Below are 67,955 nucleotides of genomic sequence, written 5' to 3'. Positions count from 1 at the left end.
TACAGTTTTACACTCTTATACATGCAGTGAGGAAAAAAGTCTGTAGTTTGATCATAATATCTGATGGGTCAACAACAAACACCACTGAAAAAAAAGGAAAAAAAACAGGCATTTAAAAATTCACTGGGTGACTGTAGGAACCTTGCCTTTAGGTAGGAAATGCTTCTAGTAAAGTAGCTTTAGAAAAATTAACAAGGTCATCATAAAGGTTTGCAAGGTACATTCACTGAGGTAGCAATTTGCATGAAGCAGTCTCTTGAAACACCTAGCAAAACTTCCTAAAGAAAAATCATTTGCTGGCTGTATCCCTGCAGATTACATGGCCTTGGTAGAAGGAGTAGCACTTCTAAAATTTGAATCGGTCTTCTTGTTAAAGTGAATGAGGAAAACTCCTCCCTAGCCACATCCTCAAGTTTAAGCATGTGCAGAAGCTCTGTTTAGGTCAGTGAGAAGCAAGCCTGAACCAAGTTCTGCCCTTTGAGCAGTTCAAGCCTTTCAGAGAACAAGGCTCCCAGTGACAGCAGGGTTTGCCTTCTGGAGGCAGGGGATCTGGGTATCCACACCACTTCTGGCTCAATGCGGAGAATAGGTAGCCATGGCACACTTGGACTGCTGCAGAGGGTGATGTGGAACTCAGCTTACAGCCAGTCTGGTGCTAGTGAGCTGAAAATGGGGGGTTCATCTTGTTTATCCTATGTTCTGCGCAACTAAGACTGGTGCTTCTCTAGCTGCACGTCTGTCGATGACCGAAAGATTACAGCAGGGACCCAGGAGTGCACTTAAGCACATGCTTGGATTTTTCTCTAGTAAATCCAATCCTTGAGTGGCTGCTGAACCTTACACCCTGGTTTGCATTTCTCTACAAATATCTCTGCCTGGTGAATGAACTCCTTTTTGTTGGGAGCACTGGGTTCAGACGGAATGGTTTGGGCTGTGGGCTCACAGCAAGAAGGATCAGGACGAGTCACATCAGAGAAGCTGGGAGCATAGAAGAAAGTAAATATTGCAAAAAATAGCAGAAGCGATTGTGTGCCGCCTTCAAGGAGTGTGACAAAGGGGCACCTAGAGGCCCTGTGTGGCACCACTGCATGATGACCCATGGCCTTAGAAGGCACAAATATGCTTACCTTTCCTTATTTTCTAAGGCATATTCTATTTTCAAAATTGACTTGCAGTGAAAGACTTCTACAGTAGCTCTGTAATTTTTGAAGACGTAGTGTGAGGCCTCCTTCATTATGTCTGAAAATTTTATGTGGCCTGAATTGCTCTTGAGTACATGAATGTGGGAAACTGAACACAGCCCCCCCTGAGACGCAGGTTAGTGTTTTAGGTGGGCACAACCACAGGGATCCTGCTCCAAACTCAGAAAGACACTGCCCACCCCAAAGGTGAATCTTTGCAGTTTGAAGGGTGTCTGGCTTGGCTACAATGAGCGAAATGTGCAATTCTTTAACGCCTGAAGCTGTTTGCAAAGTAGCCAGCAGACCCCAGCGTTTCACAGCAACTGAGATCTTGTCTCAGGGAGCAAGTGACTCCAGTAAGCACAAGGCTTGAGTTATTTCCAAGGAAAAAAACTATTTTTTAAAACACTGATTAAAAGCAAACTTGTGTTCCTAAAACTAACTCGTCCTAAAGATCAGGAAAAAAACAATTGCCATAGATAGAAAACTTTGACAATGCTGTTGCAGAACAAAGCAAAAGCATATGAGCAATTAAATGATTATTATTTCAGTTGCTGGCTTTCTTTCCTGATAAGCATGGGAAGCAGCAATGAAATGTCTGCCTCATACAGTGCTGTGCTGCACAGCATGGAAATGCCATCAGCAGAAGCTCACAGTACTGAGTGGGTACCCACGTACTGCAGAAAAAGCAATACTGAGTGGCAGAAAGGGAAAGCTGATGATTCCTTTCTGTATTATCCCTCTGCCACATACATACTCTTCCCTTTTGAGTGTGCTGTTCCTGGTGAGAGCTGGCTTGGAAAGCCCACATTGCATGAAGTACATTTCTTAGTCGAGTCCATGGACAAGACACCACATGGCTTTGCAGCCCCTACCTCACATTCGTGTGTAAGCATATCTTCTCTTGAGTCTGTTTGCCTGCCACATGTGCAGTTGTGACCTAGATGTGCTCCGAACTGCCAGCAGAGACCTTCATCTTTGTAGTTTTGGTGGGGAGGAAGGCAGCCCTCTGCACCCCGTGCTCTTCTTGTGGAGGAGCTGCAACTCCCTGGGGGAGCCCTTGCAGCCACCGTGCACGTCAGCCTTGCGGCTGGTCCCACGCTCCCATGGCTCCCCACAGAACAGCTCCGACACACCTGCGAGCCCTGAGAACAAGGATCTCTGCAGAAGCTCCTCCAAGACAAGATATCAGGACCAGGTGGAAAGTAGTTGTAAGAGGAATGTGCCGTCTGAAGAGCTGCCCTGTATTCAGGAGACATGGAGAGGTGTGGATCCTCCAAGGTCTACACCAGTATTAGGAAGGGCAGCAATCTACAGAGTGACCTCGGGTATCTGCTTTACTTCCAGGCCCACAGGTCCCCCAAAACCCTTCTACCATGCAACCTCTCTCTAGATGGCGTCCCCTGGCTTTCCCAAAAAGCCGCAAAGCACCTTGGGCAAGTCAGTATGTGGTCAGAAATACATTTCTTCAGGCTTCAGTGCCAAAATTCACCACGTGCAAGGTGCCACCACTTCTTCCACCCGTGTAGTTCACCTGTGGCAGAGCCCAAGGACAGTTAACACCAGTGGTGACAACTTAACCCTTAGCTAAAGAGAGTGTGTAAGTGCTCTCTGTAGCACTTAGGGATCAGGGCCCATCCATACCCAATGCCTCCATTGCTTGCATTATCACCAGCAGCGCCCACAAGCTGTCCCAGAAGACCAGGGACGCTGGGCAGCCTGGAGCAAACACCTTTCCCCTGATGCTTGGGTGCCTTTCTGAGTTTGGAGCGAGATCCCTGTGCTTGTGCTCACCTAAAATGCTAACCTGCGTCTCAGGGGGGCTGTGTCCAGTTTTCCACATTCACATACTCCCCTGTCTTAGGGCTGGAGTATACGATTTTCAGTTTACCTGGCACTGCCTTACATTTCTTGGGAATTTTTCTTCACTGTGCCACAGAGCCCCACACTGCAGCAGAAAGGAAAAAATGAAAAAAAAAAAAAAAGACTCATGGTTTTACAGCCGTTGCAGGGAAGAGGCCATTTTGTTCTGTGCCCCACTCTGGTGTGCAGACTCGATGAGATGGAAAGAAAAGGCAGAAGAGCAGATGGGATTCTGTGCTGCGTAGCGGATACAGCTAATGGAGGGTAAACGACTCTCTGAACGAGAAAGGCTGAGACAATTATAGGACTTGGAGTGTGGTAGCAAGAGGGGGTAGTGGGATGGAAGAAGACAAAGAAGTAGTAACCAGGATATAAAATGCTAAGGGATTGGACAGAGGCTTTTAGTCACAGGAGCAGAGAGAAAAGGCAACACGTCAGAGCTGTGCTGGAAGAAACTGTAAGCTCTGGATACAGAGGTGGAAATTCCCACGGGACTGGCTGGCAGTCCTCATGGACTGGTGGTGCCACACTGCTAGATGCTCCACAAACTCATCCAAAGGCAAGGTCTGCCCCAAAAACCACCTGCTGCTCCAAGGGGGGCAGCAAGTATTCTTTGGTTACTCCTCAATACCACATGCTCCACAGCTTGGCACCTCTCCCTGCACTGCAGCGGAGAAGAGTGCTCACCCTCCAGCCCAGGCAGAGGAGACCTTAGAGAAGAATCAACATTTCCCTCCAGGGTGAAGACAAATGGGCACTGCAGTACTGGATACTGGCATGGTGATCCACACAAAGACAAAAGCATCTCTGTGCAGTGCGGTAGAGTTGCTGGAGTGTGAGAGAAGAGATGAGACTGGTTTTGGTGTGGGGCCCTGGGCAGCAGGTCGCTTTGGAGACTCAGCCATGGCCTCCAGCAATGAGGTGCCAAACAATCAGTGCTGCTTTTTCCAGATGCTGAGGGGGGAAAAAAGGCCTTTGAGTGAGGAGTTAATTATAGGGATTGTGTTCCATTTCCTACAATTAAGGGAACCCATCTGTGGAGATTTTAATTAATGGAGATCTTATGGGGAGTTTCAGTTTGGCTGCAGGGTCTTACTGGGTGTACTCTGTCTCCCCAGTGTTTTCTGTAGTTGTGCAGTCGTTAGCATTTGCCATTAAAGACAGCGTTAGACAGCAATAAATAAGGAATGGACAATACAATGATTTTCATACATAGCAGATGTACGTATTGGCCTCTTCCCCTGACTCCCACCATCTTTCTCAAATTAATATAACCGCTAGCTACAAAAGTTTGTTGTTTTTTTTTTAAAAAAAAAAAAAAGGGTGGATGGTACACTTCATGTGCATGAAGCCATTTTAAAAAAATTAAATGAGGACATTTCACCCTGTATAATATATCAAATATAGACAGGTATAGGGTGGATATTAATAAGAGCGATCCAAGTAAACCCCTTTTCTGTTTAAAGCATTTTCATTCCATTTTTTTTTCTACATGTTACAATTAAAATTTATCAACATTTCTTTTGATCTGTCAGTTTTTTCCCAGCTACCTTTAGGCATAGCCCTTCTTCTGGGATAGATTTCTTTTTTCCTCAGTTTAACCTACTGAATTTCTCCTAAAAGCACCTCAAAATTAGTAGTCCCAGGAGAAACAAAAAGAAGTAGCTTAAATGACATACGTCATTTTTAGTATGTGCTTTAGACACCCCAATGCACTGAAGTTTGTGCAGCCATGAGGAGCACATAGCCAAAAGCCCAAATCACTGGGCATCTTCTCTTGCCATCAGGGGTCTCTGGATCTGACCTATACTCATTCCTTTGCTCACAAACTGACCGAGAGGTCCCACACTGCTGGTTCCTGCTGTAGACTACTTAGGTTTTGCTTGGTCTGAACCAATTATTCCTCATGCTCTGATGAGGATGAACATCCTCTGGTTCCTCAGACACAGCTGAGCGTCCTTGCAGATGGCTGAGGGCTGTGAGCTGCCAGGCTTGCTGGCCAGGGAGGGCTGGTAAATCCCTGATGAGAAGGGGGAGACTGAGCCCTCCTGGCCCACCCTGCCTGCAAAACGAAACCGTAACATAAAGCCCAAGGAAGGTGACCAACTCATCAGGTCAGGCAGGCATGACTGACTACCTCCCGCATGACTCCCTCAAGCTCTGCCTCCAGCTTCATCCTGCCTGGCCTTAAGACAGGAGCGAAACCCCTGGAAAGCAACAGAGCCAGCAGCTCTGCGGTTTCTAGGCCCTGCCTGTTGAACGCCACGGTGCGTGTTCTCCTGTGTCACAGCCCAGCTCAAACATCCCTCCGGGGCCCAAGCTTCGGCTGTGTGGATGGGGCTGCTCTCGCAGGGAGGGTCATGGAGCCAGAGGAGGCCACTGCCGGGTGCTGGGAGCTGATGGCAACTGCACAGATCTCTTTGAGGCTATGAGGATGTCCCACAGATGCAGCTGGAGTAGTGTCTTCACTTATATGTAGGTGCTTTGAATTTCCTACTTGCCTAGATTTCACTTCAGTTCTTTCTATTTTTCTCCCATTATCAGAGACTATTTTTCATTCACTGTCTTTAATGACACATTCAGTTCCACAGCAATATCCAACTCATCAATCTTTTCCCTTCAAGAGTACTGCTGCTTTTATTGATCCTCTATTCCTTTTATTATATACAAAGCTATACACACTTGTATATATGTGTGTATATACAGCAGATTCCTTTCATTTTGTCTGTTTTTTTGTTCTTTGCTGTGTTTAAGTTGTTTGTAATGTTCTTGTAATTACTTGGCCATTGATTACATTATCCATTTATTGGGCCCTGGATGATCTCTTCTCTTCGTTGCAACTGCTTGAATTGTCCTGGTTGCTCCTAACACTCTCTCTTCTCATAGATGTCTCTAAGGAAGAGTATTAATCATCTTTCGTGTCGCTCCCTTTCTCATGCCATTCCTGCTCACCAGCTGTCCAATGGGATCTACCCACCCATGCATAGTTTTCTGGTGAAATGTGTTATGAAGCAGTGAAGTGTATCCATCCTGACCTTCGGAGACTCAGTCTGAGTCAAAGTTGAATTCTTGCTAACCTCAGATTACCGTTTAAGAGGTTTTATAATATCTACCCTCCTGATGAGGTCTGCCATGTTGCTCAGAGCCCTGGCAGACAGCTCTGCTTCCTCTCCTCTCCGCAATCATTCAGCTCCCCGTGCAATCATTCCCAAATTTTCAAAGCCAAAAAGCTTTACATATTGTGTATTCTCCATCTCAATGCCTGGAACAAGCCATGGTCGCCTTCACCACTCAGTGAAGTGTTACTGAAAATGTGGTAGACAGACAATATGCTACGCAAACCAGCAGACCTTTGGGGGTTTGAGGCATGGAGTAATGCAACTTCTCCTGTGGGAGTGGTGCAGAAAAACAAACCAGCTGTCTGGATTGAAATCATGAGCAATTAACAGCAGTTTCAATTACCCAGAACAGAACCTTATAAATATTTGCAAATTACACCCTACCTATTTTCACATAAAGGACGGCAACCCATGAGAAAGCCCTCCCTAGATCAGAGGGACATCATCTGAGGGAATCCTGAAGGTCAAGAGTTCAAGAGATATTTCAAAATTATCTTCTTAAATAGAAGCAGCACAGCCTACTCTGCTGTGTGCAGACAGGCACAAGAACTGCAGACAGAAATCAGAGAGGGAGATTGGAGGGAAACTCTGCCAGCGGGTTCTCCTTGCAAGGCACAGTGCGGCAGGGGTTCCAGCGGGAAGAGATCCCACCCCTGCCTGCCTCCAGCATCCAGTGGAGACGGCACAATCATCACACTGCAGCTATCATCAGAGAAAAAAGGACCCATTCATCTATACTTGTCCTGGGAGAAGAGACTGGTTTGGAAATTAGTGCCCTTGCATACAAGGAAGATTTCTTCGGGTGGAGGTGGGATTTGGGTTTCCTTTTTGGAGCACTGGAGGCCGAAAGAAACTTAGAGATCGTAATTGTCACCATGTTAAAATGCATCATGTCATGATAGCTGCAGAGACAGAAACCCACCCCAGATCGTCTGACAAAAATAGCCAAGATACATGGGGAATGGAATCCACCACCACCTCGGTGAAGCCGCAGGAATCTCTTTCCATTGTAAATACGCTCCATACGACGATGCCAGCTCTCGCAGGAGTGATAGTAAAACATAAATCACGCTAACTAGTAACAGGACCCACCAAACAATGCAAAATGCCTAGAAATTGAGGCTTGGCTCAACATGCAGAGAAATGTGTCTAAACTTGGAGCATTTGCTAGGGTGGACGGAGATGAGACTCAAGGCTCTGCCTAGATGACAGGGACGAGGATTTAAACCTGGGACACAGTCTACACCGATAAACCCACACACCTGAGTATTTTGTTGCTAGCTCGCTTGCGGAGAGATTATAGGTGCTCAATGTGTCTAACAGCCGAGGCCCAGGTGAAAGAGTACTAGTTTGAATTTGGGCACAAGCTACAGACCCATGGTACCTGCGTGAAAGAGGTTATGTGCCTATCAGGTTCAGATGAGAAAGAATTTGCCCAAAACTGAGACTCTGACTATGTTTTGCTGTCATTAATTGTTTAGAAACCTACTAAATCTGGATTTAGATCCTGAGGTTGGGTATGCAAATTTGAAAGTCTTGGTGTATAAAACATTTCCCATGGCTTCATTTTTGTCACTATTTTCCACATATATTAATGAGAGCAGAAAGAGGAGAGAGACTTCTCTCGCCAGTGCATACTCTACCTGACCATCCATGACAAGGGACGCAAACACACAGCCTGCGAATCAGCCCAGGATTTTCTGCTGGCAGTAGTAAACTGAATTAAATGAGGGTTCATCAAGCAGTGCTGTTGTAGTTTCAAAATTGCATTATTCTTTATCTGGATCCACAAATACACATTTGATTAGGGCTGTAAGCACATGACAAAATGCCTTACAGTACAAATGCTACACAGTCATAAAGATAACATTTGAATAATTTTTCTTCTATCTGCAGACTTCATTATTCTGGGTGACGTTTTATGGTATGGAGCATAATATTGTAATAAATCTTTCAGATGCTACCTTCAAACACACACTAAGGTAATTTTTCCTTTACCAATTGCAAGCTGATTTTTTTTCTACACGTCTACTCAACAGTTTTGCCCTTAAAGTGGAGGACTAAACCAATGATTTCCAAAGTGTGATCATTTACAGGCTCTCAGTCTTCCCTGGAGCTCGCAAAGAGCCCTGTTAATGGCAGCTGTCCCCCAGAAGCTGCTCAAGCCCAGGCAGCTACAAGAAATTAAGGAACGGTCCTGAATTCTCGCTACGGTGACTTGGACCACAGCAGGGCAGGGCGGGCAACTCTGCCTGACTGCAAGATGTGTGCTGCCCTGCAAATGGCTTTTGTGGCGCAGCCCCTCAGCTCTGTGCTCCCCGTGTCACCCACAAGCTGAGCTGGGTGACGTAGCTATCAAACTTTGCCAAAACACTCAGTAAGCACCCGACACCACAGCCTCAGTAAGCACCTAAAATCACAGCTTGTTTAGCCTTAACACACGTGAGGCACAGAGAAAAAGCCCCGGTGCTTCTCAGGCAGAAGTCAAGCACCGGAGCCACAGCAGAGGAGGGGTCCCCTTCTCAGTAAGCGCTGTAATTAGTAGCATTTGGTGTCACAAATAAAATGAAGGCCTGACTGCGCTCATTACAAAAAAACGCACACATGCAAATACTTCGCACGAGGTGAGCCGCTTCCTCGAGCACCCAGCCGTGCTTTGCCGAGCTGGCTGAGCGCACAAGGGGGACGCCAAAGCACCCGGCACGGCAGTGGCTCCGCTGCCGTGCGGAAGGGAGCAGTGGGTATGCTGCCTCATAACGCTCTTCCCTAGAGGGGCTGATAGTAGGACTGGGACCAAAACCATCATAACCCCCAAACACTTGGAAATCAAAGCCATATGCACCATAAGTATTTCAGAAAATCGAATTGTTGTGTAATAACTAAAATACCTTCAAAGGATCATTTCTTCCCCTCTCACCCCCTCAAAAAAGGCTTATGCTATTAAAGGACTAATTATCCAGTTAGTCCAAACACAGCGGATGCTAAATTCATCTACGCATCCTCATCTGACCATGCACTTCCACTTCTTATTGATTTTCTGCTTCTTTCCGTCAGCTGGTTACTTACTTTACCCTGTCCCTTTAATTTTCCTTCTTCCCTCTCTCAGGATTCTCTAAAAATCCTTCTCTATTTCCATCATCTTTCTTCCATCCATTCACCAAGCTTCCCTGAAATCCCCTGCGCTCATGTGCACAGCAGTCACCCCGAGGTCTGAATGCAACATTAATGATGTTTGCTGGGCCAAGCCATTCCTCAGCTATTAAAAATATTCCTAGTTTGGATGGGGTAACAGGCACTTGAGAAACACATTAAAGGTAATTAAAGACCTTGGGATGACCACATGGTCTGAAGCTCTAGAAAGCCAAACACACCTGAAGAGAATTCTCCATCACTGTAATTGCTGCCTATAGATTGCTTTTATTAATTATTTATGTGCTTATCGGTCTCTCCCAGTCAGAATAATCACAGTTAAGATTATCTTCTTGTGCTAGGTGTAATTAGCAGAGATAAGAAAATCAGAGAAAAGTGTAATTTACCTGGCATTAAGTGCACAAGCTTCCACAAACTGCAGGTCCTCGGATGTGATCCTGCACATTGGCTGCACTTCAGTGTTTTGCAGCGCTTTTTTAAAGAGTTTTGGATTGTAAAATTTGCACTAAGACCTCTTGCAAGCAAGCAAAGCAACAGCATCCTGAAGAGATGTTCCTTTTGGGTATCTTTTCCATTTTCTTTTCTGCATCTTTCGTCTTTCTGTTCTGCCAGAATTTTTATTTAAAAATACTGAAATCAAGTCTATTTGCATTTTCAAAAATTTAATATTGAATCAATTTTGCATTTGCGGTGCACTCGATTCAAAACCAGGAGCTTAGATCCCTTGAAATCAACACTAAAATTATCTCTGTATTATGTCTACTTAAGATCTCCCTGTGCTTTTTGGATCTGTAAATTTCGCCTCTACCCAGAAATTTTCACCCCCTTTGAAATTTTGAATTTCTGGAAAAGAATTGCAATAAACAACCAAGTTGAAAGCTGAGTTAATGGCTGATAATTCTGTTTGCTTGGTCTCCTTAAGGGAGGGAATTCTTGCCCAAACACCACTTTTCTATTGGCAATAAGGAGCACATACAAGAGAGAGGAGGTTCTCTTTCTATCCTGCTTAACCTAACCTAACCTAACCTAACCTAACCTAATCTAATCTAATCTAATCTAATCTAATCTAATCTAATCTAAAACAAAGCAGAACAACTTGGTCACCAGCAAGAGCTTGTGCAGGAAGGCCTCAGGAATGGGCAGAGACTCACCTGGAGCTGTTTGGCAGGTCTGTGATAGAGCAGAGACAAGAACCCAGATCTCAGGGGTCCCAGCTCCATGCTCTGGTCACAAGGGTTCCCAGGGGACAGAGATAGCCCAGTAAATGTTTCAGGTGGGTAAAAGCTTGACTATGTTTTTCAAAAGCCAGTTTTGAAGTAATGTCTAGGCAAAGTGTATTTAAAAAGAGAATATATGCAGGGAAACACGCAGGGCAGCGTTCCTGAAAAGCAACTTGTAGAGCAACAGAAGAGATTTGGTTTCTGATTTTGGAAACACCGGGTGGCTGTTACCGCAGCTAGGCAGCAATTCTGTCATCTCTAAGCATCCCCCCTTCCCCAGCCGCAGGCAGAGTATTTTGCATGACTGAGAGCTGGTTTTTCCTTCTCAAAACTGACGTTCTCACTCAAGGGCAGGATGACTCCCTCTAAGAAGATGACCTCGCCCGCTCTTTCTTTGCAGGGCAGGAGGGAGGCGGGCCGTGCCGAAGGCGGGCCCTGCCGGAGGGGAGGCGGGCGGGCTGCCCTCAGCACCCCCCGCCCGGCGAGCCCCCGCCCCGGCCGGCCGCGGCGGGCTCGGCGCCGGCCCAGCGCCCACAGCACCACCTACAGGCCGAGAGCCGAGAAAGCGGCCGGGGCGGAGGAGGGAAAGGGGGCGGCGTTCCTCCGGCGGCGCTCAAGCGAGGGTGGGGCCGAGCTCTTCGGGCAGCCCCCGAGGGGCGGTTTTCGCGCCGTCCCCTGCGACACCGGGCGCTGGCGGCTGCGAGGGGCGAGCGGCGGCGGCCGCGGGCGGGCCGTGTTCCCGGGCCGTGTCCCGGTGCCCCGCCGGGCGGCTGCAGCGGTAAGGTACGGCAGTGAGAAATGACGGCGCCGCTCCGACTGCAGCGTTTCAGCAAACGGGAAACGCTGCTGCAAGTGTATGCGCGGCGCAAAACATCTTAAGTTTAATTTACCGTAAAATGTGAAAGCATACTTTTCAAATAATAAAGCTCAGAGCTTAATAAATAGGCCGCAACAAGAGCTTGTCTTAAATCATGCATCAAGAACTGCGGTCAAGCCCTGGACCGGGCTGCCCAGGGAAGTGGTGGAGTCACCACCCCTGGAGGTGTTCAGAAAACGGGCACATGGGGCACTTCGGCACATGGTTTAGTGGTTTATGTTCCTACCTCGAGGTTTCTCTGTGGGAGTTTCATACCCTAGTCATTCAGAAGAGCTAGGTGGAATATTTCATTTAGATGGGATGATTTCTTTTTAATGTAAGTCAGCAGAAAGACAGTGTAAGCCTATAGGTTGGGGGTTTTTTAGGACTACTTAAACCGAAGAATTGTTTATTCTACTGATTATGTATGTCCCTAGGAAACCTCTCCATTCTACTTGGACTGATCTGTGGAAAATACTTAGCATCTGCTTCTCCACTCTCACTGTTGAGATTTTTTTTTTCCTTCGAGATCAAAGATTCTTTGCCTCGAGACAGTAAGCATGCCTGTATTTTCTTAGTAGTACTTTTGATTTTGCTATTGTATCCAAATGAGTATGCAGATATTTACATTAAATATAATTAAAATCCAGAAACAGGCAGAACCATGGCAGTTTATTCTGCAGCAAGGAGCCTGCTGTGTATGTTGTCAACCCATAAATCTGGTGTGAGTTTAAACCAACACACAGAAGCACCTCATGACTGCAAGTCACCCATGTGATACTAAGAACAAGGTAATTAAGTCCTCCCACTCAAGGAGGTAACTCAACTAGTTGTATGGAAAAGGTAGTAATTCAGACCGCTTCTTCCGAGATCGGAATGGTCTGAGGAAACATTTAGATACAACTTCTCTACATGTTTGAGACAGTATTGACTGAGTAGTCAGCAAACCCGATGTGTTTTTCAAAATCAACTCCTCAGAGCAGCAAATTAGCTGCAGTACAGGAAAGACTACTGGGCTACCAAGCAAATTGCAATTACAGCAAAAATTTTGAAGAAACATTTAAATACATTGGTGAAAAACATTTAATGGTAACAATACACACATGCATGCACTTTCAACAAAAAAGCCTGAATTAAATTTGGATAGTGTTTTGCTTCAGTATCATGAAATTCGATGTGAAAGGTAATATACCTCACCCTTTGTGGCTTCCAGATTGTCTAAAAATTACAATTCCTTTCTTTTTCTCTGAAACAGTTTTATTTGGAAACACGTACCAAAGCAATAGCGTACACAAGAGACAGACATATCTATATATACAATTTTCTTTTATTAACAAGGTATGTCATTACTGAACAAGGCAACTGGGAAATACAAGGACTGGACATATATATGAAAATTTTACAACTCGACAAAAAATTGGCATATGACTTATATACAAATGTGATTAATAAAGGTTACAACTCTACTGTATTTGATTAAACACAGTCCTAAGCACTTACATTATGAAAATATGAAGTTGATCATACAGAGGTCAAGTTCTGGAATCTAAAAATAATAACAATTTTAAAACTTCAAAACCTTCTATGTCCATCCATTTTACAGAACATCACTATAGCCTTTCCTACTACCATATACATGACAGATTATCAAAAATATATTGATGGGTCTATCGCTAATCATGAATGTTTATATTTACATTAAGTTAGCAAATTCTTCACCAAATACTTTATATACAAAACTCAATTTGCCCTTTGTGAAAGAGTCATTAAAAAGTTAAAAACCATAGAAATGCCAGTTAGAAATAACGCATTCCAAAAATTGGACTTGTTTACAACAACTGAGAACAATTGAAAATAATTTATGAAAAAGTATGTCATTTTAGTACATGTACTCTCACAACACTATTTCCAACACAGAGTAGCAGGAATTTTGTCCTGTGTGTTCTTTGAGTGGTACCTTCTCTTCCAATAATGCTGCAAGAAAAAAAGAGACAAAAAAATTATTCTTAAGCAGTTTGTCATGAGTCTTAAGAAGGCCAAAATAATTCAAGGGACCAATATTCTTTCCCCCCTTCTCAGTGCAGGAAGCCCTCTCCCCATTTGTATTGGCCCAAATACTCAGAATTCTCATTTCTTACTCCTCAGAGGCTAAAACAGAAGGAAAAAAAAAAACAAACCACACCACAAAAAAAAGGGAGAGAGGGAAAAAAAGAGAGATAAACCCAACAGCCTCTGTAGTTCAGTGCTATTCAGAAGGCGCACGTCCTTTTGCCAGCAGTGTTACAAGTATGATCTTGGCTGATTTTTGTATTTGACTCTAATACTTTTGCAGCATGCGTTGAACACCCCTAACAAAATCAGTCGTCTTCTCTGCCAAACTAGGAACCCCTCCAACCTGTCTCAATTGAAAAAGAGCTTAGACAGGAACCAGACGTTCGCTCTGCAGGCACTTCTTCTACACAGACACGAGCACCTAAGGAATTCTGCAATACAAAACATGGATGCTGAATGAATCTACACATACTAAGGAACAGACAGCTACTGAAACACGGACTCCCTTGGAATTATGTTTCACTCAGGCCCATCCAAGTACCAGAAATCAGTTTGAGAATACTGAAGCACAGTTTACAGTGCTTCCAGTATCTTCCAGTATGTGAGAAAATGGCAGATGGAGCAATCGCTACGGTCTCAGCTCACTTCAAGTCACAGGCATCACGGAAACAATGCTGTGGTTCTTCACTGAATCAAATCAGTACAACACAATTGTCCATAGTGCACCACAACAACTTTGACAAAGTGCCAACACAACGTAACAAGCAAAATTAGACCTTGCTGTAAAACCAAAAAGGGAAATTCAGTCTACTTCATTTGATCCCTAGAGAAGCTGAACTCATCTTTTATACTTGCTGTACGGAATTACCTATCTTCCAATTCCACCAAAGTCTCTCCATCCATGTGCTATTATCTCACCTATATGCTATTCTTACTTATTCTTCAAACTCCCTAATGACCAACTCTTGTTTTTTTTGCTAAAGATAATGATGGAATGACATCTCAATCACCTTTTATCTATGCAGCCACACTCTCAGTCTCAAAATCCTGTCCCCTCTTGTTTCAGACAGCCCAACACTCTTTGACTTTCCTCCTAAGAAATTACTCTCTGTCTTTCAGGTCATCTCCCTTATTCCTCCCAAATCAAGCTCACTAGGAGAAGGGGTATAACATCTTTGATCTTCTCTTTTCTCTATCCTGTTCCTAAGTTACTTTATCCAGAACACAAAACCCAGTTATCTTCTCTTTGTTGATGATTTAACATGTATCAAACTCTTTCTGCAATTTACTGCTTCTCTCTACACATTTCCACATCTGTTCGTGTATATCTATCTAGCAATGCCTCCTTCTCCAAATGCAAGTACTTTTCACCACAGCTTTTCTTGACAAACTTCAGCAATCTGAGTATTCTGATTAGGTTACAGACCAAAGACAAATGCTTAGGTGTTCACATCTTCCTTGTCCCTACACCTTTACATGCACAGCGGCATTTTGCAGGTTTTCTGCAGTCTCTCTCCAAGACACGTTCTGCTTAGTCCACTTTTATGTCTAAAACTAATCCAGACCCTGATCCGAGCCTTTTAAGTTGTGTTAGTCTTCTGATGCAGGTCACCCACTGTACTTTGACACAAACAGTGCTGATGGCACAACTTAAGGTGAGATGCGGGAGCAGAGAGTAACTGAAGCTACATAAGCAGCTTTGCTAATGTATGTGAAACCACAGTTTATCCATCTCTCTTTCACTAACACCTTGATCTGTGTCTGATAATCTGCGGTCTGGCTCTATTTTTGTAACTACTTCCTACCTCCCACTTCGTAAACTCTCTAGAGCCAGGACTTTGTATTGTTTGTTTGTACAGTACCTGCAATGGAAATATTTACAGCAATAATTCAGGATCCTTTGCATTGCAGTGATACGTGTTACCACAGATACAAAATCTGTACAGGAATATACTCATTAACAGGGTAACTTTAAGGTGTCTCAGATCTTACCAGTTTAGTTCGTGCTCTGTCGCTGGACTTTTGGTCCAACGCTCTGAGTTTCTTCTTCTGGATTTGGGCGTTTCCCTGCACTAATGCCAGTACCAAGGGCCGTTCTTCCTGATAATTTAAAACCAGTATTTACATTAAGACTCCATTGCACCTTTATATATTCAGGAAAAGTGTTTCAAGGTTTTTTTTGTTGTTCTTTAAATTACCTGCTTGCAATAAGTGTGATTGCTGATTGTCTCCATGAGCATAGTGTAAGATACTACTTGCTTGACAGTAACCTGTTTAGATACAGTAGATATTTATTATAATAAATAAAATTTAGAACTGCAAGCAAGTGTACAATTACATTCTTTAAAACAACAAAAAGGAGCCAATTGATTTATTTTCCATCATCAAGAAAAATCCTGCCAGAAACCATCCTGAATGCAGAGGAGTTCTTATGCAAAAAAAAACCAAACCAAAAACACCTCATGGCAGTCTACAGCAGTTAAATATATATGCACTTATATATGCACAGTGAACAATATTAAGTGCGTACATATTTATGCATTATATTTGCAATAGACAGAAACATAAATCCAAACACTAATTCTATGTTGTTATAAATTTTAACATTTGTTCTGCCACATTTCCTCATCCTTTTTATTATTCTGTTATAGCAATACTAGCAAATCCTTAGCATAACTAAGCTGTGGAAAAAAACCAACACACAAGTAATTTAAAGATGCAAACTATTTTCTGGTTCATGTAAACTATCCACTGGGAACCTTGACACTGAGCACTCCACATACATAGTGCAAATTAGCAAAAGCAGTTGCAAGTTTTCTTATTCTCAACAGTCGGTGATGTTCCGGTTATGTTCTGGATGCTTAAACAAAACACAGATTACAGTCCTTTCATGATCAGTAAACACACAATCTCTGTTAAGACTGCAAAGAAAGAAACAGTTGTGCTAAATTTGATTGCAACTTTGACCTATCACAAACCACAGCTTAAATTTCTGTATAGTTAAAGTAACAAAAATTTGCCTCCACAACATGAGAATATCCACACAAAACTGTGGAAATTGATTATACATGGAAAGAGTGGTAGTGAAATCAGGGAAAAGACAACACACAAATTTTGCTATCAAATACACAAAGTGAACTTCTTTCTTTCAGTATCTTTCATTTAAAGTAACCTAAGGTAATGTTTATTAATTTTTGTTCAGTCACACTTGTGATCCCTCCTACTCAAAATATACAAATATTGTTCTAGATGAGCATTTTAGAGGCAAAAGTGACAAAACAAGCAAGCTGACTCTAAGAAATAATTTTTATGTTTCAAGAACAGAAACAAAGGCCAGTTCAAGTTGTAGACAGCAGCTGCCACCAAAAATCTATCCATGTTATTTTGATGTTTTGTCTGCTTTTCCATAGTTGCAATGATTTGGAGATCCTCTACAGACAGGCACTGCCATAATACCTTGCTGCTGAATTCCACTTCCTCCTGTATGAGAGTCTCCCAGGGCACACGGCTGAACAACTGTATGACCATCACCAGTTCCCAGCTGAGCTCCTGAAGAGGCAGGAAATAGACTTAAACATAACAGAAGATACAATCCCAGTTCTGGAATTTAAAACATTGGGGGTTTTTGCCCTCTGCAAAATCACTTTGATTGTGGATTTTTTTTTTTTTTAATCCAAAACCACCTCAGAACAGATCCAAAGCTCTACTGCTTCCACCTTTCCAAATTCACACTTGCAAATTCAGATGAATACACAGTAACCTCCTACAAAATGGATACATTTCTGATGTGAAAAGTGTAAGTACATGTATACATTTAAATATATATGTATACATTTTAAGTAAAAAAGAATGCACATAATATTAGTTTTTTAAAATAGGCTCTTCCTGTCTTCTAAACCTCTGAACTTTAAAGAAATAAAAGCTCAAGCACCCAAGCTTTAAGGAGTCTAGACTTTAATTTTTTGAGAGGAACTGTACTGGCTGAGAACAAGAAGGTCCATCTTCCTCTGCAGTTTGCTTCTGATCTTGTCTAAAGCCTTAGGAGAAGACAAAACCAGTAAATTTCCAGTCCTTGCTGTATCCTTTTACAATGGGGAGTCCAAGGTGCACACAGTATTCACGATGTTGAGGCACCACGGATTTATACAATATTACTGGTGTTCTTATTTTTATTTTTTTTTCCTTAGTAACTAGTTTAATGCTGGTCTTTGTATATTGCAAGAAGAATATTAATAGTCTAAAGTAATTTTAATCAAAACTGTATGAATTCTATATTAAGTTCTTTCAGACACTGTCCACCATGTTGTTGACATTATTGTAGAATTAAATTTCAGTAAGCAATCTAATGCTAGCATTAGAAAACTTTACAAAGTAACATTTCTGACTTGAAAATTGACAAATAACTCCTTATTACAAATATCAGGATACCTGTAGACTTCTGTAAGAAAATCACATTCAAATGCTTTTAAAATCAAACCATTTGATTCATGTTAATAAGTAATTTTCAGGGGGAAAAAAAAGGTTAAAAATTCGTACATTTGAGATGATAAAAAAAAATCTAAAGATTTCTATACACAAATACTACCAAACTCAGTGAATAGATCTGAAAATGTTTGTGACTTGCACTGAAAACTCTTGTAAAAACAGTTCTTTCTTATAACACATAATGCCAAGGGCATTATAAAAGAAGTTCATGCGGTTCAGTTCCAATAATTCTATGTATTGAAAGAATTTGACTGACCTCCTGTACTACCACAACCAGAAATGCTTTCTCCTGATGAATAGCCCATTAGGCCACCATTTCCATTTCCATTTGGATTAGAAGGCACTGTTGCAAGAAGACCTAAAAACAATGAAATAAAACATATAGCCATAAAGACAGACAGCAAGATTAAGCGTAGCATGCTTTTTTCCTCACGATAGTCAACTCTCCACCCTCACCTTTATAACACAACAACATCTCTCTATCTTGCTACTTCTGGGATCTTGCGAAGTTAATTTTAGTTCACCATTACTTAACAGGCATTTTCTACATAATATTCTGCATAACTTTTCCAATATCCGTTAGTTACACGTATTTTCTATGTTATGTTCAAGTGCAATGCATCCTGATTCGGTGTCCAGTATCTGAACATACCGACTGCTTACACCTTCCTGAGCAATACAAGTGCATGTGGTTTACCTCTTGGAGCAAAGGGGACGGTCTTTCCTAACTAGGCCAAATGCTTCCAGAGGTTGTATTGGTCTCTATTTGAGCACCAGCGTTTGCAAAGGCAAATACAGTACGGCCGAAGTTATGAAGCACATTAATTTTCTAATCACTGGTATTAAAATCTATCTGTACAAGAGTACCAAAATGCACAGAAGACCCAGTTTAACCAAAAAACTTCCAAAAACCCACAGAAAAACAAGTTTAATGTAAGATTTTGAAAGAGGCATGCCACTCAAGCTCTTCCTTCCCTTTCTTGGTTACATCTAATATTTCCATTTATTTGGATACACAACCCTGCTCACCACACTGAGCTCACACCTGATTACCCCTGCTGTGGGACAAAATTATTAATTGCTAGAAGGCAAGAGAAGTTTTCAAATAAAAATAGCCAACAGCCTATAACCATACCCAGTCCTCTGTATCGTGAAAGCTGCTGGTAGATTTGTTTCATCCTCTCAATATTCAGACGGCTTGCCTCTGCATGATTTACCATTGGTTTGGGATAATTAACTCCTATAATACATTTTGCAGCCTTCTGGACGCTCTCTGGTGCATTCCAAGGATCATAGATGTATTTTGCAGGGAAACCTCTAAGTACTGGTAAATAACGTCTTAAAAAAAAAAAGTAAAAATGTCATTTTAGTCATAAAGCCACTTGACAGTTTAAGCAACAACCATCAATTGCTGCAATTTCTGGATTGAGAATTACCTGATATAATCCCCATTTGGGTCAGTTCTTCTGCCAAAACCCACTGGACAGTAACAGTGAAAAAACTGCTGGAAGAAGGAACTACAGGATAGCCACATCCAGCTTCCAGCATTCACACTCCAATCTGCATCAAGTAAGAGCTCTTCAAAGACCTTAAGTAATTAGAGCAAAAAGTTAGTTTGAACACGGCACGCCTTCGAGACACCTACTTTTTAAGGAATTGTTCTGAGTTTCTGATTTCAGCAGAGGATACCCAGCTCTTCAACGTAATAATACTCTTTCTTACCTGGCAACATTCACCGAATGCTCAGTACACAGTTGCAAGCACTCACCTAAATGCTAAACTCAAGAACCAAAGTGATAGCCTGTTTGGCTTTTACCCTGTAAAAAACCTCAGAGACATCTCAGAAAGCTACAATCAAATGGTTACATATTCTTGCATAAACACATCCTTAAAAAAATAAATCCCCAAAGGATGGCTAGAGCCTGACTGCTTGTTCCTTCATCCCATTACAACTGAGTACACTCTACAAACTTCCAGAAAACAGGGAGCATACACGGCACATTTCAAACTCAAACTGTGAGTCTGAATACCTCAACTTGTGCAGCACCTTTCGCTATCCGAGAAGTCCCAAGAGCAGAATTCAAGAGTTTCAGGGTAGCACAAACATTCAGAAGTTGTATTCTTGAAGGCAGATAGTTAATTTAGTAAGTCACAGTTTTGAGGATGTAGACTTAAATTTCTGGAGGAACCACCAAGCATGCTTAAGAATGGTGGGGCAGATAAAGAACTCTAGTCTGAAGACCAAAAAAAGTCTTCTCTGGTAATTGCTCCCCCCTACCCCATGAGGAAGTTGAAGATCTGTGAGGGTTTTACTTTAAATCTAGAGCTCAATAGTTGTGAAATGAATCCAGCATTGACAGTTTTTTAATTATTAACACAGACAATACTAACTTGTGTAAAAAGCAGTTTCTCTGCTCAGACCACTAGTGACACAGGCTAACAAGAAATAGAGAAGCCTTATTCTTTGAAGGAGAACATTCAAGAACCTTATATAAAAAGAGTGCACTGAGAAGTAGTTTTCAAAACAGATACTTAATACATGCTTTTTGCATGTTCTGATTTTCCATTCAAACTTGGATCATCTCCAAGTGTTCCACAGAAATCATCATCTTTCTTCATGCTAAGAGACACTAAGACGTAACATCTTACTACTGCCACCCAACTTCAACTAATACTATTCCAATATAAAATCTAAACAAGGTAATACCATTAAACAAGTATACCTCCCTCTCTCTACATATATTCAAGAAAGGCATTCATTCTACAGTACACACTAAATAAGTGTTACAAAAGTATCTCTGTCTAAACATCTGCAACTACTTGGAACGAAAAGCTGGTTTGAAAAAATAGGACTTATCTTAAAACGCTTTTAAAAAACATTTTAAATAGGAAGTGTAACAAGATCTTTAAATGATCATTAAGTGTTAGCACACAACTGTTCCACTAGATGCTGCCATGTAATAAGCCTTTGGAAATAACATCACCTTGGAAGGCCAGATTAACTTTTGCTAGCTACAGACGTACGAATTAAACATCCTTCCACTGCACAAGTCTGGGCCCTCCATGTATTTGTATTATTTCAAAAGTAAGAACAAGCTGGTGTTTATCTGTAATACACAGCTTTGTTATGTGCATGAGTTACCTCGTATATGCATCTTCAATGTCTTTGCCTACAACCTGCAAAAGGAAAATTTCTACAGCAGCTTATGTTGTTGTGTAACCAAGACTTTTTTTCATATGAAAGGTGTTTAGGTGTTTGCTTACAACCGATTTGTTTAGAAAGGTGAAATTTAGTAAGATTATCTATATACATATATAAATATGAGGTATCCTGATAGCAAGTAAATTTTTTTCTAGATCTCAAAAATAAAGAACTATTTTTAAGTTATTATCTTTGCTGAGTAAAAGACGTGCCTCCCTGCTAAAAAAGCAAAACTAATTCAAAGGCTGAGATTAAATTATTCCATTCTTTTCTTCAAAAGATTAACATTTGTAATTTGAAGTTGAGCATCTCTTGGACACTTTGATAGAAATTAACTGCACGGAAACTTCAGCTAGCTCATGTTGCCCATACTCACACTTCTAACATGGGGCAAAGGGACAGAAATTGCTGAAAGGACATTCACAGCTTTTAGTTTTCTCCCTTTAACTCCTGTGGTGCTTTCCCTTTGCAGGGAAGCAGATGGGAGATGTGAAGAGAAACTGTTCACACGGTATGACTAGAAAAGAATTTCAATTGCAAGCATAACCCATGTTTATTTGCCAAGATTTAGGAAGAAATCTCAAATTTAAAAGAATTGCAGACCTATTCTGACTGCAAGAAACACTCTAATACTTAAAAAAAAGAAAGGGGGCATTCAACAGGCAAAACTTCAGCACTGGTTTATCCGAACTCATTTAATTTTGGCCACAGTTTAAGGTTTAAAATTAAACTCAAATCACACAGTAACAACCATTCTAGAATGATTACCTGAAACTCTTAACAGGCACTTTAAGAAATTCAAGAATAAGAAAAAATACCTTCATTCCTTCTTCCCAGCTAATCCAGAGGTCACCTCGAGTCAAGAAGCATGCTACAGCATGCCGGGCTAAATGGTGAATCCAACCTTCTTGACGAAGCTGCGTCATAATTGCATCAATCCAAGGAAAACCTGTCCTGCCTTCTGCCCATTTAGCCAAAGCCTCAGGATTCTTATCCCATGGAATTTGAACACAGATAGGATTCCCCTCCATTTTATCAAACCGTGGATTGTTAGTCGCCGCTGTGTAGAAAAATTCACGCCATAACAGCTGGCCATAGAGGGAGAGGGGAGGGGAGCTGTTCTTTTTTACCTGAAGATCATCATTAAAGGAAAACATTTTATTAGGAGAAGTAGTAAGGAAAAATCATGGCAACTAAGAACATGTAGCTGATTACACAGAAATCATACCTTTTTGTACAGATCCGTTAACTTGAAATAGAACAGACGACAGGACAAACAGCCAAAACGGAGGTAGGGACTAAGCCCTGTAGGGCTTGCCAGAAGGGAATTTGCATTCATTCGTGGTCTTTCAAAGTTTGCTACCCAAGCCTTAAAAAAAAAACCAAACACCCAAGAAGAATAAAAGAAAACAAAACAAAAACCACACAGCAACATCAGACTGCAGGCTAGGTAGAAACTCATTAATGTAAGGGAGAAATCACGCACTGTCTATAACTGAATCCAGACACTGGACAGATGACCACGTTACCTACGATATCTAGGGGTTCCTTTTGCATCAGCGGAATCTCTAGAAGGTAATTCATCTCAATGCAGAAGGCACAAACTGTCTTCCAGAACTACCTATCCCTTTCTTTTAAATACAGAGGAAACCTAGACAACTAGCGATATGTTAACGTTTAGAGGAATTCCCCTTCAGAGTTATAAAAAGTATGTTTCAAGTAAAATTACCTCCAAAAAGAAATTTATTTTTTTTTTTAGTAGAAAAGAGCATAACAGAGTTTCTCTAAAATTCAAATTAAAGACAACCTGCTATCATCTTTTAAAATTAAGAAACAGCAATTTGATTTATGTCATTATAGCGAGGCCTGGAGTTCAAGTTTGTGCTTTTGTTTTTTTTTTAAAACAACTTGGCCGATTCCTTTTACATTTCATTGTAAAGAGCAACTATGTTTCACAGATACTAAAAAGTCCCAATGATCTGAAACATACCTTTCGTTCTAAGTGTCTTTCCAATCGTGTGAGAGCTTCTGTTTCTCCCCCTGGCCATACTGCAGAAGGCAGACCGTCTGTGTCAAAACCTGAAAAACAAATTGAAACAAGGAAATTCCTCATTTGCTTACACTGTGGGGCAACAAAATTCTAGCATATCGATACCTGACTTCATTTTATTGTATCTTGAGAATAACCCTAAGTTGGATGCATGGCAAAGTACAAGTCTTAAACCAGTATGCAACCAAGTCTTACCAAAGCACATTCAAAACCTCTAGCTTGCAGAAAAATCCAATTTTTACTTTTACATTTACATTAATTTACACTACAAGTTTTACATGCTGAGTGGTCTTTACTTCAATTCCACTTCTCCTTGATAGAAATGATAGAAAGGTGACCGTTCTATCATTTTTCAAATGATTTTCAAGTTCTCTGCTCTGCAATATGTGGGCTATCCCAACACTACAACTTTTTTTTTTTAATTACTACTAAGTAATTTTTTTAAAAATTACTACTAAGAAGCAACAACTGCTACTGTAATTTACAGAATGTCTAAAAACTTCTTCCACCAAGTTAAAAGCACGAATGCTATCTTCAGAACATTTCTAGGTTTCATTGACCTTGACTTAAACAACAGATTGGGATTATTGTCAATTTGGTGATAAACACATACTTGAGCTGCAAAAGAAAGTTAAAAAGAAGGTAACAACATTTCCTCTACACCCCCACACCTCCCCTAAGATTGTTCACAGCATGCATGAGATAACACATTTGCCTATAGTTTAACCATTGTATAATGTGATCTTCTCTTCTTAAAAAGGCTTTAAAAGCAAGATCTGTGATATGAAAATTCAAACAGACTAGACCGAGGAGCCAGGGCTTTGCCAAAATCTGTCCAGACCCTTTTGTTAGCAATCTGGAGGTCATACCACATTTGCCTGTATTTTGGAGCAGGGTGGGGAACAGGAAAGGGGGGGGGGGAATTTCACAAGACAACTGCTTGACACTATTTCTTAAAACTAAAATTTACAGAAACATAAGACTTCCCCCCTCCCCCCCAAGAAGTTTCTAAAATAATTACTTGCCTTATTATCATCTTTTTTTGGCATTGCCAAACAATGAGGTTTTTTAAAATTAATCTCTCTGACAAGAGAGATTTTAAAAATTAATTTGTAAAATGAAAGATTAATGACCTGAAGCACAAAGATACCAAATGCATTTAATACAAAATGAAGTATCAAAGACTATTAGTAGCTTAATGATTATTTGGTACCATGGGAAAATGGCTACGCTGTATTACAAGAAGCCAAATGGTATTTAGTGTAGTTTGATCTATCTGACCTCCCATTTAAAAGAAAACAACTAAAATTTACAGAGTTGATTATCCTTTTTGTTCCTTTAATACGTCATAATTGGCATCAATTTAACAATTAACTGTAAGTAGAACCTCTCTTGTGGTTATTTTAAATATTACGCTTTTGGTGGCAGATTACATCTTACTTGTTTCACAACGTCAAAGCAATCTTGGAACGTACCTAGCTCTTCAAGTGATGGGACGCCGTATTTCTCATCATGGTCATCAGAAACTGGAGTAGTACACTTTTCCATTACTTCTGGGGTTATAGTCTCCACTGGCATCTCCAGTGGTTCCATTCTACTAATTAGGGTCTGGAATCGCTTGTAAGTAAGAGGAGGCTGTCCTCCATTTAATTCTATTATTCTGGATTGCAAACAAAAAAAAAAAATAAAAAAAGGAAAGTAGTATGTCAGACAACAGTATAAAACAATTTTTTTTAAATAAAATATACACACAAAGAAATATCTCCTTACCTGCCTCTGGCATGTTATATAAAATCAGATATACGTGATAATCAAGACAGAATTTTAATTTTACCATCCTTTTTTCCCCACTAGGGAGACATATAAATTAACTGTTTATAACCAAGTAAATTATTCTTCACTCCTGGGTTGAGGAAAGTCCCTCAAGAATGACCAAGTAATGAATATTGACAGCTCCAGGCAAAGAAAAATATAGATCACAAAGGAGATGAGAGATCATAGCTACAAAAAGATACAACCAAGTCACCTACAAGGCTATGCTACCTGCATTTTAAAAAATAATCTATTTTTCTCTTCTGGTATTGAGAACAGTAGTCAATATTACAACTGTCTTAATATGGGGAAAAATTAAGGTGTCGTTTACACACAATGACTGTTGTAAAAACACAGTTTCCATATTTTGCATTGTCACCTTAAACATATCTAAAAATTTCTGAAACAGGAAAATTTCAAAGAAGTAATTTACAAAGTGGTAGATGAAACCAATTGTTCATTTGGGGGGGAGCTTGGGTGGGGATAGATATAAAAGGAATTTTCAATTTAGGGTTTTAAAAAAAAAATCAGGTATTGGTTTCAAAACAGTAATTAATTCCCTTTCTTTTTCCTCCCATATGTCCAGCTGCATCTCATACACTGGCTTGTAAGAACAGGCATCTACCACAGTAAGTTACCCAATGTTAAAAGAAGCCAAGTCATACTTTTGACTAGTTTGTGGATTATATTTCTTTAATAGGGAGCTAATACTAATCCATTTAAATACGTCAGTGGAAAAGTATAAAAAGACATTAAGCAAGGCAACACAGGGATATCAAACAATCCCCAGTTATTTATTTGGTACATAACTGATAGGAAACAGTTCTCAAAATAAAGAGCTTTCTGCTAACTTGTGTACAGCAAGTGAAATAAGGACAAAACAATCTAACAAAACAACAACAGATCCTATTTGGGAGAAGTTACAGGTATGTTATTATTATAAAAGACAGATAGTTAACATGACCACTGTTTGCAAAAGAAGCCCAAATTGAAACTATTTCAGATACAGTTATGTATCATTTTTTTGGAGTTGCAAAGTTCTACTCAGTACGCAGTAAAATTTGGATGGATGGATATAAGAGAAACATAAAACAAATTGGTAGCCTTCCTAACTATAAAGTGCTCTGTGTAGAAAGTAGCAGATAACTAACCAAACACTACATAAAATTCATATTTATTTTTTTCTTTTTAAAATCAGAGGTAATGGCAACTTACTTGTCTAGGTCATACAACGTATGGGAAATTCGAACGATGACCTCCACTCCAGCTTCACTAGCCAGCTTCTTAATCGCTGCATCTCTTTCCTTCCCAAAGGGTTCAGAATCATACTCAATAGAAAGTTTTGCAATATTCCACTCCTGCAACACCAAACAGAAACGTATCCTTCAGCAACTCAGCTGCTTGATGGAGGGTGAGGGAAAAGAGAACAAGGAGGACAGGGACAGGATGGAACACCAGCTTGTCAGAGATATACAAAGGCCCAAAATACATTTAGACACCCAAACTCACAAAAATAGTCCAACATTTCAGCATCTAAGTAGGAATTGGGCATATTTGTCCCATTGCTGTGGGTGCACACAGTAATGGGACAACTCCTGTGCAAGTTTTGAAAACTCAGCCTTAACTTTAGAATCCATATACCTTATGAGACACAACAGAAAGGAAAGATGACAAAGGCTGTCTTCTGGACATCGGCCAGCAGCAGTACCTTACTCTGCAGAAAAGCTTTTCACATATGCCTGTCAACCTTAACAGCAGAACTGAAGTTTCAGCGCAGGGAGCAAAATACCACATGCACACCCCCAAACCAAACACCACATGCTACTCTTTTCCAAATCCCTACCCCTCACCCACCGGAACGGACAATCTTCAAATTGTCAATTAAAAAAAAATTAGAAAAAAACCACAATCTGTCTCCTAAAAAGAGGACACCTTCAAGTCTAATACCCTTTATGTCACATGCTGTTACCAAAGTCAATATTAACAGGTGGGGGGAAACGAAGCAAAAATAGGAATTGACTAATGGCTAAGGTTTCTGCAACAGTAGGAAACTAGAAAGGTGAAGTATGCACAGAATGAGCCTAGAAAGCCATCCTGCCAGTCAAACTCAGAGAAATACCTTTCTAACCCCTCAGAACCTTAATCAGTTGATTTAAATACACCAGCCAGACTATTTCAGAGGACTGGATTTACACCAAAGAGACCAGGGACACGCTACACTGTTCACTGGGGGTGCTGTTTCACTTCTGAACTCTACTTCTCTCCTAGATGAGGCCCAGCTACAATGCTGTGGACAGGTGATTCCAAGAAATGCTTGCTCTTTGAAAGAAGGCTTGGGTCCTTCCATCATTAAGTTTGCCAAGACTGACCTAGCAGGCCCTGAATCCTCAAGCAACCTTCCACACCCTCATACAGTTTATTTCCCATTTCGTAATGTAAAACCACTGTCTGACAAGTTGCAGCAGATATTTTTTAAATCTTCCTTTCCTCTGGCATAGTGAAAAGAAAACCACAAAGAATGAGTCCAAGAGTCAGAGCCACATCCCCAAGGGAGCCAAGGAACTCTGAGACAAGTGCTACGTGACGTGAATACACCCAGATCACATCAGCATGAGCTAGGCACTTAGGAGCATGGACACAAATCGCTTCACACATACTGCTGGATGCTTTTAGCAACACTGATGCATTTAAAGAATTAGAGATTGTTCCAATTCTAGTTTCTTTTACAAGCCAGTCCCAAAGAGCTAAAGATACAGAGCAGACCAGGACAAATTGAAGAGCACAAGGCAAGAACCAACCAAAACTTGACTGATTCAAGTTAACCGACAGGCACCAAGTGGATGCCTGCTACTAGTGGAAGTTGGTCTCTGCAGTCAGATGCAACCACCATCCTCAAGTAACTTAAAAAAAAGCAAACAAAAAACCAAAGAATTTTGCAAAGTCCACTGGCAAAAATATTCTGTCTCTATGCTCTAGTTCAGAGGATCACAACCTACTGCTGCTATCGGCAGCACTGTTAGCTAGCAATGTTGAAAACATGGGACACCAAATTCAGCATCTTAAGGGAAGCAAAGCTGCTCTGAAAGACTGGAAAGAGGAAAGCAAATAGTCATACACACACACACATATATATGTATATATACACAAATGAAAAAGCCTGAAGGTTCTCAAGGCCTTTTGCAAGGACAAAGATAGATCAGAGCTCTGCCTTTTGAAGGAATTGCCCTTCAGCCTGTGAAACATTCATCCTCAGGAAATCCACAGACGCTGGCATCTGTGATAGTGGAACTTCTGTTGAGCCTTGTGTCAGGAGCCCTATCTCCTACCATTATTTACTTAAAGTTATCTTCTCCCAGGCAAAAAAACATCTACATGTGTTCTTTAGGGTCAGGATCATCGCTCACCTTTGAGACATTTAATGAGGATGATCTGAAAAGCTTGGTTCAATGTCATATGCCTTTCACTGCAGTGCAAGTGCCTGATGTACAGCTACTGCTCTGGCAAAAAAAAGGCTGTGAGATTAAGGATATGAGATAGATGTATGTTCCAGGTAGTCCTCAGCCAAAAGCTGAAGAAGTCCTCAAGAGCTTCAACAATGCCTCTTACTTGTTCAAGGATAGAGGATGTCCTGAAAAGCCCCTCAGTGAACAAATATATGATAAAGACACTTTTAGGTAGTTTGAGGAACAAGACAACATAGACAGATGGGAATGTTCTTTTTTGATTGATGTACACTATCTATATGACAAGTTATTTTCATTACTCTCTCAGCACTAAAACTAATATTCTGAAAATGTAGCACTTCAATGCTGTTAGGATAGAAAGATCAGCCTAGTGGCAAGATCCGAAACGGGAGTTGTCAAAGTAGCCATTAAAATATTTACGAAAATTTGTCACAGGTCACTCAAATCCAGAAGGCAACACACACCAGCAAGATCTTTGCCCCTGTTTATATGCAATCAAACCAAATTTGGTAGGCAGATATAACAAGCTTGAACATCTTGGAGACTGCAAGCAGCAACTAACGCCACAGTACTCCTGCAGGAAATTCTTCACTGAGGGGAAATCAAAAAAAGACCAGTCAGAGTATCATCCAGTTACCATGTCACAACTAAAGCACAAGAGTGAAGATGGAAATGTGAGTTTTGGTTGATTTTTCAGCTTAGTGTTGAAGACTTAGGAATTAAAATCTTGAATAGGTGATCTCTTTCGAGGGAAAAAAAAAAAAAAAAAAAAAAAAAAGAGATACTTATTTTTTCCCCAGTCTTGCTCATCTCAGTCATTCCATAAAAATTTTTAAAATCTATCTGCAAAGTGTTCATTTTTACTATCCTATTATAGTATTGTTACATTAAATAGACTATTATCCATGCAAGACAAATTAATTTCAGTAACAATCCCCTACAGCTTTCATTTGTTCAATAAGACGACCCTTTCCCACAAAAGCCTTAAACTTCTTCAACTAGAAATTGCCCTTTACCTGCACTATAGGCTTTTACCAAGCCTACTATCAGCAAAAAAAAACCTTATTATATCACTTTCAATGGCCAAAAAGCAACCAAGCAGACATTTGGCCTAAATATAACATTGTTTTTACAGGTCAGGCTTCGAACCTGGATTCCTGTGTACAGAATTACATTTCAGTATTTCAAAGGGAACCGGGGAAGGAAAATTTAGTAAGATACAGTAACTACACTTAGCAAATCACTAGAAATCAGTTCCTTCTCCGAAAAGAAAGAAATCAAAACCCGTGAAGTCTAAGAGCAACTCAGTTTAGTTGGAGATATGCACATTAGAGGGTGAAAAACCCAAGTTAACAGAAACAACCTTAAAAAACTGCAAGGACAGTTAAATATTTGCATGGATTAACAATTTGCACTGAAGTATATAGTACAAGAAATATTCCTAGTTGAAATTAGTTTGTCAGTCACATTTATGGATAGAAACAACTGCAAGCTGGCCATTTACCTTAAAAAGTCTGGGGAAAACGTCCGCTGGCTGTCCACGAATAACGAACAAACGTGAATTCAGTTTCCGTAGATTGGCATCAAGATCCTCAAGACATTGAAGCAGGAATCTGCAAGGTATTGTAAAGAAACATTTATTTTCTGAGGCAAACCAGACAATTTTACAATAGAAAAAGAGAACCAAGAGGAACAATACAACAAAGATTATCAGACCTTCAGTATTTGGTGACGCATGCATGTTCACATGCTACTTACACAAAGCTTACAATAGTTCAATACAGTATATTCAATAATACATAATTCAGAAAACCAAACTGCACTATCATTTCATTTTTCACCTCAACACTATTCAACTCTGGAATGGACTAAAATGTACTCAAGTCTTAACTAAAACTAGAAGTATCTTATCACTCTAAAGAAAAGAGCACATCACAGGGAAAAAAATCACAACAGACAATCAGCCACTGGCATACTAAACTTAATCCAAGTCCTTCTTACAACACAGCAGCCTGAACTGTTACTAAAAACAGCATACCAGAGGACTACATGGTTCTAACTATCCCTTTGGCCTTCAGTTATAAAAATAGCCCTCTATATAACAAGCAGTTTCATGGATCTTGGCTGTAACCCCATTTGAATTATTTAACAAGCAAATCAGCAAATAAGGAAAAAAAAAAAAAAAAAAGGAGGGTGGGGTGGGTGTGCAGGTGTGCTCCAAATCTGCTAGTCTTCAAGAGAACCAGGTAGCTGCACAAAGGATGTTGAGATGGGTTCACATGTGCAAAGATTCATTAGCAAGTACCGTCACTAAAAATAACTCCAATGGTGAAATTTGTTTGGGGGAAGAAATAAAAACAAAAGCAAGGAGAGGAAAAATGGAAACTCTCCCTTGCAGCCAGCCAGAAAGAGATGCTGGGGGTTCCCACATGAGCGCCCTTCCTCTGGACTCCAGTGTAACAAGTGGCTCCTTCACAATATTCTTCCTCATAGTCACAATGTAGTTTTCACCAGGAGCTGCTCAAACCCTGTCAGCTGTTCTTACCTACAATGCTGTTGGCACTCACCAGAGTGCATGTTGATCAGGACAGCCACCGATTCAGAGCGTGCCCATCATTAACCTCTGTGCACGCACAGGATTGGATCCCCTGCCATAAACCACAAACTACACCCAAAGGGGTAGAAATCTCCCAAAGAGGAGATTCCCACACTGCAGGCCATTACTCTTAAGAGAGCCTGCTGTAATGACACCGTGTGCAGGTGCAAAGCCACAAGGATAACATCACAGGAGCAACCGCCCGAAACCAAAGCAGGGAAAGTAGTGCCGTGGAGGCCTGGAGACACTGTGCCTCCAGCCTGGGTGAGAGAGTGCGGAGCCAGCAGGGAAGGGCAGGCTGCACCGCTGCCAGTGCCCAGAGCATCACAAAGACAAAGGCACCGAGCAACCAGGTTTACTAAAATCAGGAGTTCATAAAACACTTAGGTTTTTAGGAATGAATCTTAAAAATAACCAGTAAATAATGGAAAAAAATAATAATAACTGTAACAATAATAATAAAAATCACCAGCAAATAATGAAAATGCTACACCTTCTAGGAGGGATAACGTACATGACTGTTGTAAACCTACTAACGTTTTTTACATTTTCTAGAGATTTAGCATCATGTAAGAGATGCCCACCTAACACACACTGCCTCCAACTGTACATGGAAAAAGATTACAAAAGTTAATATATAGAAGGCTGGCAGGAAAACCCCCTAGCTGCTACTAAATGCCAAAAACGCATGACTCACTTGACCTGAAATTCAATGAGTCTGAGAGGAAGCCAGTATACAAGAATACAACTGCTTCTTGGCTGGTAACTATGCTTATATGTTTAATGACTGGAACAAGCCAAAAATGTCTAATTCTCTCACTACGCTAAATTTTAATTTGAAAAAAAACCAACCCCACAGTAGCGAGATCACAAAGGATATGGTGATCTAAAAAGAAACTTCTATATACTCATTTAGTTAGAAACTACACAGGAGTAAATTTAAGAATCAGATGAGAACTGCATATGCTTCTATCAGAGAGAACTTGGGCCCCACGTTCCCAGGCTAAAGTCACTTCCATATCCACTCTGAAAAGTACAGCTTCATTTTATCTCTTTTTTTTTTTTTTTTTTTAAATCTGGAATGACAGCCCTTATCACTAATCTTATCCACCTGAACCTTGCTTTCAAAGAGAATATGCCTTCAATTACACTTCCCAAATCACTATGAAGACGAACTGCAATAGTGTCCCGGATGCCTTTGGAAAAGTCCAGGAAAGGCTGGGGGTTTTTCTGTTTGGTTAGGTTTTCTTGTTGGTGTGGGTTTTTGGTTTTGGTTTTGTTTGTTTGTTTTTAACTTTGTATCACAGAATATAGAGAAAGGGTATGAAGATAGATTGGTGTCATAAAATGCTTATAACTATTCAAAGTAAAAATCTGTCTTTCGGGAAACTGTTAGGTAAGTTTTTTGGGGTTTTTTCCCCTTTGAATCTCAGCTCCCTCTAACTTCTCAATCTCTTTTCTTCCTACCTGACTGACCACAACGTACAATTTCTAGTCTGGAATCTGCACAAAATCCTATTCAAGAAGATTATGTGCACTGACCCAGTCTCCAATTTACAACCAAGATCCCTAAACTTGCCCTTAATACTGTTTAATCTCTATTTTGTTAGTTCCCCAAATCCCCCCTATTATCTCCCTTAATTATCTCTCACCACACTCCTGCATTTCAATCTCAATAAAACTCTGTCATGTATTTAACAAAACTAGTAATGTAGACTCAAATTGTTAAATGTATGTAGGAATGGAGCAGAAGAGTGGCCTGGAGACACACACACACGCACTCCCCCTACCTGAACAAAAACAGAACAAATGAAAACCAGCCAAGCCACAGTCTGAGTTGCAAGACTGTCACTGAAAGCACGCTGTTCAAAAATAACAGAGCAAATTAAACCCTAGTGACCCCATGATCTCTACAGTAACAACAATGCAAAAGAATACTGCTTTTGACTTTCAGAACACAGGTTCAGTTTACAAGTGGTTACTCACAACAAGCATGCAGTTTATTAAGCATATTTGAATCTTTCAATTGGACAAAACGCGCTACAAATAATTTCTTACCTGTTTTGTTTTCACCGACTATATTCATATTCATGCTATACAATATCTAAAGGCATTTTCTCATTAAAGTGCTAGTAAAATTTGCCAAAAAGAAAAGCCTTTACACAGATTTGCCTTGCTCAATTAAAAATGAAACTTCTCAAATCATTGTTTCTAGATACAACCACTACCAAGAAACTTACAGTTGTCATAACCAAAATTTTCACTGCCTCTTTTTCTCACAGGTACCTTTAGAACTTGCAGAAGCAGCACAGCATCTTTACTATGGTTAAACACGTGCTAACACCTAGCTTCAGGTATATGCAGATACAAATTACTGCGAATTCAAGGAAGGAAAATTCTACCGCATTCATCTAACACATTAACATATGCCTATGTGAATAGGCCTACGTGAAAGGAAATTTTTTAATTGTACCAACTCCCTGGGACAACAACTAACTCCAGCACTTTCGCTAATTTTGGTGTGGCACTGTAATGCACTGCATTTATCTCCTGTCCTAGCAAATCAATGTTTCAACTATAACATATCCTTTAGGGAAGAGCAACAACATGTCCACACCATGCACACCCCCCCACACATTAAGCACACTAATAGAAAAATAATAAAGTAATAATTCTCAGCATTCAACACACTGTCACAGTGAATTATTATGGGATTTGGAAGAGAAGAGTTTTTAGTTTTCCAAGGTATCATTTTGACTGCTAACACCTGTCTGCAGGTGAAAACAGTTTTGAATGACTAAGTGCCATGCACGGGCACTTACTGCAGCACAGGAACATGCAGGTGTTTTGCTCAGTGCAGACATTAGACATAATTAAGAGCAGCATTCTACCACAGACAAGGCAAAATTATTTGAGCTTTCTTTCTGAAGAGATACACCAGAATGCTAACATTTTCCTTTCACAGTGTAACACAAATGAAAATGAATGGTAAATTGCTCTGTGAACTGAAACCTCCATATCATAAAGTAATTTCTTCATAAGCTCTCGAGGCAAAGTTTCTTCACAGCATCTACGAACTAAGAGCTGCTAGGCTTGAACTCTTATTACACTTTACACCAAAGTATGGCAATTAGGAGCTGTTTAAATCTCTCCCTACAGTAACAGGTCATGTTTCTGAGTCTGCAATCTAAAATAACTTTTTTCCTCTCAACCTAACAGTCAATGGGAAAGCACTTTCTTTTTCACTTCGAATGAATACAAAAACTACATGACATGACCCCATCAAAAAGACACAGAAAGGACGCATAGATATTTTTTATCAGATTAGAGCATCAGCCCAGGCTTCTGCATCTGGTCTTCAACTTCCCTTGGACAAACCAGAGGAAAGAAAGCTCACCATTAATTTCACAGTAGCAAACCGTGTAAGGTACATGCATGACTGAGGTGACCGAAGGATGCAGAAGTGACTGACTTATTCTAACACAGAGAAGACGCCAATGCAAAGCATACCTGTGTTGAAACAACATTCTTAGAGGGCATTACACACAGGGTCATCTAATTATCATATTCAGAATTTTCATGAAAGCTTCTGAAGACCACATTCTTTAAATGATATGCACATGTAATCTTAGCTGTTTACCCAACAAACTCCACAATCTTCCCTGCTGCCAACCATGCAAAGTCTGCTTGGGGTCTGAAATCTAAACTAAACCTTCTGCCCCCTGCACCTCAAGACTGACTGCCAGAAACTGGTTTACATAACACAGATCACAACTTTAGCTACCATGCAACTGAAATAAACCGGTACCATCAAGGCAGAAATTCAAGAAGTTAAATAACTAATTGTTAACACAGTTAACCATTAACAAAAAGAACGAAACTAAGCACTACATCACGCAGCCTTCCTAGCTCTGCAGTATTAACATGATTAAAGACTTTCTTCAGTCTCCTAAAAAGGTAGGAATTTTATTTAGGAGGACACTTGTGGGAAGGATGTTTACAGGCACACCGTTTAAGGCTTCCATTAAGTCTTGTCTGGGGTTAAGTTTAGGAGTAATAAACACCCAGAAACCATAATCACATAGAAACATCCTTGCCAGTATGAAACGAGAACAGTTCCTGGAAACCAAGGGGACTTGAAATGCAGTGATTTCTCTTTCAGGCATTATTCACATCTGAAAGTGGGGGTGCTAAACCTTTAAGAAAAAAAATGACAAAACTTCAGTTTCAGGGTTTTTTTCCTGAACTGATCCAGATTCTGAATCTAACTGTTAGGCAAGGCAGGAGTGTTAGACTGCACAGCCAGTACCACACAAAAGAAAGGAATCTACTCAGGCTTCCTCATTCTGAGAAAGAGGTTTAAAAAGCTGAGTGAAAAAGAACAGTGCTAAAACTTGTTTCATTCCTAAGTTCAATCACTATTTTTACTTATGACTGGTCAACTTCCAGCAACCCATCAAAACTTCTGTTTAACCACCTTTTAAAATACCTTCTATCTATGCACTAATCCTCATGCCAAGCCATTAACAACAATCTCTCCAGTGAAAAAAAAGCACTGTCAAATGAGAGACATGTTATGGATTTTTGATTGCCACTCAGACTTTGTCTATCTGAATTATCTTAAGCAACCTAACGTCTGCTAGTTTTATTTTCCCATTCAACTTTTTTCCAACATTGCTATCAAATATTCCTCCTTCAGTTTTCAGAGTTTAGTAGAGCTAGATTCAATAAAAAGAAAATATTATGTACTGTATAATATCAACCACATTTTTTTATTTGAGTATAGTTTACAGCATTAGACCCTGATTGTATTAATAAATTATGCAACATTGCTCTCTCTTCATGAAAAGAAAGAGTGAGCTTTTCTTTCACATATCTGCTATTTTGCCATATGTTCGGTTAAGTCATTATTAAAGTCCAGCATCATTTAGGTAAACATATTCCTCATACTAACTTCTACAGGAATCGTAAGGTGGATTTCATCTAATACCAAAACAGAGTATGAGACACTAAGAAGTATCTCAAATGTTATGTACCTATACACAAACATTAAATATTTTATCAGTATATTTTCCTGTTTGATTGCCGCCAACCAATGTGTCTTAGCACGAGCCGTGTATTCTTATGAAACTCTAAGAAGATTAAGCTCAGACAGGATTTAAGTGTTATGTACACTCCACCGCATCCTTTGGCAGCAAGCCACAGTAATATTTTCCTATTACCAAATCAAGGTCACAGAGGCATGCCTTATTACACTGTTTCAGCGAATACTGTATACAACTTCCACATCCTAAAAAGGTATACAATAATACATTTCATAAAGGTATTATCCTTCAAGCTTATACACAAGAGCAGGAAAAAGTTCAGGTTATTCAACTCTAGATACTGAAGTGAAGTGGCTGTGGGAGCTAACTAATCTCCTGCAGGGCTGCTCTACAGAGAGCAGAGAAAGAACAGCTCCTTTAGAGTGCAATTCAGGGCTTCAGCATCTTTCATAACTTAGTAAGAGCTGATCCACGTGCAAAAACAAAACCAAACACAGACCACAAAGTGTGTCACTTGGCTTTTTTCCTCTAATATTTACTACTGTTACAATCTTCAAGCCAAAGCAGAGCTGTGATGGAAGAAGAACACAAGACACACACAAGCCTATACACAGCTGAAATACTCATAACTGCTGTAGAAGAAGTTCTTAAAAAAACAAATTAAATTCTTTGAAAAAGGATGAGTCCTTTTGGGTGCATCTTCTTTGAAGCTACATAGTAAGACCATTTCACACACAGAGTGGGACTAGAATACCAACTACAGCAATCAATATTGCTCTCTTAAGAACAAAATCATTTGAATCTAAGCTAGCTTACACTTGACACAAAGCTAGCATCTCCTTACATATCAGTCCTCATTAACTTCTTCCCAGCTGAACTACCTTTTCAAGGTTAGCATTCCCCAAAGGAAAGAAACACACAGAACTTTTGTCCTAGTCAAAAGGCATTCATAATCTCCCAAATAGCAATCTGTATTTGGTTCCTATTTTGTGAGCTACACGTCACAGCAAATAGTGTATTTAGCTTCTGTAAAGATCTGGATCTTAACTTCACATTCAAAGGGCACCTATTATTCATCTAAACTATTCCCATATAACTAGCAGCAAGCATCTCAAATTACTTGCTCGTTACAAAGGTCAGCCTTCTGGTGATAAGCGACTAACAGGCTCAAAGCTTCCTAGAGCCCTCTCCCACTGTCTTCCATTCTTTCATATTCGTATATATTCCGTGTTTTTCTCTAATCTAATCCTCTAATTCCAATCTGGTAAATCACAGTCCACATTACTTGACTTGAATTCCTTATGTCTGCTCTTTCCAGAAAGAATCTAGTTGGATCCATAAAGGAACACCCAAGAGTAAACAAACACATTTGCAGTGGGGACAGCTGGGGAAACAGGACCTAGAAGCAAATTACAAAACTAAGTTACCTGAGAGTACAGACATGCTCATATTTAAATACATCTTAAGATCCTTATTCTCATGTACCAAAGTTCCCTTATTTAAGTGAGCAGCTCATAAGGCTTGATGTAATTAAACCAGAGCTGGCCTGCTTTATAAAACAGTTCAGCCACATCATTTTCAGCAATCTAAGCTGTCCATGAGAAAGTAATAGCTATGGCTCATTTCAAAAGAGCAAACGGGATAAGAGCACTATAACAAGACACAGTCCTGCAATCTGATTCTGAAGGACACATTTTATACTGCCCCTCATTCACTTTAATAAAACCCGTTTACTTTCCTTGAAGTGACCTTTTAAGGTTGTAATTACTACTAATAAGATTTTGCACAGTTTTAAGTTTCCCAGAAATGAAACACTGTGTAAAATGAATATATTTCTCAACTCCACTGTATAAATTGCAAGTCCTGAAGGTATAATTCCATCATCTCTGGCTTCCCATAGCTGAAAAATCTATTAAACAAATAGAAGAGAATTAAGGATAGAGCTGAAATCTACTAGCAAGCACAGAAACTGGTAGAAAGTTCGGAAAACAGAAAAAAAACCCTGAAGCTATTGCTGAAAATCTTAAAACTGACTGGATTTCATCTTTGTGGTGTTCATCTTACTAAGGTCAGACATTCAGCATTATCCTAACTTCCCATTGCTACTCTTATGAATTAAGATGACCAATATTTTCTGAACTGGTCTTTCAAAACTGAAATTAGCCATTTAAATCTGAATACAAGGTAAACATGTAAAAATGTGTTCAGATTTTTGAGTAATCATCATGTAGAAAGGATCAACATTTAAAAAAAAAATTTCAAGCAACTGAAACACAGCTTTGTTTATTAAGCTGCACAAATCCAGAAAAACTCTACTCTTAAGTAGAGTCCCAAACTTTCTTAGCATATGGGTAGACTAATGGAGGTAATGGTTCACTTCATGCTGCAGAGGCCTTCCATCTCAAAGCCTGGAGCTCATGAAAAAGCTGCATGGAGCTCATGAAAAAGCTGCATGGAGCTCAGTAACGTAAGCCCTGGTGAACAACACTGAAATATAGTTCAAGACACAATAGATAAAAAAAAAAAATCCAAAGAACCTCTAGATAAACATGCTATCTTCATCTGCCACAACTGCAGCAGTTCACTGCACTACTGAAGGTCAGGACCAACAGAAAGTACCTCACTTGAAGTAACTAAATTAATCTTGAAAAGTTACGTAGTACAGTTAATTGGAACATTCTGATAACTAAAAAGTGATATTAAATCATCTCTGCAGAAGTGATAATAGTTTAGATGAAGAATTATTTTATGAAGAATGAAACTTTTATTAGAATAATAAATAATAGTACCTGTTTTTTATATTTCCCTTGTTTTCCCTGTCTACCCATTCCTGTCAGAAGATGGGAATGATTTAGCAAAATTCACCACCTGAACACCAGTTTATTACTTTGACTGTTGAAAGAAGGAGGGTAGACAACTGGAAAACATCATCCTACACCTGACCACTTTATACTTTTTCCAGTTTGCTTGTGCCAGGATCAGAATTAATAGCAACACAGAGGACGCAGACAGGAACATTGCCAATTTAAAGAGGAAAAAAAAAAATAAAGGAGGAAAAAAAGGGGGGGGGGGGGGGGGGGGGGCACCAAGCCCACCTTCCTGAAGGTGCATAAACTTTATTGGAGACAAAGTGGTTAAAATAAGAGCAGCTGAGTATCAAGACAAACTGTCAGCATTCCAGAAAAGAGATATGAAGAGAGATTTGTTTGTTTGTTTGTTTTAAAACTCCAAAGTTATTTCTATAGACAAAAATGATAGTGGAGCATTTGTAGGCTTTGAACTCTGGAAACTTAATCACTATTGATAAGTATTTCTGCTATGCAAAACCTTCAAGCAAGAAGATATGTTCCCGGCTAGAGGTCAAACTGAAGAAAAACAAACCTTATTTGCTTTAATCCCCTTATGTCCAACATCAAGGGGCAAGACCAACTGTGGGGGGAAAAAAAAGGGGCGGGGGGTGGGGGGGGAGGTCTACAAGGTCTGCAGCTCTCGTTGCTACATGTCTCATAACCTGATCATTTCCTTATACCATTTGTAAGAACATTTCAGTATGAATCAACAAAAATAGTTTCCTAAAGTAGGTCGTTGCTGCAGCAACCAGGCGCTGTTTGGACTACTCCCTGCCACCATGACCTACTTTCCCAGTTATATGTAACCACTGTGGTAGGAGACGAATTCCTCCTTCCCTTCGGAGCCGCTGCAAGAGGATTTCCGTACCGTGGCCGAACTTTATTCCTAACCAGGACAGAGAAAGGCTTCGAGCAGGTACAAACTGCGGGTCGGTTCTGCTCCTCTGCATCGTATTTAGAAGCGCTGGCTGCTAAAGGTTAAGTGAAACCTAGTATGTGCTCCGAGTTCACAAAGTACCAAGCCAATGTTCAAAACCAGAGGAGCTGATTAAAAAAAAAAAAAAAAAAAAATAGAAGGGGAAGGTGTTGAAATGAAGAGCAGCTCGTGAACAGCGTGTCCCCTGCCAAGCCAACAGCTGGCAGCCAGCTTCCGTGCGGACCGGCTGCTTCAGTACTGCCATCCCAGCACCGGCTAACGGATACGACCCTTCGTGGCGGGGCAAAACAACATTAAATCTGCAGAACAGAAAAATCCTTGTAAATGACAGGTAAAGCTACCGTGGTTTTAAACCCTATTTGACACTGCATGGTCAGTGGAGCAGGGACATACAAAAGGTACCACACAAACCCGGGAAGTAACGTTGACAATTACTTAATTTCCTGTTTACCGTTGCTGTTAATGACCATTAACCCTACAACAAAGGAAAAAAGATTACCAGTGCAGCTTTTCATTGAACTGTATCTTAACGTCAGGAAGAAAAAGATTATCTCTGTACAAACAAGCCTACAAGGCATCCAACATCAATCACAGACTTGTGCGTAGATTTTTTTATTTTTAAAATCAACTTACGCAAACCTCAAGTTCAAAAGCTTTCATTCAAGGTAAAATTCAAGCATAACAGACTAATACTTCAAAGCAAAAGACAACTCATTCCAACAAAAGGCAAGCTATGCATTACCATATAGTACATCCTAATTAGAACCTCAGTTAACAGAAAAGTTTGACAGATATAGCTCATACTACGAAAGTAGAAAAACAAAGCTAACGCATCAAAGCTCTCCAAAGCTTATGTTACCTTGAGTCTTCTTACAACTTCTAAGTCCAGCAGAAAAAATACTGGAATCAATGACAATACAGTACTACGAATAGAAAAGTTTTTTGAAATTTCCCACACACTTTCACTTGGGAACACATCATATATAATGAGATAATTACTCCTGCAAATCTCATACTCTTCAAACTGAACAGAAAAAAACCCAACCCAACCTAAAAATTATTTTTACTTTACAAGCCATAGAGCAGCAACTGCAAAGGTAGGATTCTGGAAGAAAGATGGACTAGTAAAAGAAAAAAAAATCATAGAATTATGAAAAAAATCGGAAAGGCTCCTGCTGCAAGAGTAACATCTGATCACTAGTAACACTTATCGGTTTGAAAGCATGACCTCCAGCGCCAAAAACGCAAGCTCCATTGTGCCATCTCATATGGAAGTAGTAAAGAAGCAGAGTAAAACTTTCAGTAAATGTAGCATTGAAGAACTTCTCCTTGGCAAACTAACACAATGTTTCAGAATTGGCACTGAAAGACAGAAGTTGGTGGAGTTATATTTGAAAGAATGCAGAAAGCCAAAATCAAAAATGTAAAAATAGGAAGATCCACATTATCCCCACAAACCCATGATTTTCTTCACGGTTTAGAAGAAAAACACACTACTGCTGAAATAAGTACTTCTCACTAGTAAATTTGTTGGCAATTCGCTTAAAGAAAATTTCAATCAAATGAAAAAAACCCTGCTTACTGAAGACACCATGACTATATGATCATAACTAATCTTTATACAGATATCCTCAGATTATGAAAGCCTTGAAATAAAAAGGGGAAATATACAACAATTAAAGCTGAACTATCAGTAACACAGCAATTTAGAATGTTTTCCTTTGTCATAAACTAAAGAAACTACACATTAGTGGATGTTTTCCAGGTCATACCACTAAGAGTATTCTGGAGAAAAGAATATTAAAAAGTCACTCGTAACAAGCTGTTTAAAGAAACATTCATGGGGTTTGGGATATACTGCATAATAGCAGTAAGCAGCAAACAGCTACACTGTCTAAAAAGAAACATAGACAAAGCATAGTGAACTAGATCTTACTAAGCCTGTCCTCTACTGACAAATAATGATGAAAAGTCACAGGAATTATTCCTAGGCAACCCAAATAAAACAAATAATTCATATGACAGCCTTTGCTTGATCACCCTTACTAAGACTTGGATAGTTTCAACTTCCTGAGTTCACTATTAGCAAGACTTAGGAAAAAAAAGAACAAAACCAAAATGCAACCTCCTCCCCAATCAAAGACCCTTCTGAAACCTGGTTGGCAAAAATCACTCTGTAGAATATTTTATTTTAAAAGCATATCGCAATTTTACAGATATAGTGAGAAAATTTTTTTTTTAAAAAATCATTTGATGTCACAGAATTTATAGACTCAACTCAGAAGAGAACATAGGAAAGAAAAAAATACATTCCATTGTTCAATTAATCCAATATCTTGGAAATCAAATCATCAACTATTTTTAATGCCAGTTACTCTATAACATGGAATGTCACAATTCTCTGTAAACTTCTCCAGCACTTCAGAACTGCAGAGACTGTGAACATGAGATAAAGCTTGCCATGATGTTCTATATCTTTAGTGCACAGCAAAACTGTAACCATGCAGACCATGATCATGTTTTATGACCTATACAAAGCATGAAGGGCAACCTACATGAAGGAGTTACCTATTTATTTACTCATCTTTCTGATCAAAGCTGCCCTCCTATCTCTGTTCTTTCGATCATTATTTTGCCTCTCTCTCAACTGCAGCACAGTTTACCATTCACCTACAAGGTAAGTAGAATATTGGCATTAAGGAAAAAAGAAAGCACTGAACTCCACAGGTTCCCTCCTATAAAAAGCAAAGCATTTCATAGGTTATTGATTTCATGCTTTGGATAGATAACAGATCTATCCAAGTTTTCCTTACAAGAGCTGCTTCTAAGTAGCCTGTGCTGTAGATATTTCATCTCCAACATTGAAGAATCAATAACATGTATTCATACTCTACAACTTCCCCATCTGAGTTTAAATAAGATTTTTTCCAATGTTTCTGGTTTTCATTTTGAAAGAATAGGAGTTTGCGTTCTGAAAAGAATCAAACTTACAGTGTAAGAATTTTGCAGCCTTTACTTTTCACAGCTCTGTAAGAGTCACAAACGTACTAACAGATGTTAAAAAAGGGATGCATGTGACTGAACAGGAAAGGAAATGCTTTCCTACAAATCAAGAAACACTGAGATAAAGTAAGTTTCAAAAGCAGGTGCAGAAAAGTTCTATAACGTAGTTGCAGGAGGAAGCAACACATAACCCAAGAGCCTAGGTGTACATGACATCACATGCCTGTCACCGCAGAAATTAGACTTGCGGGACACATCCTGAACAGTGTTCATCTGGAAGAAATCCCTTCCATCTCTGATAATCCAAACAGGTTCCATCCTATTGCAAGGAACTTGTTGCGTTAACGCTCTTCAAAGAGATTATGAGCAACAGTTTGACACCTGAACTTACTTCTGAAACCCTGAGTATTATCAAATTCTTATTTCCGACCCAGTTTTCCAATACTTTCAGACCTTTCAAATACTAATGCAATTAAAAAAAATCAAAGTACAGAATTTAAGAAAAAAGTGTTTATTTTTAGGAAGCTCTGTTCACTGCAGCTCAGCTACTATCTAAACTAATGCTAACAAAGCTCACATTAATTTTTATTATCTCTCCGTTAGTAATTGGTATGCTTTCACATTCCTAACTGTTCCAAAAGTATACATATATGTGTAGACTTCTGCCACACACTTGAAACAGAACATTGCAATATCGACCCGTTTTCCCTAGTCCTTTCCTGTCCATCCTTCACGTCCACTAAAACTTTACTCCTGCATAAAGAAATATTTACACACACAAAACTCCAAAGCAGTGAAAGCAATGCTTAACGGTGACCTGAAAAATATATGGAGGATTCTGGGTTAGAAGAACATTGCAATTATAGTTCACCTGTTGACCCAGATCTCAAAGAACTTGAAAGGCAGAAGTATACAGAAGCAAGCAAACTTGTTCCACATTTCAGTTGAGTTCTGAAAAATTTAAGTAAAATGTACTGCACCAAAATACCAGGAAGTTCTTACCCTGGTAACAAAATCTAGTCCTTTCCTAGAGGTGGCCAAAGGCACGGCTATCAAACCTGCTAAAATGTGATATGCAAATTACTAAGCCTATAAGACACAAAGCCACATACTCCCACACTACTTACACAACCAATCCATGCTCAAGCTGACTTTTTGCCTTTTTAGGTCACTATGGAAAGGTCACAAAATTCCCTAAAGCAAATAGTTTCTTTCAATACAAAAACTAAGACATCACAGACTTTAGTGTGACTTCTACCCTGAAAAAATGGCCAGCTTCGCTGGCAGCTTGACCTTCCTCCTACCACAGGTTATATAACTAACCTGAAAACCTGCCAGGCATTGAGACAGTATGGAGAAGAAACACTTTCCTTGAAAATAAAGGTTTCCATGCTGTAGGTAAACTGTCAGAAACCAAAAAGTTCAGGTGGTACAATGATAAGTGATTTCTGCAATATTCACATAATGAAATACGTTTAAAGAATAGCTTACATTGGTAGGAACGAAGACATTTTCATTAACTGGAGGAAAATATACTTTATTGCATGAAAATGGCCAAAAGAGGAAGCTAATATATAAAATAATTTGCTTTGAAGAACTGATGCAGAATTCATTGACACTGCCACATACTGATCAGTTGGGAAAAAAATAAATCCATATTCTTAATTGCCTAAAAAAAGCTGCTTTCACATTAATCGCAGATGGTGTTTCTTGGGGGTTATCACCCTCTCCTTTTATGGCCAGAGAAGGCAACACCACAAGTTGCAGACAGATTACCTTCCCCTGCTCAAATAAAGAATGCAGTCTATTGATGCTTAGGTAAAACAAAACAAAAATAGATTTCTGGTCCCAAGAGAAGGAAGACTGAAATAATCCTAGGTTGTTGTTTCAAGACCGTATTTGTGCCTTGACACTCAAAGTCCACACACGACTGTTACGTATCAAGAACACTCTATCGAGATCTTCTCTTGATACCCTCAAACCTGGAGATTTGATGCAAAACCAGGTCTCACAAACCTCAAAACTTCTTAACCTGACTGAAGAACTAGATTCCTTCAAGATCAATCCTGCAGTCCAAAAGCAAATTGTATAACTGCTTGCTGGAATTTTTCTGACCTACAATAACTGCTACCTGGAAAAAACAACTTATCGAACACTTGGTATAAAATTGGATTTGCAGTACTGCCTGCTCTCTCCAGACCAACCAGTGCAAACTTCTTGTCCAATTTAATAATAGTTACATTACAGAATCTGGTGATACAAGATCATTCACCAAAATAAGCAAACAAGCATAGTGTAATTTCTCAGCTGGCAGAGTTATTTCTCACATTCTGACAGTCTGACAAAAAAATAAATTGGGTCTTTCCCCAACACAGTAAAAACGCCAATACTTATTTTCGACAATAAAACTTCAAAGGGTGTCAACAAATGGCAAGCCATAGAAGAAACCAGTAATCACCTTCCAAAAGACACACGGTGGTTACTACACACATGAGCAACGCAGGCCACAGTTACATGGCCATTTTAATCTGGCTCAAATGCAGGCTGCCGCTGGCAGAAACGATACTGCCCTTCCCACTCTTGCCTCTGCGCTACTACTACTGTGACCTTTTTGCTGGCGCAACTTACCACAGAGCTAATCCCACCAAAACTGGTAACTAATCTTTTTTCGGACAGACCGATGAGCTAACCTGGCTCACCGCAGGGCTGTGTGCTATCACAAAAGGGTGGAACCAACCCATTCATCAACGCTGCGGGATTAAAACCATGAGGACATACGTCAGCATGGTTCAGTGACGTACTTCGTAAATCATAGGACTAGATCATATAACACAACAAATTATAGAGGGAATCAATGAACTGTGGGCTCTTTTAAGGTAGAGCGAGCTTTCTGTGAGAGGAACCTCAATCTAACAGCCAGTACCTCAGAACCCCCACCTGAACACACGGCATCTGAAAACAAGTTTCCGCTCTTCAACAACAGATTTTGAAATTTACAGATTAATCACCCTCAATTTAGTGGGCTGGTTGGACAAAAGTGCTCCAAGTGGCGCAGTGCACTATAGCGGAAGCCACTCATTAAAAAGTGTGACGGGTACGTGTAGAACACAGCACAGGAATACTGAGGTTCCCTTGCAGACCTGTTACACCCTGGCTACAGCAGCGGAGTTCAGCACAGGCTACCCACCCTGTGAAAGAAACCCCAGAGTATCTCCACAATACATACAAAAGTAATGCTGCTCCCAAACCTGATGTATGTCTGGCTTGGTATATGAAAAAACAAGAGCATTGTCTCTATTTATATTTTAGATGATCGGCTTGATGTTAAGTATTTCACAAATCAAACATTTTCATTGAGTGCTACACCATGAAAACAAACCTAAAGTGATGTTTTTAGCAGGGCAGTCGTAATTATTCTGGTGCACTCCTTTTTACGTACCAAGCGTGTCACCAGAAGTAACAAAGCATAATACACAAATTGTTCCCGCCTGAATTACAGATAGGATATAGTTTAAAACTGAAATCACTCATAGAATAATTCTATTGACAAACTTTCTTCACCAATCCCACATCCAACAAACAGGTCTCCATAGGACAAATCATTACCTACATAACCTGGAACTATAAGCATATTTTCAAAACCAGATGCACAGAATAGCAAAATTTAACAGATGCTACAGAAGGATGTCTAAGTATTCATTTTTTGAACAAAGCTCCCATTCCCGTGAATTGCAGTGACTGTCCTGGATAAGAAACTTCTTTTTTCCCCCCTTAGGTTTTTTCATTTTTAATATGCTTTGAGGTAGGAGTGTTAAAAAAAACCAAACCACATCTTTTCTTTCTCCTCAACCAATAGGACTATCTGCCATAACAACAGCAGCTAACTTTGCAGGATGTTGAACACATCAATGTTATCACAAAATCTACTAACTATACAAAGCAAATTTTATTACTCTTTTTTTAATCATTGCTGAAGAGAACAACTTCTGCTTTTAAAATAAGGAATACAAAGATTGGCAAGATTAGACTATCCATCTTTTTCAAGGCAATTGCCGCATGCCAGTCTTTTAACTAGCATATCAAAAACATACGTACACATTCAAAAAGACAAACTAAAAAAGTAAATTATTAGCCAAAGTAAATTCTTATGCAGCAACTAACGGAATGTTTGCATTTCTTTTTAGGTATTGTGATCAACTGCCACTCTGTACTAAAATCAGGGCTAAATGAAACCCTCTCCTAAGTGATAGTGCTGAACACGAGATCCCATTCTCCTTAATATGGAAAAGCCTGCGAGCACATACGAAAACATTTTTTCATAAGTAGGTAATGGTTACTTGTTGGAGTGCACAAGTTACATTCTTTGTCTCCTCTGTTGACACAATTAGATGCGCGCTAATTCTGGTGCCAAAAGTTTAAGGGCAATTGATAAAACTTTAGTAAGAGTGTGAGAGCAATTTTAGATTTATTATCTTCCTCCACCATTTCTCTGTCACCTTTTTACTGCACTGAATAACCTCTCTTGCAAGCCTTGAGCTGTGAACGACACTAGCAAACTCATTATCTAGAAAAAGCATGTGTCAATGGAAGCACATCTTGATTTATTTCACAGCTTGAAAGAAGGAACAGTAAGAAGAAACAGGACAGAAACAGAAAAAAATGAAGCGAGTTGAGGAAGGCCCTGGCATTTGTTACGTAGCATTCATGATTTTAGAACTGGTAGGCTGAATGCCAGGAGAAAGGAGGTCAGTAAGACCATGTGACTGCTTAGTAATTAGACTTGCTCAATAGTACAATTACACAAAAATATTAGTTCATGTGTGTTACATGACTGTTTAAAGAGAAAAGTTAACCAGAAAGCACTTATGTATTAAAGACTGCTATTTGCCAGATTTAACACACGTTTTTTTGAAATGAACCCTAACTGGTGACACTGCAGAGGGACAGTATTATTCTACCAAGAAACTCAACCTCCTGGTTTCTTGCATTCTTGCACCATTTTTCCTCATATCCATTGTGTTAGTCATACTTTGAACTCTGACAGACGGGAGTTTTGCCCAGGGCATTAGTTCCATAAACTCACGATAATATAAATTCTCAGTGTCATTCAACTCAAACTAAGAAAGGACCACCATAAATTCACTCCAGAAGATTAAATTTGACTCATGTTCCCAATGCTGAAGGGCTTCCGCTCCTAATCTCAAACAAAATATTTTTGACTAATTCAACACCCTACTCCACAGGCATGTAAGCAAGGATCTTCCTTATGGTCATCAAGTGACCAAGCAGATAAAATGCTCGATTATTAATTACAAGTGCCAAATGAGACTGGCAAACCAAAAAACTGCATCGTAAGTCGTGTGTATTCATACTGTGAATGTGTTACCACTGCTTAAACATAGCTCATTAAAACCACTGGAACCGAAAATGGATTTGTTCCAAACTAGTAACTGCTCATTTAAATAAAAATTTATTGAGATCATTCTAATAAACATACAGTCCTAGCAGCCAGTTATTCTATAAAGTTACTGTACTTTTAAACTTGAAAAAAAAACCTGAAGCGCTCACAAAACTGTGCTATGCAAAAGTGAGATTTCCTACTCAAATCCATATGGGCCATGTGCCTTGAGGGTATTTAAGTCCCAGGAGCTGGTTTGAAGTGTTTTGGGTAGGGGACTTGTAATTTACCCTTCTCCTGGGAGATCTTCATTGGGGGGGGGCAGGAAAGAAGCACACAACAACAAAGGATTAGAAGAAAAATGCTCCTCTTAAATAAATAAATAAACAAACCACACCCCCAGAACTCAGCCCCTCTAACCAGCAACTGAAGAAAGATGAGTTTCTTCAAATGCAAAATGCAATGCAGAGACTGGCTGTCTTTGAGAACACGGAGAACACTGTTGAAGTAAAACAACTAGCAAATACATCACACACAAATGTTCTCAAGGACACCGTTAACTAACGATCAAATAGTCCTTGAAGAACCAGGGCAGTAGCACTGCAGACATGAACTTCCTTTTGCTAGAATCAAAGTTCACATTTGTCTATCATTCACTAGCTCAGAGAATATAACCAAAAATGGGTTAGCATTTCCATTGCAAAACACATTAAGAACCTATGAAGTGTTCCCAAGACGTGATTTCCTTAACACTTGGACTTGTGCCAATTGCCCGCATACCTTTAAAAATTAAGTAGCTGTTCATGCTTCATCCATACAACTAAGACCTCTGAGCTTTCTCTATAAAGGCAGGATTTGTTATTAAAAAAAAAAACCTTATGCCCTTCAAAGCAAACAAACAAAAAATTTAAAATCCTCTATAAAAGAAATATACATCATAAACCTCAGATAAGGGAAGGATCTTAACTATTCTTGAGTGGTACGAACATTATTTTTGTCAGTGAAAATGGAATAACCACCAAGTTAAAGTTCATAGAAAGCATTTTTAGTATTTCTATCTTCTGAAAACCAGAAATAGGATCATAAGGAAAACTCAAAATTTGGGAAAAAAAAAAAACAACCAACAAACCCCAACAAACCCTCCAAACATAAGTTACCTTGCTGCTAAAGTACGTAATGACCTGGGACAGAAATTATTAAATCTGAAACAAATAATCCTTGAGAAAATATAGACTGAACTGAAATACAAAGTATTTTAACTTTGCCATCCTTCCATGACATGGTGTTATGCCAAGTTTCATTGCGTTTGTTCCATAATTAGGCAACTCTTCTCTGCATTGTAGTCCGGGCAGGCTAAGCTCAGAGGTGTTTCAAGTTCCTGACACTGGATGGACAGATGATACAAGAACTCTACTGCATTATCAACCCTCTTAACAGAGTAATAACTTTCAGATCCCTAGTGATGTTTTAACTAATCTCACAAGATAAGTACGCACACACGTCCCATTAACCTCTGCTTTATTATGGCACGCATTTAGCATGGCAGTGTGGGTCACAACTCCACAGTACAGTTCATTTTTGCACGAGGCAGGACCACAAGGTGTAGGAACAGACCTGCACGCTCTGGAAAGGGACACTGCACACCCTTCCCCGCAGGAAAGCTACTCTGAGAATTTACTTTTAAACCAAACAAGCAGCTTCACAGTTTCTTTTCCAGAATGGAGCCTCTCCTCTGCCGCCACGGTGTTCCTGGCTACCCGGAGGCGCTGAGGTGAAGCCAGCCCTCCAGGCTGCTCCTCCCGGGGCTCGCAGCCCTCCAGCAGTCCCGCTCTCAGCTCCGGCACCGGGGGCGCGCTCGGGCAGCGCACCGCCGCCCTCGGGAGCGGGAGCCAGAATCCCTCTCCCTTCCCCGGGGAGCCACAGCCCCCCGCTCCGTCCGGACCCGCACTCCGCCAGAAACGGCCCCGCTCCTTCCCCCTTCCTCCCCCCCTCCCCGGCGCAGGGGCCGGATATGTAACACCAGGGGAGGGCGGGCGGGCGAGGGAAGCCGGCGCTGGCGGCGGCCCAATGGGGCGGCGAGGGGAGGGGATGGCGGGGAGGCAGCGTGACCGCATACATAACGCGGGGATTAGGGCCCCCGCCGGGCCGCCCCCGCCGCCCCGCACTCACCGCCACCTGTTGATGCCCACGTTGGAGGAACCGGCGAACCAGGGGTCCAGGATGTAGACGCAGCGGACCGTGTCGGCGCCCTGGATGCACTCCCGCAGCGCCGGGTTGTCGTGGAGCCGCAGCCCCTTGCGGAACCAGTGCACGGCGTTCACCCCCATGCCGCCGGGCCGGGCCGGGGGCGCTCAGCGGGAACCACCGCCGCCGCCCGCGGGGCCGCTCATGGCGCGGCGCCGACGCTCGGCGCCCGGGCGAGCAACGGGGGGTGGAGGCGGGGGGCCGCAGGGCCTCGCCTCGGACGGTTCTAGGACCCGGCGGAGACGGCGGGGGCGGCCGCCCGGCAGGGACGCATCACCCCGCGGAGCCCCCGCGCCGGGGAGATCTGAAATGAGGAAAAGGCGAGCAGGATCCGGCAGTCGCTCTGGAGCGGCGGGTCCCCTGTCGTGCCCGCGGAAAGCGGCCGTCGGTACCGGCCGCGCTCTCCCCGTGCCCGCCAGCGGCCGCCGCCTCGCCGCTCGCCCTGTGACTCTGCGCCGGGCGCTGGGGCTCCGCCGGCCGCCTCGCCCCGCCCCCCGCCGCCGATTGGCCGACCTCTTCCCCACGTGACCGCCAGCCCTCACGTTTCTGAAGTGTGTTTACTAGCGGCGGAGCGGGGGGGCGGCGCGGGGAAGGGAGACGGGGGGCCCGGCCGGTCCCGCTCCCGCGGCGGGACAGCCGGCGGCCGGAGGAGCCCGCGATCTCGCCAAGAATCCCACCCGCCGGGGCAGCGCGCAGGCGACGGGCCGCAGCGGGGAGGGGCGCCGGGGGCGGAGACCGCGGTCTTGTGTGTGTCCCCCCCCCTCCCCGGCTCAGGGCGGCGGGACCCGGATGAGCACGGGGCTCTGAAGAGGCTCTTGGAGGCGCCGATCCCTGTCAGGAGGCGCCTGCGCGGGGCGGGGGAGCGTGCAGCTGCCGGCGCGCGCCCGCTGACCTGTTATGTATAGCGCCTTGCGCGCGCCCGCGGTGGGGGCTGCGCATGCGCGGCGGCGCGGCTCTTCTCACCCCGCAGCCCTCGGCGGGCGGCGGTGGCCAGCTCGGTCGCCGGCGGCGGTGGGCCGGGCCCGGCTTGGGCGGTCCCACCGCGCCCCATCCCGCGGGGCAGAGGCGGGGCGGTTATGTAAGCGTGTGCGTAAGGAGCCCAGCCCCCACCGGGTGCCAGTGTGTGCAGGGCGGGGGGGGGGGGTGGCCGCCCGCCCGCACGTCTCCATCTCCCCGCCCGGACCGTCCCCCTCCCCTCGCCTCGCCTCCCGTGTCAGTTTGAGGCGACTGCTGTGTCTTACGAAACGGCCCGTGTTTTCGTCGCTGCCCGCTGCGGTCCTGAGGTGGTGACCAAAGGGCTGGAGAGGAGAGCGGGCAGCTCGGCCGCGCCGTGCGGCGGGAGCCAAGGCGCTTTCAGGCGAGCCCTCAGTGGCAGAATGAGTTAAAACGGTCCCTCTAGCGCTCTTGGCAAAGGCGTCACTAATAAGTGGCGTACATCTAACGTCTTCTCTTTCACTTACGGAGCTCAAACCGGCGCCTGCCTGCTTTTCCCGACACCTTCCCTCGTGTCGGCCACCACTCTCGTGTCGGTTCGGGCATGGCGAACTCTTGACAGGGCGCAGCAGAGCGACTTCGAGTCCTAATAGGGCAGCTCTAGACGCAGATCTGAAAATAAACCTCCACCTGCGGACTGCAGCTCGAATCTACAACTTCCAGAGCGTTCAGAGACAAGCGGGTAGCAACAGCAAGAGGGATCTCATCAGAGATAACGGCTCTCGAGCACATGGCAGAGGACTCGCGTCAGCAGCACTGACTTTTCTTGACCCCCAGAATTCCAGAGCGGGACAGTACTTTAAGAATTGTAGCTGCTCTTTCTACTAAAGTATTTTTTTTTCTGCTAAGGCACACAGAAAGTAAAAGTAAAGTCGACAGAAAGAGCCGTGCATCACGTGTTTCCCTCCGTGGTTGCCTTTCTTCACTTTGACGTAGTGAAACGTCATTAATGATCAAGGCATGCTGGCAGCAAAGGTCCCAGCCATGATTAGAATATCTTTCTATTTGGTTTTATACAAAATTTCTGACTGAAACCTGTGGAGGCCTAACTGTTCTTAAGCACTGACTTTTAAAAATAGCACAAATTATTTCAATTATTACTTTGTCATATGTGGAACATTCTATTCCACGGCCCATCATTCTGGCCCAGGAAGAACATACACGATCCAGTCATACGCTCGCTGCAGCTCAAACCTGGAGTAGTTGGGCCATTGTAAAGTCAGGCATTGTTTTCTCGATTAATACAAAGTACATTCTTCCTCCTTTGGTGTTTTTTGTTTTGCTTTTATTCTTATGAAATGCAAATATTTGGTGAATAATTTTCAAAGAAATAAAATAGGACAAGAAATCTCGGTAGTTAATGACCACTTTCAATCAAACTCCTTTTCATTCTATAATTTTTGGGTGCACTGAAGAAGATAAGTTCCTTATTTTCAAGGAAAGTCACCTCAAAATATAGTTTTTATTTCAAACTTTTAAACTGCTTTTTCATACTCTTTATGTCCCCTGCTGCCTCCTTACAAGGCTGCGACACTGAAGGTGGCCCTGAATAAAGTCCAGCATCAACTGATCTGCCTTCTTGGGAACACGGAGGTGGAAGCGACCCTCCCTCACTACACCTTATCGTTTCAGAACCATGAAAACCATCAGTCTATAAACTGTTTGTTGCTACAGATGAAATAACTGTAGTATATCATTAGCATATCATTATGTCAAAACACCATTCGGCTCTAGCCATACCTGCCACGCTAGCCAGTTTGTTCTTGATTTAGAAGTGGAAGGAAGGTGAAGAATATATTAATTAAAATGTCACATCTCAAGGGAAGAGTCTCTCCAAGCTGGTAGAAAAAGAAAATAGAATCACAGTTAATCAAGGAGCTCATACAAGTAAACCTCACTGCTGCGTTCTCTTGTGGATAACCTCTACAAAGAACATCATTGCTAATTTCGCTAAATTCACCGAGGCCGTGATTGCAAAAATCAAGAGTGGGGAGGAGTTAGAAGGGAAAAAAGATAACGGGAAGGCATGAAATGACAAAAACGTGAAGCAGCAAGTATACAATACATTGCATGTGACAAATTAGAAGCATTTCTTTTAGACATGTTTCTAATGTTATTGTATGTCATTTATATTCACAAACTTTGTTAACTCTTCTTGAAACAGCCGTCGTGTAGGAGACCAAGCCTGAACTGGGTTCACAGAGCACTGTTTCTTTCTATAGTCGTTCTCTTCTTTGTTAGATCTTTTTTATAGCTCTAACAGGTTGCCCAGAGCAGCTGTGGCTGCCCCCTCCCTGGCAGTGTTCCAGGCCAGGCTGGATGGGGCTTGGAGCAACCTGGTCTAGTGGGAGGTGTCCCTGCCTATAGCAGGGGGGTTGGAACTAGATGGTCTTTAGGGTCCCTTCCGACCTAAACCATTCTGTGACTCTGTGATTCCAATACAGACTGTGCGTAGCTGATAAAAGGAGTGTTCCCAGAGCGAACAGTACTGATCTTCACTCCCTGAAGGATGTGATTGGGCAGACCCAGAGTTAGTTTAAAAAATCCTAACGCACCTAGAAAAAGCTAGAAAAAGCTAGAAATCATTCATGTGTCTCTGCTGATTTGTTACTCTAAGTTTGGAAGAGAAATAACGTAGATACAGCTGAAAAAAAAAAAAAAAAAAGAGAGGGAGATGATTCTCACCATCACGGCTCGTTTAACTTTTGAAACGCCACCAGCAAAACCCTATAGATCCGTACGTGAATTTTATTCTGTAATAAGTGCGTTTGGCGCTGGCAGCAGCAGGGCCTTGACTCCTGGGCAGTGCGTACGGTGGCTGCCGTTACCGTGCGTACCGAGGCCTCGCCAGCACCAGTGTTTCAGCTTCAGTTCTGGATAAACACAAGAAACAGACCGTTTCCGTGACCCACATCCCTGGGCTGCCAGAGCCCCCGTTTGCTGCCAACTCCGGCTTCACAACGGCACCTCGCTGCCACCCGCCCCTCCCCGCCGCTTGGGCCACCCCACGCCCCCCCCCGGGCGGCAGCGGTGGTAGGGCCCGGCACGGCGGCGCAGCGCTCGGCGGCGGGAGCCAGGTCAGGCGCGGGGGGGGGCGGGGGCCGGGCCGGGTCCAGCCGCCTCCCGCGGGGCCAGGGGGTGCGGGGGCCTCGGCGGCGGCCCGGCCGGTGAGGGAAGGCTCGGCGCGGCCCTGAGGGGGGGCGCCGCACTTGGCGGGCCGGCTGGCGTTCGGTTTGGCCTCCCGCGCTTTGGCGAGAGATGCGGCCGTGCCGTAGCGATGACGGCCTGAAGATAAACGGGGCGAGATGCGGAGGGGGAGGCGCCGTGGGTTTTAAGTGATGCGTGGCTGGGAAGGAAACCCTCGGGCGCGAGCCCTCGTTGTAGGCCGCGAGTGACGTTGCAGCCGGGTGACGTTGGCAGTAACGGCAGAGAGCAGCAGCGGCGGCGGCGAGGCGCGGGGCCGAGTGGGGGCAGCCCCGCCGGGCCTCCCGCCCTCAGCTCCAGGCCTGGCTGCCGGCGGACATCCCCTTCGCGTGTCCCTGCCCCGGCCGGCGGTGCGGGTAGCGGTCGGCCGGGCTGACGGCACCGGGCTGAGACGGAGAACTGCCGGTTTTCGCTGTACGAAGGGCACCGCTCGATCCCCTTTGGTTTCAATAGAGCTGTGCATCCTTACGCTTTTTTTAAACGTCTGTCCTTTCCTAGATCCAAGGAGAAGCTTTTTCCCCACGAGGACGGCCGAGCAGTAGAACAGGCAACCCGAAGAGGCTGGGGGGGGGGCTCCATCCGTGGAGGTTTTGAAGAGCTGACTGGCCAAAGCCGCCTGGTCTTACCTAATAGCGAACGCTGCTTTGAGCTCTTGAGGTCCCTTCCAACCTGGATTATCCTAGGATGCTCTGTAGTCTTTTCTAGAAAGCTTTCAGTTGGTCTGGCATGTTTTTGCAATCCTTCTTTACCTCGTTTCCACTACTGGTGCAAAGTAGGGATTCATGTTTTGTCTGTAAGTGCAGAAGTGTGAATACTTACTCTACAAAACTACCTATTACTGCTGTTCAAATCCTACCTACACTGCTCTCTTCTAGGTAGATTGTGATTAATTTAAAGTTCAATCTAGGCATTTAGTAGTTTCATTCAGTTCCCTACAGCCTACTAAGACCTGGCAACAGTTTGCTGTAAATGAGAATGGTAGTGACCAGCACACAGTAGTAGTCATACTGTTCCTCTCTTTAGTGAAAGATTTTGTGAAAAATACAACATGAGCATGAGATTGGTTTGCTGATTTTCAAAAAGTGAGATTTGCGTCTCAGAATACCCAGAAATTGAAACTTTCTGAAGGAAATGAGGGATGAATCAGTCAGGCGATCCTAGTATCCAGTTCCTATAGAAAATATACATAGGAGACTCATTAAATAATGAAACTTATAACACCCTTTTACTCTGTAGATATAGGTCACTGCAAGTGTGCTAGCAAACAGGATCACAGATAACTTCCAGGTAGACGTTAGTTCACTTCCTTGTTGCTGTTATGACACCTGGTGATAAGAGGGTGCTGCTGGTGGTGAGAGCAAACGTCTCGTCTAAACTGGCTGTTCTTTTTCTTAATCTCTCAATTGATTTACAATCCGCACAGTATGTAAAAAGTTACAGCGGGGTCCTGTGTATTAGAACAGTAAATAGTCCAGCATGAGCTTTAAGAGAAGTCTGAGCTCTTGGAACAGGTGACATACCCTGGAAGTGTGATACTGCCATGTATGGGCTCTGAAATACACCAAATCATGACTTATAATCGTCTTCTCAGTTTCTATAGAACACCATGACAGTGAAATCCATTAATCTTATTTTGCATGTTATATTTTGCTTAGTGCTTTACAAGGGCTCCTGAGTACCCCAGTCAAATGCAATTTAGCAAATAAAGTTTCCCTTCCTTTTATAGTATTCTGTGTTTCTGCATGGATGATCCTCACTAACAGGAAATAAAATTGACTATGATATCATCAAACATTTTCAGACAATAAAAAGCTTCTTTTAAGTGAACATAACAACCATTTCCATGTCAGATCTTAGAAGAGCACAATTTACTGTATTAGAATTTTTTTAAAGCGCTGTAATAGATAAAATTACTGTATTTTAAGTGACTGCATTACTCACAAGGCAATTTTATGTAACAGCAGGATTACGCGTTGAAGTAAAAGTCATGGTTAGTTATTTTTCCAGTTTGTACTTTGGAAGTATCATCTGACATCCCAAACTATTTTAACAATAGTTTTGTTTTGCTGGCAGTTTCCAGCTGAGCTGAAGCATTAATGAAGAAAGCCCCGATCCTTCAGAGATTCACTTACTCTGACTGGACCCACTAAATTCAACGGAACTTCTGAGGGTACTCAGACGCAGGTGGCTGTGTCACTCCCTGTGGAGGGGAGGTGCTAGTTTGCAGTCCCCGTGAAACAGTCACTGTTTCAGGCCACGGGAAGGTCAGCACAGGAAAAGTCCGGGACTCACCTACACTTACAGCCCTTTCAGGGCTGTTGGGTAAAATGGTTTGTTCTGTGGTGGAGCTTGCTGGACAGCACTTCTCAAGTCAAAGTTTATGAAGATAAAATCATTAGCCTTGAGGTTATGACATTGGCAGCTTCATTAGGCAATCAGATTTTGCCTCAGAGATTTGAAATAATTCTAAAAAACAAGTTACCAATAAATAGCTTCTGTTAATAACATAAGCTTGCATGTAGGAAATTATTTTTACACCTTATTCTATTAGTTTATGATGTAGTAACATAACAAGAGTCCAGCTTTTAGAAGCTGAAAAACATCCACTTAAAAGTGAAGTACACTTTCTTGAGATACAGTATTTTACCCCTGGAAAATATTTAACCTTACCTGGCAACTAGATAGAGGCTTTGTCACTCAAGTTCTCTGAACAAACCACATATTTTCTTAAAAGATGGGCTGTAAAGAATATTCTAGGGTCTCAGATAGCTGTTCCTGCAGTAGGCTTCTTGGTCTGTTGTGTAGGAGATCAGACTGCATGATCGTAACAGTCTTTTCTCTCCTAAAAGAAAAAAAAAAAAAAAACCCTCAAAATACTTTAATTTTATGCTTGCATAGGTACCTTTTGAAGCATGCTATACTTCAGAAGCGAAAGCAACTGTAGAAATAGAATTGTCAAATGCACAAATTGTATTTTTTTTCTCCGTTTCAATTTGAGCAGTTTTAAGCATGTTACCAGCAGCAGCAATTCATGCGAGTATTTCACAGACCAGCAGTTTCACACCCTGTGCTTCCAAAAGGTTGTTATGAAAACGCCAGCTAGGAAGCTAGAGATGTGCTTGCTGGTATTTTTCTTTGGCTGCTGCAGCTCCTTTGGCCATTGCGAAGCCAGTGGCAGCGCACGTGCGTGCTGTTGGTGATACCTGGCAGTCGGTTTGAGCAAAGGTGGGGTATGGGGTTACCCCAGCTACCCTCTGGTTGCTGCGTGGACCCCAGCACAGCCACGCAGCTGTTCCACAGGGTGCATGAGGGCTCTCTGCCTCCTGGGGGTGGCTGGCAACGACAGAAGTGACCTGGGGACAGGAATAAGGTGTCAGTGCAAAGGCCAGCTGTAGCACAGCAGGTACTGGAAGAGGCAAGTGAAGGCCTGAAGATGTTACTTCTGATGTTACTTGCTGCCTCCCCCAAAATACCAGTGTGCTTATTCAGAACCCAGCTAGCAGACTCAGCTAGTGAAAAGCACACACATAAAGGTTTCAGTGATTTTTTTCCTTAATTATGACAAGAATGATTTCAAAATGCATTAGGCTACGAACTGCTGCTGAAGGAGCACCGGGGGGGTGGGGGTGGGGGGGGGTGGTATCTCTGGCAGGTGAGCAAACACGTCATGCTCCAAACAATGCTTGAGAAGTTAAGCAAATACATTCAGAAGGGTTAAGAAAGATATCAAAGCTGCTTTTTTTTTTTTTTTTTAAATTCATTTAGTAGAATTACTGTCAAATTAAATTGCATGAAACATCTTTCTAGTACAGCGCGAGTGAGCGGTAATGTAACAACAACGTTAGCTGCAGGAAATGGCTGACAGTTTGGTTCTTGTACGACTGCAGGCATTTGTACAGACAGAGCACTGCCCCCACACCAGGTCTGTTGAATCCGCAACAGTTGTTCCAGTGAGGCATCCGTCAGAACATTAACCCTTCAAAAGTACTTCCCCCCCCCCCCCCAACTTTCATGTGAAAGCTGAATTTTCTGCTAATAACGAAAACCACTGCTGAGAGCAATTTCTTATGCCAGTTCAGTCTAAATAGCAATGTCTCTGAGCATTAACTCGTGCCTTAAATGTGTTTTCTGATGGATGTTCTCTCTCCACAGGGCTGAATTCTACCATGTTGAGAGGAGTCACCCACGGTGCGCAAGATATATTTACTCTTCTGTTGGCAAGATCTCAGTACTGTAACCTGGGTCTGAATTTTTCATCGGTATGGACTGAAGTAGCAAAGAGAAGCTTCCTAATACGTTCCACTTACACAACTGATGCAAAAGCAAGAGAGGAAAATAAAAAAACCATTGAGAGTCTCTACAGATTGTCAGTTGACATCAAGAAAATACGCAGGCTAAAGGAATGGGTCCTTCTCCAGGATGTGGCCTATGTTAAAGAAATTGCTGGTATCTTGCAAGAAATGGGAGCGGATGAGACTGCTGTAGCCAACATTTTAGAGCGCTGCCCAGAGGCAATTCTCCATACGCCTGCAGAGATAGACTCTCAAAGAGCTCTATGGCAATTAGTATGCCAGAATGAAAAACAGTTGATTAAATTAATAGAGCAATTTCCAGAGTCTTTTTTTACTACTAAATATTATGAGAACCAGAAGGCAAATATACTGTTTTTTCAAGAGTTGGGACTTAAGAATAATATAATCACCAGGCTTTTGACAAGCGCACCCAATATTTTCTATAATCCTGTTGAGAAAAACAAAAACTTGATAGAGACATTACAAAGAAATTATTTGAGTTTAGGAGGTTCTGAGGCAAATATGAAGATCTGGATACTGAAGCTTTTGAGCCAAAATCCATTTGTTTTATTAAATACCTCGACCGCAATCCAGGAGAACTTGGAATTTCTCCAGAAGAATGATTTCACCGACCATGAAGTTCTACAGCTGCTGTCCAAACTTAAAGGTTTCATTTTTCAACTTACTCCAGCTACTATGCAGAAGAGTATGCTTTTTTCCCAAAACGTCTTCAAGTGCAGTGATCAAGAATTAAAACAGCTAGTGCTGAAATGCCCAGCCCTTCTCTACTATTCTGTTCCAGTTTTGGAAGAGAGACTTGAAGGACTGCTGAAGGAAGGAATTTCTGTAGCACAGATTAGAGAGACACCAATGGTGCTGGAGCTGACAACGCAAATCGTTCAGTACCGAATTAAAAAACTCTCTGCTTTGGGATATGATCTAAAGAGTGGGACTCTAGAAAGCTTGGATGGTACTAAGAAAGATTTTGAAGTCAATTATGGCAAGATACAATCAAAGAAGGAGAGACCCATTTTTAATCCTGTTGCTCCTGTACACATCGAAGATTAATTTGAATGCTGTACTTTAAATTAGACAAATGAAAATTATCAAAGAGATGTTGGTTCTTTGAGAACAGCCGAAACAAAAGTAATCTTAACCAGACTGTAGTTTTACGCTGTCCTGGAGTGGGTCTTAGGCACAACTTCGTTATACAATTGTAGCTTTCTAATTCTTTCAAATAATACAGAACCTGGTTATGATAAAGGTCACCTTTTTCTCCAGGGAATACTTCACATATATTTTTGGGTTCTGCTACATTTCCTTATCTAACAGTGCATTAACTGCTTCAGATTTTCAGTTCTGTTATTGCACAGTCCAGCCTGTGGTAGTGATGAGCACAGTGTTCACCTGAGAAAGAGAAAAGGAAGGTTATTTTTCCAGCAGTGTTCAGGAACCCACTGGTTCACTGACTTTTGTAGACTCTTTTGGAGTTCCATTCTTTATTGCTGCAGTAAGTAGCTTTAGCTCCCAGATCCTGACCTGCAGCAGACTTGACTTCTTGGATAGGAATGCCCAGCTAGAGCACAGTCTGAGAACAGGGGCAGGACATTTTTGATTTAGTGACACTGCTACAGCAAGGCCCTAGTATGTTTGTGTACAAACCATAACGCAAAGAAACTACAAGACGACCTTCTTTACATTTCTGAGACTTCAACATTCACTCCTTTTGCAAAAGTGTTGGGGCAGGAAGAAACACATTCATTGCTATGGTCTACTTCTTAATGTCTTCTCAGCTCAGGGAGAGAAAAGGTTAGGGAGAGACTCAAGTGATTGTAGGAGAAAGGAAGAAGTCCTGCTTTTATATTAGGTGTAACAAGACTCTAGTGTGTAAAACACTGGTGATTAAAAATGACTACCAGATTTTCAAACAGCTGCCACGGTTTCTAAATATATGGGTGACACTGCTTCTCAGATAACACCGTAGGGTAATTGTCAACAAGTGCTGCCTTTCAAAATAGTAACTATCTGATAGTGTATAAGCTCTCAGGGGATTTTATTTATTTTCATTTATGGGCTGTGAATGATAATATAAAATAGTAGTGTCATTGACCATCACCTCAATAGAATTAGGATCATCAGTGATTTTATTTCTCAGAATGACTTTCCTAAGGAACTATTCCACACACATTACGTCTTGACAGCAGCAGCAAACAGTTGCACCCCTCCCCTCACTCCAGGCCATTCTTCAAGGTCATTTTTAACAGACATTTTGGCAGCAAGTCCAGGGTTCTTTTTCTTAAAGAGAAGTTTTAAATTGCTGAGGAAAGCTGGTGTTGAATTACTTGTTTAGAGGGCGGGCTGCAAGATGATGATTTTATATAGCCTGCCACGTTATCCGCTGCGAGCTTGGAAAGGGCTGGAAACATCTGGTTAGAGCAGTGCCAAGATCTTAACAGCTGAAGGTCCTAAACTCAGCACCATGTGGGCAAGTGTGGATGTGACAGCAGCTTGTGGGGTTAAACGTCACTCTTGTAGGTACACGTGTGACAGTGGTGAGAATTCAAGAAGGGGCACATCACCAGCACGGCAGCCCATGCCTTTGCTGACTCTTCAAGACATACTGTCATTTTAAAGAGGAAACTGGGAAGACAGCCATATTAAAAATTCACAGGAACTTGCCTTTGTCACTTTCTGACTGTCCTTCAGTGCTCAGCTATTAAGCAGACCACAATATGATTTGAATTCAAAAGCATCCTTCCCCTCACACACAAGGGGACATTTCAGCTCTCTGAAGCTATTCATAATATAATCTACTGTAGTGCTGAACACCACAGAACTGATCCGTGGTTTAGGATGAAATGGAAACCAAGACATAGAACGGTGTTTTCCCTGAAAATTTAGTCCCAGCATTTCTACAGGTATCTGTTTTTAAAGTTCCCGACACAGCTTATTCCCATCACTTACAGTATTTCTGCTGGCAATGGATAAAACAGGAAAGTGACATATTTCCTTAATGGAGTCACAGCCCAAGTTACGACAAACTCATTTTCCATTCCGAATGTTTCAATTTCTCCCAGTTACCAAAATGTTACATTGCTGAAATCTCCTTCCTCATCTCTTGCCGTTACAGTGAACATGAACCAGCAGCACATAAAAGCCTGTAGACCAGCCTTTCATTACACAGTGAGCAGTCAGGCGTACAAGCAGTCTTCATAAACATTTCCCCTTTTGAAATGGGGGCTGCGAAAAGGAGTGAAATAATACCACTGCAAAAAACGACCCCAAGACACAAGAACAACCCTGCTCCCCCTGGAAATTTCAGTTCCGTATTCCATTCAGCTCACTACGATCTCCAAAGTGGGTATCCTCAAACCTCAGTTCCCAGGAAAAAAAAAGAAATCAGTACAAGGGATTTTGTGTTGTCTGTGCACAGCCTGTAAAGGGAAGTTGCAGTTTTTGTTAAGAACTGGTTGGTGCTATTCAGATGCAGATAGAAGACACTGGGGCATGATATTGTGGGAAGATTTAAACCTACGTATGCCTTTCTCCACAAATTAACTAAGGAAACTTTCAAATGTCTGAAACTGCAACAGTTTAATGTTTTGCAAGGGTCAGGACAGAACAAGTTTTTAAGACGAAGCAAATTTCATAAGTGAATGGAAAATATGCAGGATATAGGACAAAGCTCTTCTCAAAAACTAAAACCGTTTGTTAAAGTGTTTCAATTACAAGATTCAGAAGTAATAACTACAGGATATGTTAAGAACAAAACATAAAGAAGCGTTGGCAGCTCTTTACAGATCTAACATTGCTTATCTCAGACCACGCTTGTTTTGCAGCAAGTTTTATGCTATAAATATTAGAGGATGTCATAAAAAAGGGGTATGACCCGTTCAACGCTTACGTTTTCAGAAAACGATTAGGAAGGGTTTGGTCAAGTGTCACAAATACCACTGTGCTCCACACAAGGTGACTTGTTGGGAGTTCAGCGGTAACACTGGGGATACGTCTACACTGGAAGCTGCAGGGGAGCAGACCACACTAAATTATTTGCTGCAGGTAGATTGCCTCTGATACCCAAGCTAGCTCATTTCTAGAGCCAACTGGTAGCCTTAACCTACGCTATATTCTATGTGATTATCTCGTGACTGTAAAAAGCAGTTAAAGTCTTACATTTGTTGCATAAACTTACCTCCTCATACCCTTGCTGCAGACTGGAGCTAAGCAGCTGGGGCATCTAACAACAGGAGCAGGTAACGCCACATGTTGGGTTTTCACTCTCCCCACCGCCCCAAACCCCGATGCTTACAAATACCACCCTGCCAACATACACAATTGCTGGTATCGGATAAAGTTGTTCCGGAGTGCAGCTGAGGTACCAATGGCTCAGAGAGACTAGGTGACTTCTGTACCATAATTTACACATAGTGCACTTTCAACACCTATAAATACAGGACTAAGTTTTAGACAAGTGATATGTTTTCTTTTTTTTTTTTTTAATTTCTAAAAAGTCTCCCTATATATCCTTCCTGTACAACCATAGCCACTGAAAAAGCAAGCTTATGTGCTTAGAAGTTCTCTGCAGGAACCCAAGTGTTTAGAAAATACTGCATACACAACATTCACAGCTGCCTTCTCTGGGCTTCCAAAGAGGATAGGTACTTGCAAAGTCAGTACACAAAAAACATACAGATCACCAACAGCTTCTATTTTAAGGCAACCTCAAGCTGTGTCATTACAAGTGTATTTTGCTTCACACACTGTAAAGGACCTACAGGTGTTCCCATTTGAGGTGTGTCACCGATTGGAATCTGTCAGTATACAATTAACTTGGATGATGTTTCTCTCTCTCTTTTTTTTTTTTTTTTTTTTAAGGCCTCATCTACCCTTTTTGGTTTGTTTTAAATAAAAAAGTATTGCATTTTACTCAAAAAATCAAAATGCAAAGTACGAGAGAAAAACGTAGTGAAAAATTCCTTGCATTTGCTTAAACAGAGCAAGAAGCTGACCTGGCATATCACGGAGTTGAGACAACCGCTTGCTAGTTCTTCAGTGGTTTCCAGCTACACAAAGGAATTTCTTTCAAGTCAGACAGTTCTGCTAGATGACCACAAACAGCCCTGCTTCCATTAAACCATCATTTTTTCTAGTGTCTGTAGGTTTATTAGAAGCAAGTTTTCACTTGCAGGAGATAGATGCATATCAGTTAATACACCTGAGATGGAGCAATCTTGTTTTCAGTAAAAACTGACAAGGTTTCAGATGCCAGGATTTGTAAAGAGAGTCTTAACGCTCGTTCTGTGAACTGCACTGAAACAACAGGACAGTTCTTGGCACAGCTTCACCTGGTAAAAAGATACTTTTTCTAATAAGGCATGAAGTTAGTTTACTCTTTATGATCCCTTCTACCGTGTGGTTGAACTTCCTCACTTCTATCTCCCAACTCTCATTTCCAATTTCCGTACACCTCTCCAGTGCTATTTGCTCCAGCCTGCACTGGCAGGATACAGCCACTGCTAGTTTACAGGCTGCCTGCAAATACAGTTTCAGAACCAAAACTACTTGGGTATGTCCAGCCACGCCGTTACACAGCTGAAGGATCCTCAGCAGGAGGATGTGGAAACCACTGAGAACAGTAAATGGCATCTTGTCATATTGATGGTACGACAGAGACTACCAAGTTGCTATATTCACATTTTAGTCCAAAACCGCAAAAGACTTACAGTAAAATGAATACTCAATTATGTATTATCCCTTCAGATACACTTATTCACTTCTATAGGTATCAAGTGTAACATTTCACCAGGTACAAAGCTTCAATCTAGGCTCTAGTAAATCTTCATACACTGTGCTAGCCAAGGTTCTTCTGTCCTTTTCAGATGAAACAAGAGTTACTTGCACAACTCTTTAGCAGATAAAGTGTCTAAGACACATGGCTTCTCACGGTCCAAATCTTAGCAGATTTTAATGCCACTGATGTAATATTCTGGAGAATCGAATTGTCTCAGTTTTGGTTTTAGTCAGACTTATCCTTTTTCTTTCCTGTTAAAGGCACTTTACTTGCAACAGCAGATCCTACAGCTGTAACACCTCCAGCTACAGCAGAAACACCTCCTTTGACTAGCCCCACTCCCATTGAAGGCACAGATGTGACCGCTGTTTTGGTAATTTCCAAGCTCTTCCCTCCAATCCAAGCAACGCCCCCAATTGTGGCACCAACAGCTCCCTTTGTGACACTGAAGAGGCCACCAGTCACACGAGAAAGCATGCCAGGCTGCTGCTGCGGGTGGTCTTTTAGCGAACCTAGGGAGGAAACAACAACCAAATTAATCACAGTGCTATGATTAAGGCATTTTCAAAAGAAAAGCTGTTCATAACTATTTCCTTTTCTAGCCTAACAGCCATTGCTCACAGCATATATTTACCTTGCAGGCTACTCTTGGATGCTCATACACCACCACAGTTCCAAGTAAGAAAAGACTTTGCTGCAGCGAGACATACCTCAGTGCTGTTTTCTAAAGCACAACTCAATACTGAGCCTACAAGTATCGGGCATATGGCTCCCCGAGAGCCTTATGTGATAAACCTCTGTCCTCTGCACGCACCACTACCTTCTCAGACTCCGGAAAGTCTCATGGCCAAATCAGCCTCATTTCTGCACTTTATTAAGGGGGGGTGGGGTGGGGGGGTGGAAGGAATGGCACACCTTCCTGTTCTCCCCACCCTAATATTAAGAGTTAACCCCCAGAAGCAACAGCACTACCTTGCTGTCCAAATCTCTAATGAAGGACTGGGAAAAGTTTCCTGTAGAAGCAGAGCTGAAGTTTTATTTATTATTTATAGTATATAATATATATTTTATTTTTATTTATATCTCTTCACACTCACTTATTTTCTCCATCACGTACACACACTTAATTTTCTTCCAAAAAAGGCCTTTTCTGTAATTTGGATAGGGAAGCAAGGGAAAAAAGTCCAATGGCCAAATAAGCTCATTAAATACCAAAAGTGGTTCCCAAAAGCATTAACAACAGCAAGAGTTACGGGCTCCCAATATGATATACATGACCAAATCTCAAACCACAGGATTTCTGCATGTTGTTGACCATGTAAATGTGTTTTTTTCTTTTTAATGTTATGTTTAACCTGCATTTCGCAGTTTCTTGCTATATGCTGTATATGTTAATTCTTATTCCATATTTATGGTACAATTATATAGCCTCAAAATAAGACAGTATTACAGTAATAGAATGACTCCCAGAATTAGTTACTTAACCTTCCAGTAGTTTACTAATTACTTCATTTTTTCTAAATGTAGGCCTCAAAATCCTAAAGAGATGCATGCACCTTGCCTCTAAAGGGAATTAAGACTGCAACTCCATGTCTCGCTACTGCATAAGCGTCATTTAATCTTCAAAGTAGAAACAGGAAGATGAAACAGTAGGTTAATATTGTATTTAAGCACACAAGAAAATATCACCTAATGCACCTATAAACCAGGCCCTGACACACATCTGCCTGCAAGGTATTTTCAACGTGAACCTTGAGAAATTTTCGGTCTTCACAATGTTGTACAGGTAAGCTTTTCAGCTCCTGTCTTGTCAATTCCTCACCAACGCCAAACACTTCTTAAAAAGTTTCAGAGCGCGCCATGGCAAGAGACAGCCAGTTAACACAAGTAGGGTATGAGTTCCACAGGTTTTTGTATTTTCTAGCTACTTGTAGATAATACGGGATTTAACACATACATTTCCCTTTCTTAGGGCAATACAACAGGGGGAACCAAGAAAAGAGCAAGTGGCACCACGCTGGGCAGAGCTAGGGAAGGAACAAACATGAAATAAAAGTGGTGAAGGAGTCAGCAGCAGAAAGAACACGCTTGGAAGAAGACAATGAGTCTAGAGAGGCAGGGGAAAAGAAAAATCAGATCTAGAGCCACCAGGCACCTCTATCCAGCCCCTGTCAACGCACTCACTCTGCACTGCAACATGCCTTAGGAGAACCAGCAGGGCAGGTCTCTGTCTCCAGTGCCCTGACTGCTGACAACTTGCATTCAGAGGACAGTTTCCAGGAGCCACCTCCCAGCACTCATCTACTACAAGATGAAAACTAAGTGAACAACTTCCCATGCACCTCCAATGAGTTTGTGGTAATGGCAGGACTGACACAGGACTCAGTTTTATTAAAAAAAAAAAAAAGAAGTGTGAAGCTCAGAGTTCCCATGTGCGTGCCTGGAATAATTCAAACAAAAGATGCTATCTAAATGACAGAATTTCTTACAAGTTTGACAGGAAAAAAAAAAGCATACAGAGGAACAGTGCAGCTTAAGGGAGCAAAAAACACAAAAATGCTTCCAGCTTAAAAAGAGAGACTAGTGTAAGGAATTGATATAGATAACAGAAAGTGTCATGGAAACTAGAAACATAATTGACAGCCTTTTACTTAAAGCCAGTACCGTTGCTGGGTAATTCTAGGCCAGCAGCTTTCAACCTGGACATCTCCAGCAAAAATGTATTGCCAACACAAGCATGCAGAGATCAGAATTTCTGTTGACATACAGAAAGCCTTTAAAAATCTCACTCAGAGAAGAGTATAGAGAGCCTGGTATAAAACCCACTGCCTTGGTATTATTCATTAGAGGATTCCTGTAACCAGACTTAGACACCTTGTAAAAAAATTTGGTCAGAAAGTGCTTCACTCCCACCTAACTGGATCACTGGCATCAGAGTGAATGGGAGTAGAGTTTTATCACATTGAATTTTAAGAGCTGATTTCAGTGAATCAGATCTGACATTAGCAAGAAAGGAGTCATCACAGCTAACGTAAAAAATAACAGGAGAGGAACAAACAAAAGTAATCTTGACATGCTTTTCCTCACATTACTTCAGGTAGCCAATCCTTTGACAACATTACTCTGTTTCACAAGTGTATACTGACTGT

At 41.5% G+C, this 67,955-nt stretch overlaps 3 protein-coding genes across 4 annotated transcripts in view; 1 reads left to right on the top strand and 2 right to left on the bottom strand.

Moving 5' to 3' along the window:
• Window positions 1-13,327: 13,327 nt before the first annotated feature.
• CRY1 (cryptochrome circadian regulator 1) lies at window positions 13,328-50,609 on the bottom strand. Its single transcript, XM_086479597.1, has 14 exons — window positions 50,452-50,609; window positions 29,959-30,067; window positions 26,206-26,348; window positions 24,654-24,838; window positions 23,119-23,207; window positions 22,357-22,497; window positions 21,947-22,258; window positions 19,363-19,514; window positions 19,062-19,264; window positions 18,183-18,284; window positions 16,898-16,990; window positions 15,640-15,711; window positions 15,434-15,541; window positions 13,328-13,363 (listed from the first exon to the last, which is right to left on the bottom strand). Exons 1-13 carry the CDS (start codon window positions 50,607-50,609, stop codon window positions 15,438-15,440), a joined length of 1,863 nt encoding a protein of 620 aa, XP_086335723.1. The 3' UTR covers window positions 13,328-13,363; window positions 15,434-15,437.
• Window positions 50,610-52,411: 1,802 nt separating this feature from the next.
• On the top strand, window positions 52,412-60,104 carry MTERF2 (mitochondrial transcription termination factor 2). Of its 2 annotated transcripts, none has more exons than XM_086468436.1 (2): window positions 52,412-52,427; window positions 58,876-60,104. In XM_086468436.1, the coding sequence occupies exon 2, from the start codon at window positions 58,890-58,892 to the stop codon at window positions 60,081-60,083; it is 1,194 nt and encodes a 397-aa protein (XP_086324562.1). In that variant the 5' UTR covers window positions 52,412-52,427; window positions 58,876-58,889; the 3' UTR covers window positions 60,084-60,104. The 2 variants fall into 2 exon arrangements, with proteins under 2 accessions (XP_086324562.1, XP_086324557.1); XM_086468431.1 differs by lacking the exon at window positions 52,412-52,427 and adding an exon at window positions 54,570-54,596.
• Window positions 60,105-65,031: 4,927 nt separating this feature from the next.
• The window catches only part of TMEM263 (transmembrane protein 263), a 9,037-nt gene continuing 6,113 nt past the window's right edge, over window positions 65,032-67,955 (bottom strand). The window contains exon 3 of the mRNA XM_086468422.1: window positions 65,032-65,318. Within this exon, the coding sequence (XP_086324548.1) occupies window positions 65,032-65,318 (287 nt within the window). The remainder of the gene's footprint in view (window positions 65,319-67,955) is intronic.

The sequence above is a fragment of the Leptosomus discolor genome, chromosome 1 (genome assembly GCF_034619465.1).
Source record: "Leptosomus discolor isolate bLepDis1 chromosome 1, bLepDis1.hap2, whole genome shotgun sequence".
NCBI lineage: Eukaryota > Metazoa > Chordata > Aves > Leptosomiformes > Leptosomidae > Leptosomus > Leptosomus discolor.
The sequence above is the reverse complement of the archived record's forward strand: the minus strand, read 5'-3'. Positions and strand labels throughout refer to the sequence as shown.

Bases quoted from the DNA above. Each gene is read 5' to 3' on its own strand.
- CRY1 (XM_086479597.1), bottom strand. From the start codon at position 50,609: ATGGGGGTGAACGCCGTGCACTGGTTCCGCAAGGGGCTGCGGCTCCAC. The intron at 26,349-29,958 runs GTAAATGGCCAG...TTGGTGTTGCAG, and splicing joins TTTTCCCCAGACTTTTTAAG to GAGTGGAATATTGCAAAACT. The intron at 16,991-18,182 runs GTCAGTCAAATT...CTGCCTCTTCAG, and splicing joins TGGTTGTGGTAGTACAGGAG to GAGCTCAGCTGGGAACTGGT.
- MTERF2 (XM_086468436.1), top strand. From the start codon at position 58,890: ATGTTGAGAGGAGTCACCCACGGTGCGCAAGATATATTTACTCTTCTG.